We start from the raw sequence: 72,089 nt of genomic DNA on the forward strand, positions 1-72,089 counted from the left end.
ATTTTGGAATTCTGATCAAGACTCAAAAGTTACGTATTGCCACTCAGTAAAGAAGCAAATACCCGAACGGCAAAATCAGTCATGATACGTGACAACATGGTGCAGTCAATAATCATGATTTTACAGTGGCAAAACGATCGTTCGGAACTTAGTCTGCAGGCATTTCGACTGTTTTCCTTTGGTTCATCCCACAGAAGTTTCCCACAAAACAATGAATGAATGAATAGCATAATCGATAAGTAAAGGTACAATTGATTGAATCGATTGTTTCATTATGTTGCTCCCACATCCAAATGCACGAATCAATGTTTCGACCGGTACGTGAAACTTCTAACGCATGAGTAGAATGCCTTGCAAACAGCTCAATCGGATGTTTTCATTCGGCTGCTCCCATCATACGGGTACATACAACTTTTTCAGTCCCCAAAATAATAGCTCTGTCTCTTTCTCTCTCTATCTCCCTCTCTCTTTCTCGATCTCTCTCCTTCTCTGGAGCAACCGGGCACTGCGGGCGTTGCTGGGTCTCGAGCGGCGGGTCCTGACGTCCGCGGGTAATTGTCGGGGCGGACGGGCGCAAGCACTTTGCCGCGCCGTGAGCTGCGGCTTAGCGGAGCCGGTCCGGCTTGGCGGTGCCTGGGCTGCGGCGACCGCCAGCCAGCTCTGCAGGCAGCGCACGTACCACCGCCGGCCACCTGCCGCGCGTGACCCGCAGCCGAACCACTCAGGCCGGCCGGGGAACCCCGTCTCATCAGCCGCTGATGCACCTGCCTGTTTTTCTTCTCCCGGTTTCTTTCGTCTTCGTCGAGGGGGAAACGCAATTCCATTTCCCTTTATTTTCTGCCGTCGGTCTTAGGGCAAACGTAAGTGTAGTGCCAGGAACGGAAATGTTAGATGAACTACACCACCTGGATAACCCCTTATAGAGTCCTCTTTTCGTTTCCCTCGGGGGTTGAGTTAGATGTTGTTGGTAATGACGTCTTGCAGTACTTCCAGCACAGTCCTCGCAGAATCCTCGGATGTCAGGTTCCTACAAAGACTTTTCCTTGTCTTCTCAACTTAACAAGAAAGAAGTTACTTACATTGTTGAAGGTAACTTGTAACATTTTCCGTCACATTGCTACCTCAGTTTTATAAATTGTGTAGCTGTTGTGTAGCTGCAGTCTGTCAGGGTTTCCATGTACAACCAGACAAATTAAAATTGTCAATATTTCCATACAGCGTATGTTAAAATAGGCAGGTATTAACTGAGGTACCAAGGGCAGAAATATTGGGGATATCCAGTTTGAAAAGTAATTTCTTAACATTCAGTGAAGTTGATATACTGATTCTTTTTGTTTGTGTGTTCAAATGACTTACATTAATAAAGATTATACTTCTGTCTCCCTTTCATTGGCAGTAGGTATTACAATATGAGACATTTCAATACATTCGTAAGTTGCAATTAAGATTTTGAAGATTATCAAAATGTTTGCGTACTCAGTCTTCCTATTTGAGTTACAATGTACTCATACTTCAATTCGTTTAGATGTGTTAGTATGTAACGTGTAAGATGATAGAGAAGTTGCCAAATTTCAAATGGTCGTTAGCAATTTTTAATCTCCCATTGGCACCAGATGTATTTTTTGTGGCTATCACTTAGGCACTGATAACACATCTCGAATGGATTCTACAATCTCTGTCAATATCTTTGTGACAGATGATCATTGGCCACTCCAATTTGGCCATGTACTTCACTCTGTGTTCTTGTTACATCAATTATGAACGTGATGCTTGCTTCATGAGATGCTTTTGATGCAGCTCGTCTTCAGCGTAAAAAAAAAAAAAAAAAAAATGGTTCAAATGGCTCTAAGCACTATGGGACTTAACTTCTGAGGTCATCAGTCCCCTAGAACTTAGAACTACTATAACCTAACTAACATAAGGACATCACACACATCCATGCCCGAGGCAGGATTCGAACCTGCGACCGTAGCGGTCCCGGGGTTCCAGACTGTAGCGCCTAGAACCGCTCGGCCGTCTTCAGAGTAGATCTATAATACGGGCATCACATATATCACTAACTTATTTTGTTTTGTAACTACTGATTATATGACAAATGTTGTACACATAAATGTTGAACATTTTTGTGTATGACCATTCTGCCTAGTTATAGACTTGTTCACTGTAAATAGATCCCCGAGCCTGGCCTGATGTCTGACCGGAACTGCCTGTCATTAATAAAGTAACATTAGTTTATACATCAAAGCGTGATTTTTCGAAAGTACTTTAATTATTTGAGCTAGACATTAAGCATCTGGTACAGGAGCAAACATGTTCCCATTGCAGAACATTTAGGGCATACGATAAGTGTGTTGGAGATGGGAAATTACGTGTTTTTCACTGAAAGATGTATGTCAATAATTTCCTGAAACTCTCAGGTAATCTTGTTATTACATTCATTTATTACTCCACTCTCTTACTGACCAACTGATTTTACCCAATAACTTCTAATCTCTTCTTTCTTTATCTCCCATCTTGACCTTTGACCTTCCTGTTATCTAATTGAGGCGTTTCGTTCTCTCCTTGATTCTGTTCTCAGTTTATTGCTATTTGAGTTTGTTGTTCTACATGCAGTACTTTGTACTTTAAGTAGCTACTGTTCTTTGATTAATTATGTAAGCTACAGTTTTCTACAGTCAGTAACCGTCAAAGTATTCTGTTTAAAATAAAGGTAATTTGATATATTCAAGTAACATAATAATATTTATAATGAAGGAAATTATTTGTTATGATTGACTCTACTCGTTTCCCAAATTATTAGTAATTTACATCAACGTCTTTTTAGGCTACTTGTGACTAAAATTTACTTACTTACAATACTGATTAAATGAGGGGAAAATCTCAGCACTGTTTTCTTTCAAAGAATAACTTGGTTGTACTTTAAATAAATTGTGTCATGTGCTTCTGTTATTTATAATTATTCTATCTTTAAATTACTTTTCTTATTCTTCTGAAGCGGGAGATTTTCCAAATATCTTTACCAGATACTACACAAAACCAGTTAATTTTATCCTCATTCACGTGTTAAAGATGACTAAAATAATTAGCATTAATTTCGTCATTTTTTTATAATCTCCACAGATTTCCTCACCAATTAGGTTCCTGTATCTTTTTCATTATTATTGCGCACATCTATTTTCTTACAATTACTCACTAATTTGTACTGGTTATAATTCACTCTTAATAGCATTTTCCTTTCTGGTTAGAACAGGCTTGATAGCTTCGAAAATGTGATTAACTTGTTTAAAACATGATATTAATACTTCAAGAATGGATTGCTCCTCTGTACAATGAAAGAAATTTAAAGAAGCTCATGATCATATTGAGCCGAAAGACCACTAATTGGTGGTTGAATCAGATTCAGAATCACTGTGCACTAGCCCAAAGTAGTGAACTATTTTGCACAGTCGAGGCCATGAAAACCTGTGCGATGCAAAATATAAGTAAACTGGCCTTTTTCCTGCGGCGTCGTCACCATCTTAACACTTGTTCTCCTAGTGGTGGTGACGGAAGCTTTCGAGCTCCGACGGCGGGACTCTTTGCCAACGTCTGACACAGAAGGACATGTTCGCAAGCAACATTCGTTAAGAGGAACCAGTGCCAACCCCACACACGAGGATGACGCTGTCACAAGTCCGGACGAGTCCTCAACTCCCAGTGTCAGCTGACAGTGACGGACAACCGAGCGTGGCGATCACACCAGCACTTGCCCCTCTGCGAGCGGTGTAACGAAAGAAGTGTGGGTGGAGACAGTTGTTTCCCCGCCGGCAACATACGACCACTTCCTCACAGGGGAACACCGTACGGGCAGCCAACACTCCCTCTCCACAACGACATGGGGAGGCGAAGAAGACCGTCGAGGATGTCAGTGGGGTCGATGAACCCAGTTTGGCTCCTCCCATCAGTGACTGACAAGTGTGCCCCCTGAGCTCAGGTGGTGTGGGGTAATGTCACATGTAACGCACGCTCTCTCTCCCTCTCTCTCTCTCTCTCTCTCTCTATCTCTCTCTCTCTCTGATAAGGCGAGCAAATTTTCAGTGACACCACGACAAGCCTACAGACGTACCTCGGTCAGTACTAATATAATTCACAGTACGGTGAAGATACAGTTACTCCCAGACATGGGTCTCGATTCAGATGTCAACGATGCCCTCTTATAAGAAGTGCATGTTGTGAAGATTCTGTATATTTCAGTATACGATTTGTATCACTCTCCTGTCTACTGTGCCCTCAAACCCCTTATCGAAGGCTTCCTACCGCGCCTTACGGATCTCAACCTACGGAACTATACTTTTCATTGGGAGGCGTATACAGATGACCATCTGCTCGTGGCACTTGCACCTAAGGAATCAAACGGGTCCGACAGTATGGAAGACCTTCGGGAAGCACCCTCAATTAGACCAAATCAGAGTTTGATTCAAACAGTACGAGTCCATAATCAACATGATCTCCATTGCAGCCTGTATCCAATGCACCGGGCGGCCTACGTCAACACCTATGTCGTGCTTAAGATGGTACACAATGTCCAAATCTCCCCTCTTCCAATGGCCCTAGGACGACACTCCCAGGATGCCCTTGGGTAATTCATATCAGCAGAAACCATCTTCACGGTCCGCAAGGATCCGCTCACACTCCTCATATCAACAGGAGGACTTGGTGTCGTCCACGTTAGAGCGAGGGCATCCAATTTTTACTTAATTACTACTTAAGCACAGACTCTTGAGAGCTCTTATGCAGGCCTCCCCTGTCTCGCCAATGAATGTGGCCCACATTGCCCCAATACTTCCCCACGTATCGACTTACTTTGTCACACTCAGCTACGTACGTGATGCCCTTCTGACCAAAAAGGCATCATGAGAGAAAGACTTTTACAAGTTATTTTCGCGATGCATCCCCCCAAAATATGTTGGAGAACTTCCGTCCAGATATCCTTTGGACATCAGTGTGGAAGAACAGCTATGTGTCCTTCCTTACAACCGACGCACGATCCCCGTGGAACCGTTTCATTAATTTTAAATACCTGACAAACCAGTGACTTCACTGTGTATGGTTGACCGAATCACGGTTATGTACTTGCTGCCACAGCAACGATTCTGATGAGCATTATCTCACACGTCCATTGACGCACAATTAATGGAAACTCTGGCATGGTGCCTACGTTCCAGCGCCAACGACTGTCAGCTCCAAATACCTTTTTCGTACAGAGGACACACATTTTCCAAAATGGTTCCAATGGCTCTGAGAACTATGGGACTCAACATCTTAGGTCATAAGTCCCCTAGAACTTAGAACTACTTAAACCTAACTAACCTAAGGACATCACACACACCCATGCCCGAGGCAGGATTCGAACCTGCGGTTCCGGACTGCAGCGCCAGAACCGCTAGACCACCGCGGCCGGCCACACATTTTCCACTTGCCAAGCAACATGCTATAACATGGTTTAAAGGCCTGATGAATGCATACCTTTACAGCGACGGGGCACATTCCGAGCTCAATTTTGATGTAATTTTTAGATGTTCACACCACACCTGAAAGAACGCCATATTATTGCCGTCAATTGGCTAATTACTCATACAGTGTAATATATGAATGCCTATCATGCCTTACGCCTCAAGACACCATTTTCGGAACGATGTGGAGTAACAGCCGATTTGACCCAGGAAGCGGGATACGAGCTCGAAGAAGTGCACGCAACATCCCAAATCATATTTCTGTGTTTCGTCTTTATTCCTTTTTTGTATCGTCGTCCCAATGTTCGAGAGCCTTGAGCTGTTTAAGGAAGTTTTCGCTTACTGAGCACTGCCACGACAAAAAGGAGTATGTTAATGATAATAATAAAATTGAAAACAACAATAAGTAACAACAAAAAATATCCTAAACTTTCCTAATTTGACACTGTCCACCGTGGGTGATAGGAACGCCATGACCAGGCGTGGGGTTGTGACCCCTACCTATTCAGCCCCCCTACCCTCTGACAATCCTTGCGCCCCAAAAAAGTGGGTTTGTGACTTTGATTAGTTGTGAAGACGTCCTCGGATCCGGGTTCGAACCCAGCCCAGGCTTAAATTTTGAATGAAAATCATTAGAATTCGCGGCCGAAGACTTCTGGCATAGGAAGCTATTCTCATTGAGTCAATGGCTTTATCAAATAGGCCGAAAAAACGAACTTTAGATGACTTAACATCAAACAAGGAAAAAGGGGTGGATAATGTTCCATCAGAATTTCTAAAATAATTGTGGGAAGTGGAAACAAAACAACTGTTCAGAGTTGTGTGTAGAATGTATGAGACTGGCGACACAAAATCAGACTTTGGGGAAAAATATGATCTATACAATTCCGAAGACTGCAAGAGCCGACGAGTGCGAAGATTATCTCACAGTCGGCGTAACGGCTCATGCATCCAAGTTGCTGACAATACTGTCACATAGAAGCATGGAAAAGAAAACTGAGTATAATTTACATTTCGGCCAGTTTGTCTTTATGGCGGTAAAGGCACCAGGCAGACAGTTCTGACTAAGAGGTTGATAATGGAAGTAAGACTGAAGAAACATTAAGACACGTTCGTTGGATTTGTCGACCCGGAAAAAGCTGTCGAGAGTGTAAAACTGTGCAAGATGTTAGGAATACTTAGGAAAATACGGGTAAGCTACAGGGAGAGACGTGCAACATACAACATGTACAAGAGTCAAGAGGATAATAAGAGTTAAAGGCCAAGAACGACTTGCTCGGATTAAAAGGGATGTAAGAAGTAAGTGTAGTCTTTCACTCCCTACTCTTCAGTCTGTACATCGAAAAAGCAATGATGGGAATAAAAGAAAAGTCTAAGAATGGAATTCACGGTGAAAGAATATCAGTGATAAGATTAGCAGATCGCAGCGCTCTCCTCACTGAAAGTGAAGTCGAATAACAGGATCTGTTGAATATAATGAACAGTCTAATGAGTACAGAAAATGAACTGAGAGTAGATGGAAGGAAGATTAAAGTAATGGAGAATAGCAGAAATGAGAACAGCAGAAATTTAACATCGGCATTAATGGTCACAAAGCTAATGACATTAAGGAATTCTTACATCTAGGTAGAAAAGTAGCCCATAACGGACGGAACAAGGGGGTCATCAAAAGCAGGCTACCACTAGCAAAATGGACATCGCTGGCCAAGAGAAGTCGACTGGTATCAAACATAGGCCTTAATTTGAGACACTCAGAATGTACGTTTGGAGCACAGGATTGTATGGTAGGGAAACGTGGACATTGGGAAAACCGGAACAGAAGAGAATCGAAGCACTACAAATGTGGTACTGTGGGCGGATGTGGAGAATTAGATGGACTGATGACGTAATGACTGATGACGTTTTGCGAAAAATCTGAGAGGAAAACAACATATGGAAAATACTGAGAAGAAGAAGGGACAGGATGACTGGTCCGTTAAGACACCAGGGAATAACTTACTTGACACCAGAAAGAGCTGTCGAGGGTAAAAACTGTAGAGGAAGACAGAGACTGGAATACATCCAGCAAATAAATGAGGACGTAGCTTGCAAGTGCTACTCTGAGAGGAAGAGGTTGGCGCAAGAGTGGAATGTGGCGGATGACGTCAAATCTGAAAGAAGACTGATGCGTCAAAAGTACGAAATTTTTTTCCAACCGACCCATTTAGTTAGAAAGTTAAAAGAAAACTGTTTGTGGTTAAATCTTCTTTACACAGAAACTGATCTGTACTTGGCCACACACAAAACTTGTACCATCCAATTAGGAGGAGATTGAAGACACACATTACATACACTATGTGATCAAAAGTATCCAGACATCCCAAAAATTATTTGATACATATTAGGTGCGTTGTGCTGCCACCTACTGCCAGGAACTCCATATCAGCGACCTCAGTAATCATTAGAGATCGTGGGAGAGCAGAATGGGGCGCTCAGCGCACTCAGACTTCGAATGTGGCCAGGCGATTGGGTGTTACACATGTCATAGTCTGCACGCGAGGTTACCACACTCCTAAACATCCCTATGTCCACTGTTTCCGATGTGATAGTGAAGTAGAATCGTGTAGGGAGACGTACAGCACAAAAGCGTACAGGCCGACCTCGTCTTTTGACTGACAGAGACGGTCGACAGTTGGAGAGGGTCGTAATGTGTAATAGGCAGACATGTATACAGACCACCACACAGGAATTCCAAACTGTATCAGGATCCACTGCAAGTACTATGATACTTCGGCGGGAGGTGAGAAAACTAGGGATTTCATGGTCGAGCGGCTGCTCATAAGTCACACATCACGCCGGTAAATGCCAAACGATGCCTTGCTTGGGAGCGTAAACTTTTGACTATTGAAGAGTGGAAAGACTTTGTGGGAAGTAACGAATCACGGTACAAAATGTTGTGATCCGATGGCAGGATGTGGGTATGGAGAATGCCCGGTGAACGTCATCTGCCAGGGTGTGTAGCGCCAACAGGAAAATTCGGGGGCGGTGGTGTTTCGGTGTGGTCGTGTTTTATATGGAGGAGCCTTGTTGTCTTACGTGGCGCAATCAAATCACAGGCCTATGTTGACTTTTCAAACATCTTCTTGCTTCCCACTGTTTAAGAGCATTCGAGGATGGTGATTGCATCTTTCAAGACGATCTACTCGTAGCACCTGTTCATAATGCACGGCCTGTTGCGGAGTAGTTACACGACATTAACATCCCTGTAATGGAGTGGCCTACACAGCGTCCTGACCTGAATCCTGTAGAACATCTTTCGGATGGTTTGGAACGCCGACTTCGTGCCAGGCCTCACGGACTGACATCGATACCTCTTCTCAGTGCAGCACTCCGTGAAGAATGGGATGACATTCCCCAAGAAACCTTCCAGTACCTGATTGAACGTATGCCAGCGAAAATGGAAGGTATCATCGGGTTAAGGTTCGGCCAACACCATACGGAATTCCTGCATTACCGATGGAAGGCGTCACGAACTTTTAAGTCAATATTTAGCCAGGAGTCCGGATACATTTGAACAAATAGTATATACACATAAGGACACAATCAGACACCAACGGAATTGGCTAGAAGTTATCTGTTTTTCTGTGAAAGGAAAATAGCCCCCCATCATACGTATTTGTACCTAATGTGACAGATATACAGAAAAATAAATTCCTCAAAATAATTTTTAAAAGTGTGTTGCTGTGATATTGGGCAACTAGAGTAACATATAAATTCTACGAGGAGAAGTCTGAAACAATTTCTCACAACTTTCTAGCCATACGATTAGCATGATAAAATCCAGAATGATTTTTTAGAGTTTACCATGATATCAGGAAGGAATGACTAATATGTGGGACTTCAGTAGAAATCGGTTTCTGAGGTCTGTTCATCTAGAGAGGGCTTTTGGAGTGTTGATATTAACTGCTACTCTGAGAAAGTGTCTGCATGAGAGTTTACTGTGGGATGTAGTAAATGCATCCAGTCAATTACAGTTTATAGACCAGTTTTACGAGTTGAACGGAGCCTTAGAATATAAACCAAAGCTATCTTCAAACTGCTGGGTACCCACATCTGAAGGGCTGACAACACATCAAGTACCCACAGGGACCGGAAGGGATAGTAATAACTCTCGAAATTATGGCCAGTACTACAGGGCACACCAGTATGAAAACAACATGGGAAATAAATGACTGCTCCACGTGATGGCTACACTGATGGAGCGGCAGATGTAAGTGATTCAGAGGCTTGGGATACTCACTAGGTGGATATGATTCGTTGCTAGTTTGGGTTATAAAGCAGTATAGCAGTATAGCGTGCGGATGTTGGTTATGTGTCTACTCTATTAAATAGAATAGGTTGCGGATGGTGGTTATGTGGCTAGTTTGTTACACGCTGTTGTAACTAGCGTTCAGAAAATTTAAATAGGCGGCTTGAGGTACAATGTGGGGTAGGAACAGGATAGTGACATGTATTAGAAAAGGAAGAAGGATTACAGTGTAACGTCCCCTTGACAATGAGGTCATTAGAGATGGAGCACGCTCTCGAACTCTGCGGTTATTTATTTTAAAGAAGCCATCCTACGACTTTTCTGCAGTGATTGAGAGATATTAGGGAAAACCTAAATCTTGATGGCCGGCATGACTGTGAATCGTTGTTCTAAAAAAATTATTCAAATGGTTCTGAGCACTATGGGACTTAACATCTGTGGTCATCAGTCCCCTAGAACTTAGAACTACTTAAACCTAACGAACCTAAGGACATCACACACATCCATGCCCGAGGCAGGATTCGAACCTGCGACCGTAGCAGCCGCGCGGTTCCGGACTGCGCGCCTAGAAGCGCTAGACCACCGCGGCCGGCGAATCATTGTTCTCAGGAATGCGAGTTCACCGTGATAAACACTGCGCCACCTCGCTCGGTGACATGTTCCTAGGTTACGAAATGTCACTGGTACGGTAACTAAGCTGTGACACTCACAAAAATGCCATGTTTATTTGTCTCAGAAGCTTTAAAAAATTAAGAAGTTAGTGAACATTAACATAGGCATACAAATATTTTCTTACAATCTTCGCTTATGTCTACACTACTGTGGAACAACTCTGTTTAATTCCATGCTATCTTCATCCTTACGAAACCGATTGCAAAATCTCGACCAACATCCGTTCGATGGCATTAGAAGACACCTCCTATGTGAAGTAGCGCCCAAACACATTTTTAAGAAAGCCTTTTGAAGAAGAAATTGAGGTGATTCAATCAAATCATTACTTAGGATACAATACTGAGCTCACTAATAACAAAAAAAAATCAACAAAAGTGTCAGTAAGGTTTATATGAAACTATTCTGTTCGATCAGAGGAATAGAAACTTGAAACTTAATTTTGTACTGTCGAAGTATCACAAGAGGTACCCACGCATCTTCATCAGTGTTTTAAGTCATTAACGGTAATCAAAATGTCAATAAAGATACGTCGATAACTCTAGTAATACGTTGACTAGATATAACGCAGTTCCAGTTTCGTAGTTTTTTGATCAGACATAATCGTTTCATATAGACCTCGATGTTTTTTTTTCTTTTTTTTTTCTTTTGAGATTTTTGTCTGTCTCTAGCCCATACAACCGTTCTCATTTTCATGCAATTCAATTAATGTATTATGAACATGATATGTTTGTGTGTGTGTGTACAGAACCAGATTTTTATGAGGAACTCCGAACGTCAGGTGAATGCTCTGTAGTATGTATACAATCACCCATCAGCATAACTTCGTAATTCTGTTTTAGGGTCTATGTGAGACTTCTAAGGAATGACATCACTAGCAACTGAAATGAAAGAAGAAACCTGAACTGAAGGTGGGAAGTTAGTGGATAATTTTGGAGACAATGGAGATAGTTAGAGCAGTGATTTTTATTTTCCAATTTTACTCAAGAAAATGTTGGTTACACTAACCAAGCCGGGTGCGAAATGTCTTGGTTTTTGAACTGAGCAATAACAAAGTATCATTACTGAAAGATTTTCAGTATCATTTAAAAACAAACTCGGTCAAATATAAAATGGTTCGAAGGACCTGGAACACTGGACATTCTTCGATCACGAGATGAGCATGTCTTCGGGAATACAGGTTGTGAATCTGCTGTCAGTGGCTCTATTTTCGTAAGCTCAACACCGAAACGTAGGCAGATCCAGCTACACGTATTATCCCACAAGTCTCTTTACGGTGTATGATAGAAACTCAGCTAAAAGGCTTTCGCTTCCCTCACAACTATTTCATTCACGAATGGTGCGTTGGCAACGACGATTGTCTGTAAGCCTCCGTACGAACTCTAAAATTTCTGATTTTCTTACAACATGCTCACAAAATGAACGACATTTCTTTACATAAAATAGACGGCAGAGAACACAATATTCAACAAACTGAATCAGGATTTCAAATTGTCGCAGGTGACCCTGTAAATATATTGATTTTTTATCAGGTATATTTCAGTGCATAGTTAACCCTTGCCAAAAGATGTTATTATGTTCTAGTGACTGAAGTTTGACTACATTGCTTCTCAACTGGACATTGACATCATGGTCACTCAGCAGAAATAGATGTGATAACCTTTCAACAAAGTTCTTCCACTAGGAAAGCTGTATGTATCTCTCAATTTTAACTCTGCCGTCGAGCCCTTTGGGCTTAGCAGAAGAGCAAGTTCCTTTTCCTCAGGTACGATACTTTTCACGGTACCTTCACACTGATAGCCTAAAAATCTAATAATAATGCAGGATTTTTCCCCACTGGGATGGAAAACACCTTCCCGATATGTTTTGAGTTATGCAGACGTTTGCTTACCAGCTTTCGAAGCTGTCAAAAGGACATTTGGACTACAAAAGCGATTGTGGATTTCTCGGTCGAAAATTACCATGAATTTGGAGGATGGTTAGTGTGAAAAACCCGTCTTGACCATCATACCCAAGGACAAGGAACTTGTTGATGCTCAACAGCACAGGGACAGCCGTGTGTACAGTGTGTGTGGGTTTTGATTATAGGAGAACTTCGTGTGAAGATTTTCAGATCTAGCTCTGTTGAATGATTGGCATGTTAGTCACCACTTGAGAAACAATATAATCAAGATGCAGTCATTAGGACACAATCAAATCTCTTAGTCAAGGATCACCAATGTACTGAAATATGTCAGCTACAAATCAGGGTATTTCGAAGGTTATCTGCGACAATTTGGACTCCTGAAGAATTTTCTTTAATGTTTTGTTCTCTGTCATGTGTATTGCATGAAGAAGTTTCGTTCATTTTACGTGCCTGCTGTAAGATACCTTTATGTTTTAAGCATTTGCTTACGGATTATTGTTATCCAAGGTGCTACTCCAGGCGGGTGTAAAATGAATGTGCGCAACGGAAAATACTGAACGCTAAATGAAGATTTGGCCCTGTCTGACTATCCCCTGAAGCAGATCTTAGGCTCTCTTAATGATGATATCTCCTCCTTCTTGCTCCTTAATACACTCCTGGAAATGGAAAAAAGAACACATTGACACCGGTGTGTCAGGCCCACCATACTTGCTCCGGACACTGCGAGAGGGCTGTACAAGCAATGATCACGCGCACGGCACAGCGGACACACCAGGAACCGCGGTGTTGGCCGTCGAATGGCGCTAGCTGCGCAGCAATTGTGCACCGCCGCCGTCAGTGTCAGCCAGTTTGCCGTGGCATACGGAGCTCCATCGCAGTCTTTAACACTGGTAGCATGCCGCGACAGCGTGGACGTGAACCGTATGTGCAGTTGACGGACTTTGAGCGAGGGCGTATAGTGGGCATGCGGGAGGCCGGGTGGACGTACCGCCGAATTGCTCAACACGTGGGGCGTGAGGTCTCCACAGTACATCGATGTTGTCGCCAGTGGTCGGCGGAAGGTGCACGTGCCCGTCGACCTGGGACCGGACCGCAGCGACGCACGGATGCACGCCAAGACCGTAGGATCCTACGCAGTGCCGTAGGGGACCGCACCGCCACTTCCCAGCAAATTAGGGACACTGTTGCTCCTGGGGTATCGGCGAGGACCATTCGCAACCGTCTCCATGAAGCTGGGCTGCGGTCCCGCACACCGTTAGGCCGTCTTCCGCTCACGCCCCAACATCGTGCAGCCCGCCTCCAGTGGTGTCGCGACAGGCGTGAATGGAGGGACGAATGGAGACGTGTCGTCTTCAGCGATGAGAGTCGCTTCTGCCTTGGTGCCAATGATGGTCGTATGCGTGTTTGGCGCCGTGCAGGTGAGCGCCACAATCAGGACTGCATACGACCGAGGCACACAGGGCCAACACCCGGCATCATGGTGTGGGGAGCGATCTTCTACACTGGCCGTACACCACTGGTGATCGTCGAGGGGACACTGAATAGTGCACGGTACATCCAAACCGTCATCGAACCCATCGTTCTACCATTCCTAGACCGGCAAGGGAACTTGCTGTTCCAACAGGACAATGCACTTCCGCATGTATCCCGTGCCACCCAATGTGCTCTAGAAGGTGTAAGTCAACTACCCTGGCCAGCAAGATCTCCGGATCTGTCCCCCATTGAGCATGTTTGGGACTGGATGAAGCGTCGTCTCACGCGGTCTGCACGTCCAGCACGAACGCTGGTCCAACTGAGGCGCCAGGTGGAAGTGGCATGGCAAGCCGTTCCACAGGACTACATCCAGCATCTCTACGATCGTCTCTATGGGAGAATAGCAGCCTGCATTGCTGCGAAAGGTGGATATACACTGTACTAGTGCCGACATTGTGCATGCTCTGTTGCCTGTGTCTATGTGCCTGTGGTTCTGTCAGTGTGATCATGTGATGTATCTGACCCCAGGAATGTGTCAATAAAGTTTCCCCTTCCTGGGACAATGAATTCACGGTGTTCTTATTTCAATTTCCAGGAGTGTATATAAATTACAACATAAAAATAAATGGATGATTAAGGGAACTAGTAACTGTAAAATGATAAATGCTGTTTCTGCTTATACATTTATTGTAGATTAAAACCCCTTTATATTACAACTGTTTACATATCAATGTCCAATGCACATAAAGAGATACAAATTAATTTCCTATCTAATACGATTGATCAGTTGCCCAAATATGCCCCTTTTTATGGCTGTGCGGTCTAAAATAAATAACGCGAAATGACTGACAATACCTTCGTACCAAACACTAGACGACAATAGTTCCAAAGATAATCTACAGTGGTGTGCAACCTCAATGGAAATAAAATTTACGTGATCACAGCTGTTTAGCTTTACAGCCCTAATAAGCCGAAGCAGTTAGCAATATCACCGTATGTACTGCGTCCAGTGCGTCGAAGCGATGGTTTTCGTACACGTCTGCCACAAAAGAAAAACTCTTTCAAACACCATGTCGGCAGAAGGCGGTCCTCTGACTAGTATGATCTATACCGTCTTCTCCTCTCTGTGTTCTACTGACAAGAAACGGGAGTTCCCAGCCACAAGGACGGAATTGAGATAACGTTTCTGCGTGAGTATAGACAGAGGAAGTGCTATCAATCACTGAACGCTGCGTACGCAGCGACGGCTCCCTACCTGGAGACGAAGTCCAGAATCGAATAAGTTCGCAACAGTACAGTGCCTAACCGTTCTAACTATAAAATCTCCTGAGAGCAATGAAATCAAGTCTGTACCAACAAAAGCTGATACTGAGGGACCGTCAAACCCAGGTGCTCAAAACGGAAGACTTCTTCTCTCCACCACTGGCTTCCCAGCAAAGCTCCGCTCCCCTCCCTCGTAACTCAGAGGACGAATCAAATTATCGAAACCACGGAATATTCTCCCTCTCTACAGATTCTTCCCAACGCCGACCAACCATATTTTAGTCTTTGGTCGTCTAGCGCGGAAATTTTGCGATGAAATACCTGTACTCATACAATGATACGCTTCCAGGAGTAAAAATCCTCGGAAATAACCCAGCCTACGATTTCCGAGGTAACGCTTCCTCATTCCTCTCTGCTGTATCCAAGATTTTCAGAGTTTCCGAAGTATTATCTGGTTAACCTTCCGGCCCCACTACAATCTCGGCCGGCCGCCGCTGAATTGTGCTTCCACGCTCAGGTGCCCAGACTGTCAGGCTTGGCACTTCCTGTGTGAAGCAGGACCAACACACCTGTGGGGGCTTTTCCACCTAGGTGTTGAGTTACGCCTGCCATTTCATTTTCACTGGCGTTCCAATCTCTACTAGTATGGGCAAACATTTATTACCCCGTTTTGATAATAAAGATATTCCGTCACCTTTCATGCAATAAGTGTTAACAACTATTTACAAGGTATTGTCAGTCATGTCAGTCTTCTTTAAATATTCATATATACGATTTTTAACCTATCAAATTATACCTAATTCCAGTTGTAAATCTCAGCAAAGTATGTAGATGAGTGTTTGTAAGGTGCGAAATTATAGCCACCTTACAGTTATTGCAGTGATTTTGTATGGCAATAATGAGTTACTTATTATTTTGAATCAACATAAAAGACAATTGTGGAATGGTAAACAAAAAAGAACACAGAAAAAGAGAAAATAAATGAAAAATTTAAGATAATGACTTAAAATACGAAACAAATATGTTCCTGCTGTTGTGGTCTTCAGTCTTGAGACTGGTTTGATGCAGCTCTCCATGCTACAGTAAAGCTGCATGCCCTCGGGAAAAATTACGGTTGTAGTTCCCCCTTGCTTTCAGCCGTTCGCAGTACCAGCACAGCAAGGCCGTTTTGGTTATTGTTACAAGGCCAGATCAGTCAATCATCCAGACTGTTGCCCTGAAACTATTGAAAAGGCTGCTGCCCCTCTTCAGGAACCACACGTTTGTCTGGACTCTCAACAGATACCCCTCCGTTGTGGTTGCACCTACGGTACGGCCATGTGTATCGCTGAGGCACGCAAGCCTCCCCACCAGCGGCAAGGTCCATGGTTCATGGAGGGGGAAAGAAATATAAGTAAAATAAATAACTATATTAATAATGAATGATTTAATATTTTGATTAGATATGTCGAAAACACTCAGACAGCATGTTGTGTACGGCTTATTATCCAAAAATGTCATTTCAGGAACCAGCTTCATTGCACATGGATGTGTGAAGCTTGAAAGCTTCTTCAATTTATATTGCAAGGAATATCTTGATTTTTGAAAATCAGTTAATGGTGGTGAGAATATTGCAAAACTCCATCACACAGGTCTCAAGAACTTTAATCATATATCAACTTTTATACGAGAAATATTTTTAACATATACCAATGTTGCGAAGTAATTCGCTCCGAACCTAGTACGCCAAATTACCTATTGGCGCGGGTTTTACTGATTAAAAGTGAAACTGGATGCAAACCAAAAAATGCGTATGGCATTCTTATGCGACCTCTATGCACCCGCCAAGTTTCCTCCAGACAGATTATCGACAGTTGGGAATGTTACCCTGTCAGTCATGTTTGAAGAACGTCCCGTAACCACATAAAGCACATCACATTTATTTCTGTTTTATGCAGCGGATAACTGTCCAAAGTCGAAGAAAAACACTCAAGAATCGATCTGATTTTTGGTTTAGTAACCATTTCTTTCATGTGGACATCTCATATCCTTAGGATTCTTCCAACGTATCTCATTCTAGCATCTGCATTTTGTACGGTTTGTTTCGTGAGATGGTTCTACTTCTTACTTTTACGATTCTATTATTTTGCAATTATTTGTGGAATTAGTGTAGACACACGAAGTTTATTCACAGTACATTAGAGAAACTTTGGTGTTGTAGAACTAGCTGAAAATATCGTATGAATTAAGGCAAATGACTGATGACCCAAAAAAAAAATGCTACATTTATTTTCAGTCAGCGAATTGTGCGACAATACTTTTCAGGTCTTCTTGCATTGCGCTACACTTTTCGGCCGATACAGTTTTCCTACCCACAGCAGCATCGTAGGAAAACTGTCACATGGAATTTCCTTTGTTACACACCAATTCATTATAGGTTCTACATGTTGGGAAGTACAAAATCTCTCTACAAAGCTGGGGTTGTACGGTACCACATGACTCGTCGCACTGGCTCCAAATGATTTTCGGCTTCCTTCTTTCTCAGTTTTCTGTTATTTTACTGAGAAGAATCAAATTTTACAACAGTCAGGCTTGGCATATTATATATACAATGAAAATACCAACAACAAATGCATGAGAAATGGTCACGTGAGTAGAATCCTCTACATCATATTCCCATTTGGTTGCTGTAAAAAAGAAATTGTCAAAAAGTAATTTCTGTGATTTATATAGTCCTACGAAGAGACTGATAAAACGCACATTCATTATTAAAATGAGTCACTCTTTGAGTAAAGATGTGGTGTACAGAATAAATTAACAGAGGTTGGAAAAAATAGGGAAACATGGTGAGAAATGCATGCTTGGACATAAAAGTAGATGCTAGCCAAGCTTGTAGCTTCAGCTATTGTATTTGATCACGAACGGCATCTGCGCAATGTCCTTCAAACCTTGCATGTATCATTTGTATAGAGGATAGTGATCTCTGTAGTTGCCTGTGCATTAACTTGGAGGTGAGTAAATTGGAACATGGCCAAATTAGTCGCCTGTGTGTAGTGGTTAGTTCTGTAATCAAGGTAGCCGGAGTGTTTGGTGTACCGGGTGTGGGTAGCACCATATCGAAAATGAGCACCATGTAGGAAAAGTGGAAAAGCATCATCCAGTAAATGGCAACGTGAACGGAAGTGTGTGTTCAGTGATAGTGATGGACGGTTATGGCAGAGAATTGTGTGGAGGACGTCAGCTGCTAAAGTACCTGACAACTGAATATAGCATTCACGAATCCTTTTAGGACCAAACCAAACGAAGGCTGTTGCGCTGTAGAATAATTTCATTCTACGAGGACGTGCAGAAAACTAATGCCTCCGAATTTATCCTCTTCTGAATATTGGTTGAGGCACTATACTGTATGTCATGCATATTGCCGGGTCGACTTTCCTGCTTCGCTGACGGAACTTCCAGCAGTTTGCATATATGGGGTACGACAGTGTAGAGAGTAACATGGTGGTGTGTAGCATAGCTATGTCGTTACGTGACAAACAGCATGCTGTAGTATAGTTCATAACGGCAGAAAACATTCCAACATCTGAAAACCATAAAAGAATGAAAGCTGTGTACAGTGATGTTCCTCAACAACATTGTGGCTGGCGATACAAGCTGGGTTCACCATTTAATCCTGAAAACAGGAGAAAATGATTGAAGAGAGTCGTGTTCACAGTGTTCTAGAAGTTGCCCAAAGGCATGACCATAAGGTACTACATGGCCCTTAGAAACCTGAAAGCAATAATTCGAAGAATTCGTACACACATGGGTCGCCCCATATTAATTTCATCTGTTTCCAAAACTTAAGGAACACTTTCGAGAACTTCACTTTGGAAACTGTGCAAGCAGAGGTGAGGTTGTTGCTCCGTCAACAGTGTCAAATATTTTAGAGTTACAGTATCAATAAACTGGAGCATAGTCGGCACCTGATTACTCGATGGACTGCCTTCAAGAGCGCTGAGGTGGCAGCCAGACTGGTTCACCGATGCCTGGGCGGGCAGCACCTGCCTCGCGCCGCCACCACCTGTCGCCAGTGAAGGACACGGCGGTGGCACTGACATGTGTGAGCGACATCACAACGCACTGATGAGCAGCCAGCACTCCTTCACGGCACGTGCACTTTCGCTCAGCAGCCGACTTTAGCTCTGAAGAAACTTACACATCTGTACACTTTGATATATACGCCAATGGGCGTGAACTGGACCACGCACCCACAGTCTATGCTCGACCTCCTGTCCACAATGAGAACTCAGCTCTCGGGGCCACAACATTCGGACCACAAAGTGGACGTGTGGGAACAGCAGGTGACAATTCAGTAGACCATAGTCAAATCATCATGTAATATAAGCTGCAAATGAAAGAAGAAAATAATTATGATAACAGAATAATAAAGAAAACAAAAAATAAAAAAAAACATAACATTGGCGGCAAACCACCACTATGCTCACGTGATATGTATCAATTATTTTTATATGTTTTTGGTAATTTCGTAATTTTTTTGGTATTTTGTGTTTTTTATTTATTTTCATAGTTTGTAATAGAGTCTACAAGTAGAGAGAAAACTAAATCAGACTACATTCGAAATAGGAAACTAAGAAAATTGTGGATCTATACTTCATCGATATACATTTTATAGTAAAACGGGAGCGATGCTGAATCAATACACAAAACAAAACTAACAGGAAAACCAGGAGAGGACAAGCCGGAGCAAGTCAGATGGGAACATACATAACAAAGAAAAACACTTATCAGAAAAATTAAATTAACCAATACCTTGACGACGGAAAAAAAGATCTACATGTTGGGGAAGAGGTCTCGACATCGAGGCATTCGCAAGCATGTCCAATAGGCAGTGCTCACGTAATGCATGAAGTTCATGTGATCTTCCCCCTCCCCTTCTACAACATAATGAACCAAGTGTCCCAGCAACCACATAATGGTATGGGTTCTCGACCGTGGAAGGAGAGAAGACTCTGGGCGCAATATGATGTCAGTAGTGTATGCAGTCTCAGAAGATCGAGTGAGGAAGGCCAGTTGTGTCCTGATCCAAGACCAGTTAGCCTGATGACCCCCACGAGTAAAGCGATGTCGTATCGTATCTGGAGACTTACAATGACTACATAAATCGGTGTCACTAAGCCCAATACGGAAAAGTCGCTCGTTCGTTGGAATCAAGTAATTTACTACCTGATACAACAAGGACGCTACGCGCATCGGCAAAATCGGAAGACTGATACTGAAGCACACTGTCGTCCATGTTGTATGTGGTGATTGTCTTTCAATGGTGTTCGGGCAAGGGGCTGGTTCCCCTTCGAGTCTTTAGGAATTTCAAGAAGAGGACGTCTCCATAAGATGGCAGCCCCTAAACAGCTCACCGCAAAATAGAAGGCACGAATGTGTTTAACTTATAATTTATGCGACCGACATCAATAGGGGGTTCAAGACTAGCAGGACGGACACAGAGAAATAAATGAGACGTGAATGTGTGAGTTTCTTGAGTCATCGTCAAAGCAGTACGCCGCACATATAGCATCTGCGTCTTCCTCCGTATATCTGTCAGGCCCAACCCTCGAAAAGTACGAGGCTTCGGTATCACCTCATACCGTAAGAGAAATACATGTCTCTTCCATAAGTAACGACCTGACATTTGTAGTTTCTTCGCCATCATCGAGGGAAGCAGATAAACTTGGGCCACGTAATAAGCTTTGCTTAAGACGTATGTGTCCAGTATTCGGAATTTATGGAACATAGTAAGAGGACGCCCTTTATGCTCTAGTACAGCTCCCTGAATTTTGTCCGTAACGGACTTCCAGTTGAGCGTCGGTATTTTGAGTGGATAACGATCAATAATGATACCAAGAGACGTATGCCGGTGCACCGCAGTAGGCCATGGAACAGTCGCCTCATCAAAACCTCGTAAGGGAAGAAGCTTGCATTTATCTTCATTAAGTTTTGCCCCTGAACTCTGGCAAAAATAATCGATTACAGCCTTCAGTCGAGGTATTTCAGCAGAATCGCGAAGTAGAACCATCACGTCATTCGCATATGTACCAACAGCTATAGTCCCGCCGGAAAGCGCCCAATCTGTCACCCGGGATTCTAGCATCCGAAGTAGGGGCTCCAGAGACAACACAATCAACGTCATGGACAGCGGGCTTTCTTGAGGCACTCCCCTACGGATATTTAGTGGGGGCGTCAGTTGGCCATTAACAACCACCGAAGCAGAAATACCCGTAAATATATTTGAGAGGACTCGCCGTGTGTCAATAGTGAAACCATCTGCCTCCGGAATCCGAAGCAGAAAGTCGTGATTAACACAATCAAATGCCTTATCGAAGTCTAGAAAAGCAAGGTCGAAAGGAACGGTCGTTACCGCAGCAATGGAAACCACGTCACGACACTCGACTATAGGGGTAAGAATTGTACGACCAGGTACGCAACTTTGATGTGTTGCAACAATTGTCTCCATCAGAGCCGACATCCTACTATTAACTACCCTCATCACAGTCTTATAATCAAAGTTTAACAAAGTAAGTGGGCGAAAGCTATCAGGGGCAGCCGGTCCAGTGCGTTTCGGGATTAAAACTATTTTCCCCACTTTGAACGAGGTCAGCACTACTCTACCCTGTAACACTTAATTCAAAAGGAAGGTAAAGGTATCACCCAACAACGGCCAAAAGCGCATGTAAAATTCCTTGGGTAGTCCATCTAGACCCGGGGACTTTTGAGAAGGCGATCCCACAACAAGTTTGTAAACGTCCTCAGGCTGAAAGGCAGCTAAGAGCGTTGCATTATTTTCAGGTGTAATTGTCGTATCCAAGATGCTGACAAGTGGGTCGTCAAAGGTTTCATTGGACCCGTCGACGTCAAATTTTTCTACATAGTACAGGTGTAAGATCCATATAATATCAACTTGCGCCATTACGGTAAGTCCATCATTTGTCGTGAGAGAATGAATACAAGCGTGTCGGCGACGGGTCTGATGTCGAAGTAAATGATACAAGAAAGTCAGTTCTTCCGTCACCAATGAACGCGGCTGCGATCGGATTTTCACACCTTCCATTTGTATTCTCTTCAAGGTCAACAATTTTGCTTTTACACCCCTAATATCCGCAATTCACAAAGGTGCGTGATCCGAAGCAGCATAAAGTTCACGCAGGATGTAATAGTAATATTCATAAGTTCTCCGAAAGTCTCGCACGTTGGCAGCACAGAAAAGTATCAACGTTTGCCTGAGCCTGATTTTGCTAGCTGTGTCCACCATTCAAGGGTGGAAGAGTATTTCCCAGTGAACCGTAGAGTATGTTCCACACGTCTCGCATCACGTCATCGAGAGAGGGGTCAGCTAGGTGAGCGACGTTTAACATCCACGGAGGGCGAAACAATTTGACTGGTTGCCGTTCAAGATTGAGAGTTGTGGCCACAGCACAGTGATCAGTAGAGGAAGCTGGGATGACTTCAATATTAAGAATACTATCTCTCAAGCAGTCTGATAAGTAAAACCTATCTAATCTGCTACTAGGAGTCGCAGTTGAGTGGGTAAGTTTAACTAACGTCGGGTATTTACATATCCTGACGTCTTTTAGGCGTAGGGAGCGGACCAATTTATGTAATTCACGAGACAAATTAAAATTAGGAGATTGATCTGCAGGACGTAATACACAGTTAAAATCTCCACCCAACAGAATGCCCGGCGGACTCTTACGCAACAGATAAACAATATCCTCTTTATAAAAACGCAAAAGAACCACTGCGCGGTCAGTGCCAGAGAAGGCATATAATAGAACCAAGGTAATATTAAAAAGTGGACAACCTATGCCCCTGAAACAGAATTCGACATTTCCACCTCAGGAACAGAAATGCCTTCGTGAAAGAATAAGGCGGTCCCCGTAGATTATTTGGGTGCTACATTAAAGATCATATGAAAACCAGGTAAGGAGAAATTACAAAATAACACCTCCTGTAAGAAGACTATGTCAGCTCATGAATCATAAATGAACTGACGCAGCGAAGCCAATCGCAGTTCTGATTCCACACGATTAACATTTAAGGAAAGGAATGTGTAGGCATCCTTCATTGATCACAGCTGGACAGGGATGTACGGAACCTCCGAGTAGAATTAGGTAGACAGCTGAGAGTCAAGGTCCATTGCGGAATCTACAGATGAATCAGATATCGCAAGACCAGAACCCCCGTCATCGCAACCTTTTGCTTAGATTTCTTACGTGCCACCGAACAGTCTGGTTGTATACGCTGCTTCTGTCGGCTATGTGGGATGTCGGCCTCTGCAGACGGAGGTGTAGGAGGGGTCATAGGCACAGCTTCTTCCTCTCCCCCCCCCCCCATAGAACTAGGGTCATGTAAGGCAGTTCCAGTCACTAAGGTGGAAGCATTCTGTGGAACTGCCAGTGCCACAGGTGATAATTGCTCGCTAATTTTATTCTCCTCGGGAGTTGCTGTAGTCGGAAAACGCAGGAAACCGTCGGCGGCTGAAGACGAAAAATCAGGAGGACATTGCTTCGTCTCAGACTGTAACGGAGGATGCAAAGACGAAGGGGTGGGGTGGGACTCCGCTACCTCTCCCACGTACAGACAGGTCAGAAGGAGCCACTTCGCGAGCAGGAGGGATGCTGGAGATAACTGCTTCCCCACTTACCCTCGCATGGACGGGTGGTACGTTAACATCGAGAGGAGCTGGTGACACAATCGATGAGTAGGAGGTTGTTGCAGAAGGCACAGCCAAATCCTCACCATCACCAGCCTCAGTGCGAAGTCGCTTGTTGGTCAACGTTATAGGTTCTATGCAGGGGTCAATAGCATTATGAACCAGTCGCGGAGGTAAAGGCGGAAATTAATTGACACGATTATCAGAACCGATACTGACTGTTTGTTGATTATAATCCGAAGCAAAAGTAAGCCCGACGGCGGGGGTGCAAGGAACAAGATCAGCTACCGTCAATTTGCGACGCTGCACTAATGAAGGCTTTATTACAAAAAGCCTCCGCGGCCAATTGGACCGAACATGTCCAGTTTCATTACACAAGAAGCAGGTTCCCTATTTACCAGTATACATGACGAGGGCGCGGCAACCACACGCTTGTAAATGTGATGGTATATTGCCTTTGACATGCATTTCCACGGAACGAACTGCACTATAACACTGTAATCTGTGTTGAGTAGACCAGCGTTCACGACGGAAGTTTTTCACGGTACCATGTGGAGTCAATACGCCTTTCAAAAGTTGTCATCAACTTCCGGCGGGAGGTTGAACACTCGAACATTGGTATATTCGATTTCAGCATCTGCAAGGGACATCATACTAACCGAATTATCGCGATGCTTGAACTGGAGAAACATGTCGCAAATTTCACGTAAAACACCTACCTCAAAATTCAAATGGCTCTAAGCACTATGGGACTTAACATCTGAGGTCATCAGTCCCATAGACTTAGAACTAATTAAACCTAACTAACCTAAGGAAATCACACACAACCAATCCTGAGGCAGGATTCGAACCTAAGACCGTAGCAGCAGCGAAAAACGTACTCGTCTGCATCAAAATTAGCGGTGTGGACCTGGAGTCCACACGAATTGTATCGACAAGCCAATCATGGATTTCTAGACACCCGGGCTGCACGTGTCGCGTTGTTTTATCGAAAGTAAAGCTCACGGTCCCTTTTCGTGGAACACACGTGGAAACCATGGTAGCCATAACGGAGCGGCCGACGCAGCTGCCAGCTGACGAACACAAACAGACAGTAAAGGGGGAGCTGATGCGCTACGTCTCACTTGACAAACAGAACACCAGTAACGAGGAAAACTCCACACAAGCGACACTGAGGAAAGTGTAACAAACTAGAACCTCCCTACTCGGCGCTCGAAGCGGAACTAGCTACCGAGGCGGACGGAACTGCTGGTAATTACGGGGCTAGGTGGAATTACAAAACCACTCGCCAGAGATATAAATGCCCATAACAGGAAAAACGTAAAAATTAATTGGTTGGATGAGCTTGTCATACACTGTTTTCAATTTCTGGCCGAGTCTACGTCCAAAGATTGAAACATGTCGGATATCTTTTGATGATTTGAATAGCTATATTCCATGGGCACTAAGTGTACTGCACATGGACACATTACTGCTAAAGGATATATGATCATTCCGGCTCATCATGTCAATCAGATGTACAATGTTTGTTCCCCATTGACTATATTGTGTTTCACGACGACAGGGCCCCCGTTTACACAGCTTGCATCAAACATAATTGTTTTGTGAGCACTAGGGTGAGTTATCACATATCCCTTGGCCGCCATCGTCACCAGATCTCAATATCACTTAGCCCTTGTCGCTGCTTTGGAGGGAAGAGTAGGCGACTGCCATCCACGTCCGTCATCGTTTTCTGAATTTTCACTGTTTCGTGGGACGAATGATATAAAATTCTTTTGAAAACCGTACAGGACTTTTCCTTATCGATTGCGAGACAAGTGAAAGATGTTTTGAATACCAATGGTTTTCCTACACGGTGTTAGGCGTTTTAACGTGTGGTGTTTCTGATATTTCCATATATCTGTCTACGCATGGATGTTTTATTTATTACTGACTGAGTTACGTTCTCGATTCACTGATTTTACACCAAACTGAAATTTCGGTACACTTATTGTGATATGTGGATTAGCTGGTACTTATAGAATATACTGTTTTGCTGAAGACGGAAAGAAATCGACGACGATATCAGTGCAGTCGAGACATTGTCTGTTTAACAGCACCCTGTAAGAAGCCTATATTGTTTGAGAAATAATGCTGAACAATTTACAATTGGTGTCAGACGAATTCTGACATCGATAGGCCGGAGCAGGCTGGCATTTCGGCACGTGGACGCGCGCGGCCTCCGGCGGCGGTGGTCCTACTTTTGTCGCAGTAATCCCCAGAGGCTGCGCATCCTCACCACTACTGGTCGGTCGCTCGTAAACTTTGTGGCCGTTATGTGGGGAGGGGGGTGGGCGGGGAGACGAGCTCTTGACGCCGACGTCGGCGCACGCACCATTTACCACGCACAAAGCAGCCAGCGGCGCCGTTACTTCTCTCCTCTGCCCTTCAGGAGACTGTTTCTCCATCATTCACATTCGCAAAATTCTATCTGCGTTCACATTTGCATGATGTCCACTGCTTGATATTGCTACAAAACATCTTGAGAAATTCCTAAGGGGAATACTTGCCTAGTACGGCGTTTACTTTTATTCGCAATTCGAGTCCTGTAGAGAAGGAGAGTAATACGTTTTAGTGTGGCTCATGGACACTTCATGTGTATTGGGAGATTAGACCTCTGGGGTCGTCATCATCTTCAGCGTAACATTTTGGATACGTGTTCGCGGCATCACAATATTCTGCACAGGAGATTTATTTATTCCCTTCATCCACCGCTGTTCCCACTAAGTTCCTCGTAAAACATGCCAGTATTCCTCTTTTCTTCACCATCTTCACTTAAGCTCTATGGCTCTGAGCGCTATGGGACTCAACTGCTGAGGTCATTAGTCCCCTAGAACTTAGAACTAGTTAAACCTAACTAACCTAAGGACATCACAAACATCCATGCCCGAGGCAGGATTCGAACCTGCGACCGTAGCGGTCTTGCGGTTCCAGACTGCAGCGCCTTTAACCGCACGGCCACTTCGGCCGGCTTTCACTTAAGCTCCATTATATTTTTAAACACGATTCATTACTACATATTCTTTCAGTTTCTTGCCTTAAAGCAAGTAGACATTGTCTGCGAAAGTTTGGATCCTTTTGAAACATCTGTAGCTTCCTTGCAGGATGAATGGTCACCTGCAAAGGTTAACTTTGGTTGCAGTCCCGTTGGACATGTCATTGCTTTCTATGACGTATATCGATGTGGTCTGTAAGCATTAGGTTTGTTATCCGTGATGACTGCTCTCTGCCAGGAGGGTTTTATCTTCTTGGAACCCTAGCACTGCAACTGTTTCTCAATAATCTATAATTACGTTTTATCTTATAAGGCTTAGCTCTTCTGCAAATTTTTTGTCACACTGTGTCCCATGTGCGGTCTGACACACCGTGAAAATTAAGTAGCCATAAAAATTGCATTCCCAATTTCAGCGAAAAGAATCCACTTTCTTACGTAACTCCATTAATACCACACAAAAATTATTAAAATCATTTTAAAGATTATTTTTATTACAAAACACATTTAAACAGAAATCTGCACAAAATTAACACAATATTACATGATAATGCATATTCAATAAAAACTAAAATACCCTCACTATAAAGTAAACTTTTTACAAAAATTTTACTCTTTATTGCACATCTAACAACAGAAACATAAGTAACTCACATAAAGCATCCAAAAGATTTAACTTTCAATAGTACTTTTTAGGTTTTTGATTTTCTTGTTGGAAACCTTTCTGCAATCCGTGCATGTTTTTATAGAGCCTGTTGGCTTCTTACAACAATCCCAAAGATAGGGCGTCTTCCTCTTTTATGTTCGATTCATAGAAAGATCAAGTTGTGCGTTTCTACAATTGTTGTACAGCGGCTTCAGCTCTCGGTTCTGCTACACCCAGAACGCAGTGAACGGATCCATGAGGTTCACGGGGTTGTGATACTTGTTGATTCGCTGTTCCATCTGAGGTGTCACCCACCAACGATTCTGCAAGCTCTTTCAAAAAACTGAAGGGCCTGAATTGGGTACTGTGTTCGTAGGAGTTGTGAAGGACGAACGCATTCACCCAAGTTTGGTCCAACAAGCGGAAAAACAACGTCGCTGTCGATCGTCGTGTAGGTCTCGCAGTTGAATACTAGGTACGCTTCTCATCTAGGGCATGAACACCACCTTTAGTCTGAATATATTACGAAATTATTGCTGATTTACCGGTATCTCATCTTTACAGTCATCATGCTGCATAGACGAAATTAGAATAACAACCCTCCCTTTTTTGGCAGAAATAAAACTACACTTAGATCATTCATGAAAGCATACATTATAGAACCAACTTCCTCGTGCCTCTCACGGAAGAATTTTTCTGGAATTTCTCTCTCTGTCTTTTTTACCCAATTTTCCCACATATGTTAGTCCTCTATCAACATACTTGAGATATGCTGCTAAATTGATTCAACTAAACGGACTTCCTGTGGTATTATTGTGGTTAGTCTGATCGAATTGGTTAGTTACCCCAATCACAGTCTTACTTGGGTTTTGGAACTCCTTTTCCACTGAACCTGAACTTTCACCATCTGAATCTCTTCCTGTGTACTCATAAACATATCCATTAAACAGATAACCAAAACGAGAATCAGCAAAGCACATGACCCTTATGTTATTCTTGCACTGTTTGTTTGGAATGTATAAGTTCAGTATGGATTTATAACTAAATGGTACCAGCATTTCGTCGATACGTGCATGTACTCCATTATTGTATGACGTTTAGCGGTTGACAATAAAGGAGCTAAAGGATAGTTTTTTTGTGTTTTGAACGGGTTGCAAGGCCATCTAATCTCAAGCACGTTACAGGTACGCCAAAACGGTTTTTGGGCACAAGGCACCATAATATACTAAGTGCCGTAACATCTGTGGCATAAATGATTTGTAAACTTCTCTGCTGAATTTGGAAACAGCTGACAAATAGTAAACCGAAAATTGCTTTTGGTATACACAAATCAACTTCATACCAAATATCTAGATCATTTTCAGGCTATTCTATGTTTATTTTGCATTAGTCCATTTTAGTGTGATACTCAAAATATTGTCAGTCATCAGCAAATTCCAAACAGTAAGAGGATCAGGATTATTACGTAGTTGAGCAAGGGGTCTCACTATTGGCAAACTGAATGATGTTATGCTGTCGAAAATGAGATCGCTCAGAGGAAGCTCAGACGACCAGCGATATTTGTTTCAACAAAATATTTCGACCAACATATCTAGCAGAACATTGAGTTAAAGATTCGGTCTCTACGGTTCTGTCTTCATCACACTGATCACGTGTTTCGTTCAAGGATTCCACCGGTGGCAAAACAAATTCGTCTTCACTTTCAAATTGTTCCGATGCTGAATAACTTTCGCTTTCAATTTCAATGTCTCTGCGTCATACAACATTACTTCCTAAATTGTCCTCAAACATTGGATAACAGTATCCTCAAAGTCAGAGTCTGAGACACGAACAGTAGACGAAGACCTGGCTACTGAATTCATAATGCAAAACCCCAGGTGCGGTATCAGAGACGGTTAGCACGAAAAAATCACTAATACCATCAGTCTTCGTCACCTTCAAGTGGATACTAACGAAGAAAATCACAGCAGCTTCGGGAAGAACAATTAGACAACACTGTAGGCTCCTACGCCACCACCATACAGTAGCAACAGAGTAAAAATATATGCTCGTGGTCTGAGAGAGCGCAACTGGGACGTGGGGGTTAAACTACACATCGGCTTTACAATCTACTTACGGTAACAATTCGTTTCGTTGCTTGTAAAATTATATTACTCCATTTGGTTCTGATACATATCATAACTTATTCGTCCATATCTATATTACTACGACAATCGTTTTTGGCTTTTGTACAGTCAACATACCGCTGAAGAATATGACTTACCCAAGAGTCAGTGACAAATGCTACAACTAGGTGAAGTTGGGGTTACTAACGTAATGGATAAGGTTTGGAGGGTGTGAGTTTCTATATGAACAGAAAGACTGTATTACTGTGAGAAAATTTTTATTGTTGTTGTTACTGTTGTTGTCGTCTTGAATCCACAGACAGGTTTTGATACAACTGTACACGCCACTCTATCGTGTGCAAGCCTTGAAACCCACTTCATTTTGAACGTGCTTACTGTACACATTGCTTGGTCTGGCTCGCGCCTAGTGGCAGCTCGGAGTGGCCGCGCGGTTAGAGGCGCCATGTCACTGACTGCGCTGCCTTGATCACGGAGGTTCGAGTCCTTCCTCGGGCATGGGTGTGTGTGATGTTCTTAGCATGCGTTAGTTTAAGTAGTGTGTAAGTCTAGGAACTGATGACCTCAGCAGTTCGATCCCTTAGAAATGCACACATGTTTGACATTTTGGTCTGGCTCTGTATTTGTTGTCACCACACTACCATCTAACAGTATATTAGTGTTCCCTTGATGTCTCGGAACAAGTCCCTTCATATGAGCCCTTCGTAGTCAAGTTGTGGCTCAATTTCCTGGCAACCCCCCCCCCCCCCCCCACCCTCCCGCACAATTCTGTTCAATATCTTATCATTGCTTACAAGATCCACCAGCTAATATTCAGCATATTTCTTCAGCATCGCTTTTGAAAAGCTATTCTCTTCTTCAGTGAACTTTTTACTTTCCACGTTTCACTCCCTCCAAAGCTACAATCCAGACACATTCCTTCCAAAAAATCTTTACAACACTTAAATCTGTATCAATTGAAAGATACAAAGTCTGAAAATGAGACCGTGATCATACTGCAGCACTTTTTTTGTGGAGGTCTGTCTTGGTCACACAAATTTTTACACTTCACTATTATCGGTTTCGGCTACTGCCATCTTCAGATCACAAAATGTAATTATGTAGGTATAAAGTTCAAATTATACATGTAAGTACATAGTAAATGCTCTATTTCACTTACTTATAAATTTCTCATCTTCAGAAACCCTTTTCTTCCCATTGTCAGCCTGCATTTTACATTCCCTCTACCTTTTCCAATATTAGTTACCTTACTGTCCAAATAGCAAAACCCATCTAGCGCTTTTAGCGCCTTATTTCCTAATCTAATTCCCTCAGCATAACCTAATACAATTCTACTACATTCAACTACCCGTGTTTTGCTGTTTTTAACGTTCATCTAACAACCTACTTTCTCGACACTGACTATTCCGTTTTGTTCTCTTACAAATCCATTGATGTCGTTGACAGAATTATAATGTAATCAACAAACCTCAAATTTTTCATTCCTACTCCCTAAACATTAATGTCTTCTCCAAAGTTTTCTTGGTTCCATTCACTGCTTGCTCAATGTACAGATAGAATAACAACAGCAATAGACTACAACCCTGTTTCACTCCCTTCGCAACCAGTGTTTCATGACCCTTGACGCTTATAACTGCCGAGTGGGTTTGATACGCGTTGTAAATAACATAAAGTAGATTTGCCTTTCCTTTGCCAATCTGTCAACATAAGTCGTATGGTAAGTATCGCCTTGTGAATTTGAACATTTCTCCGGAATCCATTGTGACCCCTCTCCTAGGTGGGTTTCTACCAGTTATTCCCATTATTCTGTAAAAAAACTCGTGTTAATATCTTGCAACAGCGACTTATTAAATTGATAGTTCCTTAATATTCAGACCTATTAGCAGCTGCTTTATTTGGAATTGGAATTATTACGTTTATGCTTTCTTATACATCTTGCACACCAGGTGGAATAATTTTATCATTTTACCCAAAACATTTCAGTAATTCTGAAGGAATATTGTCTGGTGTGTTGCTTTCTCATACATCTTGCATACCAGGTGGAATAATTTTGTCATTTTATCCAAAGGATTTCAGTAATTCTGAAGTAATACAGTCTAGTCCGTGGGCCGTGTTCCGTTTTAGGTCTTCCAGTGCCCTATCTAATTCTTTTCACAGCATCACTTCTCCAATCCCATTTTCATCTGCGTCTCCTTCCCTTTCTGCAAAATTGCCATCGTTTTCCTTGTATAGCCCATCTACAAAATTCTCCCACATTTCAGCTTTTCTCTCTCTTTTTAGTACTGTTTGTCCATCTCGTCTACGTCTTTTCCCCTTTTTGCAATACTACCTTCAATTTTCTTGTATAGCCTGTAAGTAGGCTGTTTAGGTTTTTTTATTAGTAACGCCACCTCTGTATGAAAATCACTGGCTGTGCCGTGTGCAGTCTGTGGCTGCTTTTCATTGTTGTAATACTCGCCATTGTAGTGTTAGGCAGCTTGCTGTGAACAGCGCGTAGCGTTGGGCAGTTGGAGGTGAGCCGCCAGCAGTGGTGGATGTGGGGAGAGAGATGGCGGAGTTTTGAAATTTGTCATGAACTGCTATATTTATAAATGATGATATCAAGGTAAATACATTGTTTATTCTCTATTAATATCTTTCATTTGCTAACTATCCCTATCAGTAGTTAGTGCCTTCCATAGTTTGAATCTTTTATTTAGCTGGCAGTAGTGGCGCTCGCTGTATTGCAGTAGCTTGAGCAGCGAAGATTTTTGTGAGGTAAGTGATTTGTGAAAGGTATAGTATAATGTTAGTCAGGGCCATTCTTTTGTAGGGAATTTTGAAAGTCAGATTGCGTTGCGCTATAAATATTGTGTGTCAGGTTAAGCACAGTCGTGTAAAATTGATAAAAGGGGACGTTTCATATGTCGACCCTTAGCCTAGGATACATCACTGGAATCTTCTGATTTTTTTCTTGTAGTTTGTGTAATTAGTGTAGATTTTGTTTATTGCTAGAGCGTAATTGTAGAGAGAATCTCCATTGTAGTTGTAGTTTTTCTTTGTTGTATAGTAAAATAGTTGTGGCATGCATGTAGATTTGCACCAAGTATTTCGCAGCTGCAATTAACTAGATATTATTTTCAGTGTTATGTTAATGTGTTCTCTTATTTTTGCTCTTCAAATTGTGTTTTTCTGTGTTGTCGTGTGAAATACTCTGACAATAATGGCGTGTGAAAAACGTAACACTAGGCTCCAAAGTAAATTGAGAAATGACAGCGAAGACGAAAGCAGTGTGTTAGCGCCACCGTGTAATGAATTAACTAATATTCAAAGTAGTAATTTGGTACCTGTGCATAGGGAAATGGAGCGGGCGGCAAACAATGGTGTAGACAGCGAAACAATTAGAGAACAGGGAAGCATTATCGATCGATCGGTCGGCGACAGGTCGCCTCAGGAATCCGAAATGACAGGAAACAATCTCGGAAATGCTGTGGATTCAGGATTTGGGTCCTCACCGTTTTCTCAAATAAGTCAAGACACATTTTCTGCTTGTCAAAATGTGAATGTGGCCGGTGCAAATGCACTGCCGAAAAGCACTGAGGAACATGTTCCAGACACCAGTGCATTGTTATTACAATTAATACAGCAAATGGGACAAACACAGCAAAAGCTTCAAAAATTAGACACAATTGAACAAAATCAGAAACAAATGGAACAAAATCAGAGACAAACACAGCAACAGCTACAAAAGTTAGACTCATTGGAACAAACTCTTGAACAAACACGTGAAGATTTAACTACTGAGTTACATAACATTGAATCGAAATGTCAAAAAGCCTGTAATGACGTACAAACACAAATTTGTGAGCATTTTCAACCTATTTTTTCGCGGCATGAAAATGCATTACAGAATCACGAAGCAGCCATAAAAGAACTGCAAACTACTGTTCATGAAAATCATGAGACCTTGCAAGCTAAATTTGACTCAGTTGCATCTACCGATTCGGTTACGCAACTTGCAAAAACTCAGGAAAACTTAAAGGACACAGTAGATACTCTGAAACTTGGTTCAGAAAAACACACTGAGGAAATAAGTACACTATCGGATAAAGTAGCCGGACTTTCAGATCAGCTCACTAACTTATCTACAAAGGTAGATGATGATCTGAATGACACAACACCTGTAGCCTTCACTGACACTGAAGAGTATGAACAAATTAGAAAATTCAAACAAAATCAAAATCAAATCAATACACAGTACAAAAGAGAAATCCGGGAAGTGCAAGATCAGTTGGCACAAGTAGTACAAGAATTACGTATTTCAGAGGACACTCGCGCCCCAATACGGAAAGAGGGACTTGGAAATATGGTACAGCCACAAAATAAGAACATAGGGCATTTCGGAAGTTAGGAAAGAAATTGGCAATGTGCACCGAATTTTGAGATGGAACGGCCGACACGACCTAACAATGACCGATATGCTACTCACCGACACGATGACTTTGACTATAAGCTGTTCATTACTACACGTAAATTCAAAACGTTTAAAAATTCTGCCAACGACATTCATCCACAAGCGTGGCTCCATCAATTCTCTCATTGTTTTCCCCCCAACTGGTCGTTAGAACACAGATTAGAATTTATGTGTGGCTATTTAGAGAATGAACCAGCTGTAAGAATGCGTTCGGTCATTCACGATTGTCATAGTGAAGGAGAATTTTACCATGCCTTCCTCTCAGCATATTGGTCTCAAGCTACACAAGACCGAGTAAAACATAGCATCATAATGATGAAACATTTCGAACAATCTGAATTTTCCAGTCTTGTGAAATATTTTGAAGACATGTTGCACAAGAATCAGTACCTGTCAAACCCATACAGCCCCTCAGAACTCATCCGCATTTGCTTAATCAAACTGCCTGAACATTTGCGACATATTATTTTGGCAGGACGTTGCAAAGACGACATTGAAGCATTTCAAGGACTCTTACAAGAACTGGAAATTGACACTGACAATCGCGGAACGCACGAGCACAACAATTACAGATCACATCCGTCGCAATTCCGCGATGAAAGAAATAATACACGACAAGGCTATTCTCACAACACAAATCGTGACCACAACAGACACCACCCGTATGACAACCACTGGCAGAGTAATAACTACAGAGAAAGTTCGCATTTCCGTAGTAATGAATATCACAGAGACAACCATAGAAACAGACAATATGGGAACCAAAACAATTATTATTACGAGAGACAGAATAACTTTAGACGCAACGGTCCAGCGCGCAGTTACGATTCAGGGAGAAATTCTCCACCACTTAATCGACAAGAAAGAAACCACAGAAACTACCGACATAACGACAGACGATATGATGGTAACGACAGACCTGAATTGCATCAGAACTGGCGGGATTTAAACAGGGCAGTGCCCTCTCGTCACGGTGAATTTGTAGAAGTTAGGTCTCCAAATCCCAGTAACGACGCGCGCCAACAAAGAGACAGACAATGACTCGCACAGCAGGCAGCCGCGTGCGCCCGCTGGCTCAGGGAAAAATAACATAGACGCTAACCTTGAGAAAAATTCCAGTATTCTTTACCGACGTATACCACTTGATAATTGCGTTAAAGTTGAAACTCTGCGTACTAGGAAGAGCAAAGGTTTACACCACATTTCACACACAAAACCGTTTATTGAGAGATAATGTGCTTTTTTAACTTGAGATTTTAATGCAACATTTTGGTTTACTTGAAAATACATTCTGGATTTAAAGTACTTTCAGTGAGATACCAGATGACATAGTGGTTAGTTTATGTGACAGCTACACGGTTTTATCACGACGCTACTTCTGTTGATCATAGTATATGGACAATATGTGAGAAGTAGGGACTGTTAGTGTTTGTATGTGTGTTAATAATTCAGCAAGGGACTGGATAACAGCATTGCTGGTTCTAAGGACGATTAAAAAAAAACTTTGTGAGTGCACAAGTGGTGGTTACGGACTTGCTATATTGTCCGCAAGACTCTTCGATGGTGATTGTGCACCTGCACATTTGCAACAGATGGCTGCTGGCCATCTCTACAAGGACTACAGTGGGTCTGCGTCTTTGCTGACTCACCAGTACCATTATTTCTACAAGGACTGCAGTGGGTCTGCGCCTCTGGTGGCCCACCAATACCGTAATCTCTACCAGGACTGCAGTGGGTCTGCTCTGTGATGACCTACCAAACGATATTCTTCAAAACTTCGATTGACTCCGCTGTGAGTTTGCTCTGTTGTGGCCCATTGCCTGTCGGCATGTCGAGAGTCAACACTGTCTTTTCGTTGGAAGGACAACACTACTTCTTCAAGACTGCATGGAAATCCACTACTTCCGTGTGCATTTTCTTTTACTGCTCAGACTTTGAGAAAAAACGGCAATTTTAGTGTGATCAACGATCAGGACTGTCTTTATGGACTGTGAGAAAATTTTAGCTTTTGACCAACATTGTATCAATAAGTGTGTGCATTTGATTTCTTTGCTATTGTTATTGTGAAAAAAATTTTTAACAAATATGTATTGGCCAGTGCCCAACAAAATTTGTAAAATTTTTTGTGGGGAGCATGGGGGCTATGTAAGTAGGCTGTTTAGGTTTTTTTATTAGTAACGCCACCTCTGTATGAAAATCACTGGCTGTGCCGTGTGCAGTCTGTGGCTGCTTTTCATTGTTGTAATACTCGCCATTGTAGTGTTAGGCAGCTGGCTGTGAACAGCGCGTAGCGTTGGGCAGTTGGAGGTGAGCCGCCAGCAGTGGTGGATGTGGGGAGAGAGATGGCGGAGTTTTGAAATTTGTCATGAACTGCTATATTTATAAATGATGATATCAAGGTAAATACATTGTTTATTCTCTATTAATATCTTTCATTTGCTAACTATCCCTATCAGTAGTTAGTGCCTTCCATAGTTTGAATCTTTTATTTAGCTGGCAGTAGTGGCGCTCGCTGTATTGCAGTAGCTTGAGCAGCGAAGATTTTTGTGAGGTAAGTGATTTGTGAAAGGTATAGTTTAATGTTAGTCAGGGCCATTCTTTTGTAGGGAATTTTGAAAGTCAGATTGCGTTGCGCTATAAATATTGTGTGTCAGGTTAAGCACGGTCGTGTAAAATTGTTAAAAGGGGACGTTTCAAGCCTTTCTACAAACTCCATCATTCAGCTTTCTTCTCTTTGTTTATTACTGTTTTTCCATGTAAGCTCTTTATACCTACACAGCTGCTTTTCTTTTCTTCAAATGTCACTTTAATTTTCCTACAGGCAGCATCTATCTTTTCCATAGTTATTTATGCTCCTGTATATTTAGTTCTTCCTCTAGCCACTCACCGTTAGCGCTTTTGCACATACAGTCAATCTGATTTTTAATGTTTATACTCCCGTTCGCCTTCTTCATTTTTATATTTCCTCCTTTCATCAGTTAAATCCTGTATAATTATCAGAAGGTTGAAGCTCTTCTGTCCATGTTTTCTTACAAATAAATTTGTTTCTGCAGAGGGCCAGCGTTAAGCAAAACATAGTAATTATCTTTCCTTTTATTTCGGACGTGTTTTAGCCTAGTCAGTGGGCTTTTACTACCTTGCTATGAAACAGAAAAAATTGTCTTATTACTTGAACAAATACAAAATTTGAATTTTAGGATAATTTATGCGAATCTCAAAAGCAGACAAAGTTTTGCATAAATACCTTGCTACCACATCCTGTGGTAAAAATACAAGAAAACTACAGCATGTGGTAACAAGGTATATATGTATTTTGACTGTTATCCAAATTTGTAAATACTGCCTTAAAAACTCAAATTTGTATTTGTACAGGAACGAAATAACATTTTTCCTGTTTGATGGAAACATAATAAAAAGCCGCAGATGATGATGGAACTTCAGCGGAACATGCCTGGGAAATAAAAGAAAAAAATGGGAATTGTGAGACCTGAGTTTCTCTAGGCATATACAGTGTTCAAATAACTTACAGGAAAGCAGCCGGGTAACTTCGTGGACAACTGCCGATATTCGGATAGGAGTACATCCTGCCATTTTCAAGGTAAAATTGAGGCTACTAAGGACTGCGCAAGGGAATTTAAAACCTCATTTTTCAGTGAAACTCTGAGAAGACAACACACATACACCCACTGAAAACACTAGCGCCATCACAAATCAGAGATGACAAATGTCAGAAGTTATCGACAGTTAAATTAATAATAAACGGGAGAGATGGCATAAAATATTTCCCTCACCTTTTTGACAAGAGAGATAGCAGGATGCCATGTAGAATTTAAACAAAAACCACCACCTCTAAGGTAAAGGCGGGACAGACACCGCACATTTTTGGAAATTAATTTTGATCAATATATAAACACTTAAATCGCAATAAAATCAGGCAAGATTGATGATTTGAACATTGTATTTTACTATAGATACCATCACATTACAAAGAACTTTATAACAAAGAAACATTCTTATGATGTACAAAGGCTTGTATATTTCAATTAATAATTAAGTGGCGGGCAAGATGCCGCTGAAAGGAGGGACAGATGGCCAATGGCAAAATACATTGAAAATCACTCTCACTTTGATTTTTGTTTTTGAAGTTTCTTTTTAAGTAGCCCACACAAACGACACGTGTTCTCGTAGAGAGTGCATGATTCTTGAAGCCACCTATAACATCCCACACGTTCAATCCATTCAGAGGTAGACGTTGTTTCTTGGTAAAGATCAAAAGACTCTACACATTCGTTTCCTTCGAAATTTAATTCATCGGAGGAACTACCGTGTGGGGAAATATCATCATCATCTTCTTCTGAAACTGAGTCTTCAAACAGACGCTTCTTTGGCGTTTTTTTCCCTCTGGTTTAGAGGATTTGATTTCTTTTAGCTGCTACGTTTTTGTGGGCAAGAGCTTTTCCTTTCTTGTTTCTTTCGGTGATTTTCTATCTTTTCGTTGCTATAAAATCGTCAGATGTTATATTTCTTACTGATTGCTTTCTTTTCGATTGATTTCTCTGAGACAGTATAGGAAAAGGTGAAATCTTTATGTCACTGAGTTGTCATTTACACAGCAGCTACCTTGATCAGTTGGCCGATGAGTAGCCAAATTTATGCAAGGTCTGAAGGTAGAAGGGTGTTCTCTTAACACATTTGTTTCAGACCTTGATGTTGATGGCTCATCTGGAGTCAGATCATTAGAGACATCTGCATTAGTTGGGAGTTCAGTATTATTAATGTCTAAAATAAAGGCATGGTTTGGAATAACTGCTGTGTCAAGCGGGAAAATTCCAGTAGCTCTAAATCCGAATACATCAATCTGGACAGTGGCAGCACGAGTCCATGCTCTGAAGAGCAACTCTCCAAATTGCTGCCTTGTAATTCTTCTGTTTTCGCTTGCATTACCTACGATCCATGAATGACAAGCCTCTTTAAAGTAGTATTTCTGCGGCTTGAAAAATTATCGGTCTAGTGGCTGTAAAAAGTGTGTCGTGTGGCTGGACCACTAAATTATCGACACTTAATTTTCAGCAGCTATGCCCAAAAGGGTGACACAATTCGTATGAGAGGCATGACTATCTAACAGAAGCAGAGCAGTGCCAGGCGCCTTTCTAGGAAGGAAATGGTTTATGAACAAATCCATGAAAATTTCACTGTTGACATAAATGGATTCAACAACTGATCTCGGAGGCACGTTGTTTTCAGCGTCTTGTTTTTTATTTACTCCTTTGTAAGTGCAGTATGGTGGTAAGAAATTTCCCTCGCCATTACAGCATGCAGTAACTGTTATTCTCTCTCCTCTTCCAGGAGAGGTAATGACATGGACATCTCTGCTTCCTTTTGGCGCAACAACTTTCCCAAGCTCATTGTTTAACTCTACGCCAGTTTTGTCTACGTTGTAGATGCTACCTGGTTTATCAAAAAGCCTATTTTCGGTCAACGTTTGTGTTAACAGATCAACGTAAAAACTGACCTCGTCTCTGTTCATTCCAATCGCTCTGACTACAGAAAGCCCTTGCGCTTTTCTGAGTCTTAAGCCCTCACTGCGTTCTAAAAATGAGAGAAAACAATCTTTCCCTGCTAGTTTCTTTTCCTTTTTGAATTTGTTTTTCAGTCCCATCTGATCAGCTAAATTGAAAGCTATTTGCCTGGCGTTTGAAGGTTTGGGAGCCAAGACACATGTTTGAAATTTCTTTATATAGGAAACTAATTTCCTTTCTGCATCTTCACCCACGTATGACGATGGTCCACAGGCTGCTTTCTTGAAACTATGCGTAGCAAGTCTTCTCCTTAAAGCTCGTTGTGGTATATTTTTCATTCGATCTGCTTTCCTTTTAGCATAACCTTCCTCTTCGACTAGTTTCACTGCCTCTAATAGATCTTCTGCAGTCCATTTTCTCCTGTCTGTTGTCTTAATTCATTTTCTCGGCATTTTTCAGTAAAACAAAAGCGTATGGACTCCTGTTAGCATTACAAGCATTGCGGCATCTGTCCCACAGTAATTGTGCGTCATCTGTCCGTTTTCGTAGGGACAGATGCCGCACTCCTATTATTACCGAAGATGTTATCGGAAGAAGCCATAGCTCGACCGACATGACCTACAATGTTTCTACTGCACAATCTAAATACAAGTTATAAGCTACTAGGCGCGTATCTACTAGTACATACTGTTAAAAAGGAATCTTGAAACATTTCCTTGACTTACCTTGGTCTCGAAATGCTATTTTATTAAATTTCTGCTCTATTTTCTGCTCCTGAAGTACAAAAACTGATCTCACCAGCGGTTACAACAACAATGAGCGTCGCGTGTACAACAATGACTGCTGACGAATTTCTTGAAAGTGCGGCGTCTGTCCTCCTGCGTCATCAGTCCCGCTTTTACCTTATTTGTAATGATAGTTGCTAATTTAATTTGAATAGCTTCGTTACTAATTTAATTTGAACAGCTTCGTTAATAACCCTACCCCAATAGCTGGAAGCGTATACCAAATTCTTCGTGTTGTTGTATTCCAGTTGCCGAGTCATTGTTCCACCTAATGACAGATTTGCTCGTCGGCTATAAGCGCGTCTGTCGTTTATGCTCAATACGCCGGTCCTTCACAGTCCTGATAGTCTGACCAATATGTGGCATGCCATAACTAAAAGGAATATTGAAGACACCCACCTTACACAAACCAAGATCATCGTTCACGGAAAGTGACAGCATCCTGATCCTAGACGGTGGTCGAAAAACACACTTCACATCACTTTTCCGCAAAATACGACCAATCCTGCTCGAAATGCACCCTGCGTGAGACAAAAAGGTCCTACACTTTTGTGCTATCATCACAGTATACAGCTGTTCGATAGTGCGACGCACGCCTGATCTGTCTTTCACCAGAACCACTCTGACAAACGGTGAAGTTCGGAATGGGCTAACTCAGATGAAAAATTGTCAGTGAAGGCGGTGACATAAGCCCTGTAATGTAAGGTGTGATGTACCCGTTCACGTTGAGCCGAATGGCAATAACTATCAGCCTGCAGATATAACTCAGTGTAAAGAGGATTCTTCTTAACGGCATGTCCCAACGTACCATCAGTCTTCGTCCTGACCAACACATCCAGGAAGGGAAGACTGCCATTCTTTTCCACTTCTATCGTGAAACAAACGTTCGAGTGGACTGAATGCAGGTTTCTTAAGAGTTGTTCAAATCATCGCTGCCAAGAGGTCAACCAGCAAAAGTATCGTCCGTAGATATCAAGGCCGGCGGCTCCAGGGGACGTTCCTCGAAATCTTCCATAAACGAACTGTCAAAGATAAGTGACCATTGGTTTCTAATCGCAACTCCGTCTGTCTGCTCGTAGTAATGTTTATTTAATAAAACGTAAGTGGAAGTCAACACATGTCGAAACAGTTTCTTTAATTCAGCAGAAAGCCTAAGCTCAATCAATCGTAACGAAGAAGCCACAGACACACGAGTGCAGGATGAGACCACACCAGTATTTACTAGAATATCAGAGTCATTCAAACACATTCGCCCGATGTATGAGACAGGCGAAATACCCTCAGACTTCAAGAAGAATATAACAATTCCAATCCCAAAGAAAGTAGGTGTTGACAGATGTGAAAATTACCGAACTATCAGTTTAATAAGCCACAGCTGCAAAATACTAACGCGAATTCTTTATAGACGAATGGAAAAACTGGTAGAAGCGGACCTCGGGGAAGATCAGTTTGGATTCCGTAGAAATGTTGGAACACGTGAGGCAATACTAACCTTACGACTTATCTTAGAAGAAAGATTAAGAAAAGGCAAACCAACGTTTCTAGCATTTGTAGACTTAGAGAAAGCTTTTGACAACGTTACCTGGAATACTCTCTTTTAAATTCTGAAGGTGGCAGGGGTAAAATACAGGGAGCGAAAGGCTATTTACAATTTGTACAGAAACCAGATGGCAGTTATAAGAGTCGAGGGGCATGAAAGGGAAGCAGTGGATGGGAAGGGAGTGAGACAGGGCTGTAGCCTCTACCCGATGTTATTCAATCTGTATATTGAGCAAGCAGTAAAAGAAACAAAAGAAAAATTCGGAGGAGGTATTAAAATTCATGGAGAAGAAGTAAAAACTTTGAGGTTCGCCGCTGACATTGCAATTCTGTCAGAGACAGCAAAGGACTTGGGAGAGCAGTTGAACGGAATGGACAGTGTCTTGAAAGGAGGATATAAGATGAACATCAACAAAAGCAAAACGAGGATAATGGAATGTAGTCAAATTAAATCGGGCGATGCTGAGGGAATTAGATTAGGAAATGAGACACTTAAAGTAGTAAAGGAGTTTTGCTATTTAGGGAGTAAAATAACTGATGATGGTCGAAGTAGAGAGGATATAAAATGTAGACTGGCAATGGCAAGGAAATCGTTTCTGAAGAAGAGAAATTTGTTAACATCGAGTATAGATTTAAGTGTCAGGAAGTCGTTTCTGAAAGTATTTGTATGGAGTGTAGCCATGTATGGAAGTGAAATATGGACGATAACTAGTTTGGACAAGAAGAGAATATAAGCTTTCGAAATGTGGTGCTACAGAAGAATGCTGAAGATAAGGTGGGTAGATCACGTAACTAAATAGGAGGTATTGAATAGGATTGGGGAGAAGAGAAGTTTGTGGCACATCTTGACAAGAAGATGGGATCGGTTGGTAGGACATGTTTTGAGGCATCAAGGGATCACAAATTTAGCATTGGAGGGCAGCGTGGAGGGTAAAAATCGTAGAGGGAGACCAAGAGATGAATACACTAAGCAGATTCAGAAGGATGTAGGTTGCAGTACGTACTGGGAGATGAAGCAGCTTGCTCAGGATAGAGTAGTATGGAGAGGTTTTTCAAACTAGTCTCAGGACTGAAGACCACAACAACAACAACCACACGGCTCAGCAGAGTAACTAAGTGTTTTGCTACACGATACGTCGGAGCACCAATGTTACTGACAATCGGATGAACAGGAACCTCTTCCCTGTAGACCTTATGTAGGGCCCTATGACCTAGGGGAAACAGCACAGCAAGAGTTCAGACTCCTGATAGTCTCCTGCGATAAGGAACTTTTCTTGAAGAGGCTGTTACTGACTAACCATTTTTTGAGGGTTCAGCACTACCACGGATCCTGCATCTACTCCGAATCAGACATTAACACAGAGGCTTTTGAACGTAATTCTGCTAGCGCAAATCAACGCTAATATTACCCTCGTCCGCAGGTAAAATAACAATACCCAGATCAAGTATAAGTGAACATAGAGCAGCTCTCTAAGGTACTGTGATGGTAGTCTTGATCGTAAGTGCCCCAGTTACGTGGCCTGCGTGTGGCCCAAAACGAAGGTGTTGCTCTTCGTCAGACTGTGAATAACGTTGGTGCTCCGATATCATTATAGTGTAATAAGACATCTTGGCATTGTGTTGAGCCCTTTCGTATGTCCGTGTGAGCATAACATTAAGAACTCGGCGGATTTCTTACGGCGATTGTAGGGGACGATTTTGAATGACTCTGATATTCTAGTAAGTATTGATGCGGTCTCTCTCTCTCTTCATACATGTTCTTCTGAATCGTTACGGCTGATTGAAATGAGGTTTTGAGTCGAATTAACGAACCTGTTTCGACTTTTATTGAATTCCGTTACCTTTTATTCAGTGACTAGTACTGCGAGCTAAGATGAAGTTGCGACGGGAAACCCCTTTGTCACCTATTTTTGCCACTTGTTTTTGGAAGATTCTAAGGAATTAGACTTGGAGTCGTCGGCTATGAAACCTGCGTGTTCTTTCACATATGTAGACGAAACTTCTGTTGTTTGGCCTCATGGCCGCATGAATTTGAATGGCTTTTTAGAACACCTGAATTGAATCCACCAGAATATTTGTTCCAAGGCGGAGATCTAACAGGACGGCTGTCTTTCCTCCCTTGATGTGTTGATCAGCAGGAACGTGAACGGGTACATCACACCTTACATTACAGGGCTTATGTCACCGCCTTCACTGACAATTTTTCATCTGAGTTAGCCCATTCCGAACTTCACCGTTTGTCGGAGTGGTTCTGGTGAAAGACAGATCAGGCGTGCGTCGCACTATCGAACAGCTGTATACTGTGATGATAGCACAAAAGTGTAGGACCTTTTTGTCTCACGCAGGGTGCATTTCGAGCAGGATTGGTCGTATTTTGCGGAAAAGTGATGTGAAGTGTGTTTTTCGACCACCGTCTAGGATCAGGATGCTGTCACTTTCCGTGAACGATGATCTTGGTTTGTGTAAGGTGGGTGTCTTCAATATTCCTTTTAGTTATGGCATGCCACATATTGGTCAGACTATCAGGACTGTGGCGGACCGGACATGCCGTTTACGAGATTTCTACTCACACTGAAATATATCTGCAGGCTGGTAGTTGTCAGCATTTCGCTCAAAGTGTAGGGATACTTTGTATCTTAGTTCACAAGACCCATTTCATCTCGGACCCTGAGAGTTTATCACCTGAGGTAGCTTATCTCGAAGTCACCTTTCGTCAGAATGGTTGTGGTGAAAGACAGATCCGACGTATGTTGCGCTAACGACCGTCTGTGTGCTTTAATAATAGTACCGAGATGGCACCAAAGACTAGGGCCTTTCTGTTATAAGCAGTGTGCATTTCGTACAGCATTAGTCGTATTATGCGGAAATATGATGTGAAGTGTGTTTTTCGACCATCGTCTAAGATCATGTTCAAATGGCTCTGTGCACTATGGGACTTAACTTCTGACATCATCAGTCTCCTAGAACTTAGAACTACCTGAACCTAACTAACATAAGGACATCACATACATCCATACCCGAGGCAGGATTCGAACCTGCGACCGTAGCGATCGCGCGGTTCCAGACTGTAGCGCCTACGACTGTTCGGCCACCCCGGCCGGTCTAAGATCAGGGTTCTTTTAGGTTCCTTAAACGATAATACTGGTTTGGGTAAGGCGGCTGTCTACCATATTGAGGTGTGTCATATATTGCTCAGACTGTCAGGGATGTGGAGGACCGCTGTATAACCATAAGCGGCAAAACACGCTTACAACCGACTAGCGAATCTGCCATTGCAGAACATTGACTTGGCACCACTCATACTATGGAATATAACAATACAGAGATTCTGGAACGCGCTTCCTGCCATTTGGATACTGTTATTAAGAAAGCTGTTGAAATTAATTTTGCAAGTAACCTTATGAAGATGTTGTTGTTGTTGTTGTTGTATTCAGTCCTGAGACTGGTTTGATGCAGCTCTCCATGCTACTCTATCCTGTGCAAGCTTCTTCATCTCCCAATACGTACTGCTGCCTACATCCTTCTGAATCTGCTTAGTGTATTCATCTCTCGGTCTCCCTCTACGATTTTTACCCTCCACGCTGCCCTCCAATACCAAATTGGTGATACATTTATGCCTCAGAACATGTCCTACCAACCGATCCCTTCTTCTTGTCAAGTTGTGCCACAAACTCCTCTTCGCCCAATCCTATTCAATAGCTCCTCATTAGTTACGTGATCTACCCATCTAATCTTCAGCATTCTTCTGTACCACCACATTTCAAAGGCTTCTTTTCTCTTCTTGTCAAAACTAGTTATCGTCCATGTTTCACTTCCATACATGGCTACACTCCGTACAAATACTTTCAGAAACGACTTCCTGACATTTAAATCTATACTCGATGTTAACAAATTTCTCTTCATCAGAAACGCTTTCATTGCTATTGCCAGTCTACATTTTATATTCTCTCTACTTCGACCATCATCAGTTATTTTGCTCCCCAAATAGCAAATCTCCTGTATACTTTAAGTGTCTCATTTCCTAATCTAAATCCGTCAGCATCGCCCGACTTAATTCGACTACATTCCATTAACCTCGTTTTGCTTTTGTTGGTGTTCACCTTATATCCTCCTTTCAAGACACTGTCCATTCCGTATAACTGCTCTTCCAAGTCCTTTGCTGTCTCTGACGGAATTACAATGTCATCGGCGAACCTCAAAGTTTATGTTTCTTCTCCATGGATTTTAATACCTACTCCGAACTTTTCTTTCGTTTCCTTTACTACTTGCTCAATATACAGATTGAATAACATCGGGGAGAGGCTACAACCCAGTCCCACTCCCTTCCCAACCACTGCTTCCCTTTCATGTTCCTCGACTCTTATAATTGCCATCTGGTTTCTGTAAAAATTGTAAATAGCCTTTCGCTCCCTCTATTATACCCTTGCCACCTTCAGAATTTGAAAGAGATTATTCCAGTCAACATTGTCAAAAGCTTTCTCCAAGACAGCAAATGCTAGAAACGTAGGCTTGCCTTTTTTAAATCTAGCTTCTAAGATAAGTCGTAGGGTCAGTATTGCCTCAGGTGTTCCCATATTTCTGAAGATAGACGACGGTTTTTCGTTAAATTCTACACGGAATCCCACTCTATCTCTCTTGTCAAAAAGATGAGGCACAGATCTCATGCTACTTCATCTGTTAATTATTAATTTAAATGTAGATAACTTCTGTCATTGCTCAACTTTGGTATGTGATGGTGCTAGTGTTCACAATGTGTGAGCGTTATCTGTCCGGAGTTTCTCTGGAAACCGAGGTTTTAAACTCGCTTGCACGGAAGTTTCTTGCTGAAGCTTTGCCTTGAAAATAGCGGGGTATGCTACTCTCGAAACGACGGAGGTTGTCGACAATGTCACCCGGTTGCACTCCAGTAAGTTGTTTGAGCAATATGAAAATTCAGAATGAAATTTTCACTCTGCAGCGGAGTGTGCGCTGATATGAAACTTCCTGGCAGATTAAAACTGTGTGCCCGACCGAGACTCGAAATCGGGACCTTTGCCTTTCGCGGGCAAGTGCTCTACCATCTGAAAATTGTCTTTTCCTCAAGGCGGACAGTCCATAGAAAAAACTTTAAATGGCTCTGAGCACTATGGGACTCAACATCTGTGGTCATAAGTCCCCTAGAACTTAGAACTACTTAAACCTAACGAACCTAAGGACATCACACACATCCATGCCCGAGGCAGGATTCGAACCTGCGACCGTAGCAGTCGCGCGGTTCCTGACTGAGCGCCTAGAACCGCTAGACCACCGCGGCCGGCAAACTTTAAATACTATATCTCTTACGATATCCAACAATTTCTTCGAGGCCTTGTCTTCTTATTTATTGGATCCTCCACGGCCATCGCTATTTCTTCTCTCAAACGTCCACATTCGTCTTCTGCTCGATTTCTTTCCTTTTCTTTCAGTCAAAAATTCGCTAATGCCCTCTTTGAAACTCTCAAAAGCATTTTTTTCAACTTATCCAAGTCCCACCTCCTTAATTTCCGATCTGTCTTCATTTCTTTAGTTTGAATCTAATATTCTGCCGTTGCAAATGTCGTACAGTTTAAAGTCTTGTTCCGAAACACATGTCTTACCCTTATATTATCAACCAGGACCCCTTCGGTGTCTTCAGGTCCCTTCCACTTACAAAATCTTCAATAATGATTCTTAAACCATGTGTTAGCGACGATTAATTACGGTCTGTGCAGTATTCTACCAGGCTACTTTTCTTCGGTTCGTTTCAACCAGTCCATTTTTTAAATTTTTTTTCTTGTGTGTGTGTCAGCAGTATTTTGACTGGTTCGATGCGGGCCACTACAAATACCTCTCCAGTGCCAAGCTTTCCATTTCAGAGTAGCACTTGCAGCCTACGTCCTCAATTGAAGTCTTCTTAAAGAAGCACGTAGCCACAGGAATCAATTTCACAGAAGAGTGAGAAAACTGCACAGACTTCGCATGCAATTATTGTTATGTTTTATTTCATTTTTGTCATTTAGAGTATGGTACACAATGATCTTTACAATAATATGCATACGAATACAAATATTTTTCTTCCCAATCAGGGGCGTTTAAGTCAGTGGACATATATCCTTTTGAAAATAAACGCAATTATTTTTCTATACAGATCAATAAACAGCTGCCACATAATAAGACCAATATTCATCATGTTCTCAACCAGTTGTTGGCCATGCCAGAACGTCCTTACAACATTCTTTTTTCTTGTGAGGGGTATATTGTATCACCTTGCTGATGTCTTGCCTTTTCTCTGAATTGATGGATATTTTCTGAGTGTATGCATCCGAAGTTGGTAACTGCAGCTGATCGATACCCTGTTCATCGATTTTTAGCGGTTTGAAGGTGTTGCTTAGAAGATCATATATGTAATGTCATACGATATTACAATTCCTGATGACTTTCGGCTTTACCCGACGTGTGGTAATTAGCTTATTGCAAAGACTTGGTTTTGTTCTTTAGGAACACTTTTTCCCAAAGACTATCCAGAAAGTGTATTTTCTTATAATATATTCCCCGCCATCGTTTATAATCTTTGTTTTCAGTTCGCATCAGCGTGATAATGAATTTACCAGACTTATTTGATTCTATAATCTTTTTAGTATATTCTTCTGGTGTGTAGACTTGGACATCTTTTCGCGAAGCTCTTTTTATAACACCGAAATCCCGACCACATGGAAAAAAGTGTGTCCCCTAATTGTAAAAAACTTATATACAGATCAGAATCTGCCAATAACTGTTTGAGAAACGAATGACGGAGTGATAACAGTTTTGTCCCATCTGAAAAAAATAACCTAAAGATATCTTACGCTGTTCGAAATAGAATCATTTATATAGTCTTTAATAAAAACACGTGCCTCATTTGGGCCATACCTAGTCTGTCCTTCATGCTACACAAACGCTGCAATCCTTCCTGTTTTCAGGTTATGTATTCCTAATACATTCATCCACAGCTGCCGATAATAAAATACTTCCTGAACTGGAGTAAGTGGTCATGGCAAGTTCTGCATATAATCCATTAATCTTCCGCACACATCATCGGTACTGGAACAGAGTTCCCCAATTTCATTAATTTTGAGAAAATTTCTTAGGAACTTGTATTTCATCCACATTGGCCGTTCTAACGCGGTCATTCAATAAAGTATTTATCAGCCTTAAATTTATGTCTTCACATTCTGAACAAATGTCGGTTTGTGATCTCCCAAATCGGTATGCCTAGTTATTTTTACAATATTTTCAGTAGTAGGCATAGGTTACATCTGGATGTCGTGACAGAATTAGTTTGTGGATTATTTTTATAGTTGCTTTAGCATCAAAATATTTCATATGTAAGATACCACAATGGGTTACTTGCATTGGAAAGGATTAAGTGTCCTCTTTCATAATTTCACTCATTCACTCAGACATTGCCTGATTTTTGGCAGTCATTCTTCTTAGGTCATTCCGGGATCTATTCTTCAGCAAGAGACAATATAATCGATGAAGTCTCTTTGCAGAGATATCATACATGCACATTACAGCTCGTTTATGGTTGAAATCTGCACACTGTCCTGGAACGAGAATAAAAAGAATTGTAAGACTTAGGTTTACGTAGTTCCACATGAGTTTCTGGTCGTGAACGTTTTAGGTACACTGTTTCTGCCTCAATAATTTTTTGCAGAAATACGTTTTGTTCGTTTTCTGTAGTCAGAGCGTAGAAATAAGTTTGTATTTTTCATCTTCACAGGACTATTTCAAGCAGTTTTTGTTACATCTGCACACAAGAAACCTAAAATGTAAACTAAGACACTTTTATTTTCCAATGACCCTGCAAAAGTTCTGATTATAAATTCTACTTACCCACAACACTTCCATGGTATCTGCTCTGCTACACCTTTTCCTCTGCACCAAATAATGTAGCTTTCTTTAGATCATTCACCTTATAGGAGCCTTCGTTGCTTACACCAAGTTTCTTTTTCATAAAAAAATAATTTAAAAAAATTGCTGCTATGATGCATTATGTCTGGAGGTGAATAAGCTTAAGCTTCACTGCTGTCTGCCATCTTGCGAAAACTACTTCTGATGGCAGCGTCAGGAACTGTTCTATCAATGGTTTGTTTTTAGGACGAAACGAAGGCGTAAGACGTGGCCTTTTTGAAACAATCATTGTTTCATTGTCCTTCAGAAACGCAGAAGGGATGCAGAGAGGAGCGCCATTTGCTCGCAGAGTGTATGTTTAAGTTCAATATGTATGCTGAGATTAATAACTAAATTTTCCAAAATAGTGGATAAACCCTTTTAAAAACAAGCGATTCAATTATTATCTCCGTCATGCACTATAGCTTTTACATTCTTCAACTCCCTCTATTACCACCGAAGTTATTTCCTGATCTCTTAGCAGATGTCCGATCATCCTGCCCCTGTTGCTTGTCAGTGTTGTCCATACAGTTCTTCCCTCACCAACTGTCTCAGAACCTTCTCAGTCCTTAACTTACGAGTATAACCAATTTTCAACATTCCTCTGTAGTATTACCTTGCAAATGCTTCTACCCCCTTATATTCCAGTTTTCACACAGTCCATGTCACACTACCTTACAATGCTGCTCTGCAAACTTTCATTATCAGAAATTTCTTCCTCAAATTTAGATACTAGTACTCTTGGCCAGGAACGTCCTCCTTTCCAGTGCATGGTGCTTTTTACGTCCTCTTTGCTCCATGGTCCTAGCTAGCAAAACTCCTTAAGATCATACTCCTTAAGATCATCTACCTCGCTATCATCTATTATGATGCTAAGTTTCTCGCTGTACTCGTTTCTGCTACTTCTCATCACTTTCGTCTTTCTTCGATTTATTCTCAATCCACTTTCCATATTCATCCGGCTGTTCATTCCATTCAACAGTTCCTGTAATTCTTCTTCACTGAGGACAGAGTATCGTCAAGAGAACCTTAGCACTGACATCTTTCACTTTGAAATTAAATCCCACTGTTGAACGTTCCTACTGTTTCCATCATTACTTCTTTAGCGTATAATTAAACAGCATGGGTGAAAGTCTACACCACTGTCTTAGGCCTTTTTAATTCGTACACGTCGTCCTCGGATTTTTAGTCTTAATTTTCCCTTTTGGTTCTTGCTTGTATTATACACTCCTGGAAATGGAAAAAAGAACACATTGACACCGGTGTGTCAGACCCACCATACTTGCTCCGGACACTGCGAGAGGGCTGTACAAGCAATGATCACACGCACGGCACAGTGGACACACCAGGAACCCCGTTGTTGGCCGTCGAATGGCGCTAGCTGCGCAGCATTTGTGCACCGCCGCCGTCAGTGTCAGCCAGTTTGCCGTGGCATACGGAGCTCCATCGCAGTCTTTAACACTGGTAGCATGCCGCGACAGCGTGGACGTGAACCGTATGTGCAGTTGACGGACTTTGAGCGAGGGCGTATAGTGGGCATGCGGCAGGCCGGGTGGACGTACCGCCGAATTGCTCAACACGTGGGGCGTGAGGTCTCCACAGTACATCGATGTTGTCGCCAGTGGTCGGCGGAAGGTGCACGTGCCCGTCGACCTGGGACCGGACCGCAGCGACGCACGGATGCACGCCAAGACCGTAGGATCCTACCCAGTGCCGTAGGGGACCGCACCGCCACTTCCCAGCAAATTAGGGACACTGTTGCTCCTGGGGCATCGGCGAGGACCATTCGCAACCGTCTCCATGAAGCTGGGCTACGGTCCCGCACACCGTTAGGCCGTCTTCCGCTCACGCCCCAACATCGTGCAGTCCGCCTCCAGTGGTGTCGCGACAGGCGTGAATGGAGGGACGAATGGAGACGTGTCGTCTTCAGCGATGAGAGTCGCTTCTGCCTTGGTGCCAATGATGGTCGTATGCGTGTTTGGCGCCGTGCAGGTGAGCGCCACAATCAGGACTGCATACGACCGAGGCACACAGGGCCAACACCCGGCATCATGGTGTGGGGAGCGATCTCCTACACTGGCCGTACACCACTGGTGATCGTCGAGGGGACACTGAATAGTGCACGGTACATCCAAACCGTCATCGAACCCATCGTTCTACCATTCCAAACCGGCAAGGGAACTTGCTGTTCCAACAGGACAATGCACGTCCGCATGTATCCCGTGCCACCCAACGTACTCTAGAAGGTGTAAGTCAACTACCCTGGCCAGCAAGATCTCCGGATCTGTCCCCCATTGAGCATGTTTGGGACTGGATGAAGCGTCGTCTCACGCGGTCTGCACGTCCAGCACGAACGCTGGTCCAACTGAGGCGCCAGGTGGAAATGGCATGGCAAGCCGTTCCACAGGACTACATGCAGCATCTCTACGATCGTCTCCATGGGAGAATAGCAGCCTGCATTGCTGCGAAAGGTGGATATACACTGTACTAGTGCCGACATTGTGCATGCTCTGTTGCCTGTGTCTATGTGCCTGTGGTTCTGTCAGTGTGATCATGTGATGTATCTGACCCCAGGAATGTGTCAATAAAGTTTCCCCTTCCTGGGACAATGAATTCACGGTGTTCTTATTTCAATTTCCAGGAGTGTATATTATCCGTCTTTCCCTATAGCTTACTCCTACTTTTTCTGGATTTCGAATATCATACCCCATTTGGCACTGTATAACACTTTTTCCAGGTCGAAAAAACCGATGAACGTGTCTTGAATTTTCTTCTTGTTTCCACATCAACCGCAGCGTCAGAATCACCGTCTGGAGCCTTTACCTTTCCTGACACATCCTCAGCTTTATTTTCGATTCTTCTGTATATTATTCTTGTCAGCGACTTGGATGCATGAGCTTTTAAGGTCATGGTGCAATATTACTCACATTTGTCTGCTCTTGCTGTCTTCGGAATTGTGTGGATGATATTTTATGAAAATCTGATGCTCCACATATCAAAGTTTTGCATCACCTCGATTTGAGGATTCCGGAACCTGTACAGAAAATTGGCATATAGATTAACATAAACATCATTTCTGAACTTTTAGTTGTTCATGAAAACCACCATTGCATAATGTTCCACTATACAGCGAGATCTTCAGAGGTGGAGGTTCAGATTGCTGTACACGCCGGTACCTCTAATATAAAGCAGCATGTCCTCTTGCATTGATGCATGCCTGTTCTCGTCGTGGCATACTATCCACAAGTTCATCAAACCATTGTTGGCCCAGATTGTCCCTCCCCTCAACATCGATTCGACGTAGATAGAGTTGGTGAGACACGTCATCCATAAACATCCCTTTTTAATATATCCCAGGCATGTTCGATATAGGTCATGTCTGGAGAACACGCTGGCCACTCTAGTCGAGCGGTATCGTCATCCTGAGGAAATCATTCACAACATGTGCATGATGGGGCACGAATTCTCGTCCATGAAGAATCATTCGTCACTATGCTGCCGATATGGTTGCACAATTGGCGGGAGGATGGCATTCACGTATCGTACAGCCGTTACGGTGGCATCCATGACCGCCAGCTGCGTACGTCGGACCCGCATAATGACATCTTAAAACAGCATGGAACGTCCACCTTGCTACACTCGCCGAACAGTGTGTCTAAGGCGTTGAGCCTGACCGGGTTGCCTACAAACACGTCTCTGACGATTGTCTGGCTGAAGGGATATGCGACACTCATCAGTGAAGAGAACATGATGCCATTACTGAGCGGTCCATTCGGCATGTTGCTGGGCCCATCTGTACCGCGCTGCATGGTGTCGCAGTTGGAAAGATGGACCTCTCCACGGACGTCGGGAGTAAAGCTGCGTATCATGCAGCCTATTGCGCACAGTTGTAACACGACGTCCTGTGACTGCACGAGAAGCATTATTCAACATTGTGGCGTTGTTGACAGGGTTCCTCTAAGCCATTATCTGTAGGTAGCGGTCATCCACTGCAGTAGTAGCTCTTGGGTGGCCTGAGCAAGGCATGTCATCGACAGTTCCTGACACTCTGTATATCTCCTCTATGTTCGATCAACATCGCTTTGGTTCACTGCGAGACGCCTGGACACTTCCGTTGTTGAGAGTCCGTTCTGGTGGACGCGATCGAACCACGGCATTGGCGGTCTAGGCATGGTTGAACCACAGACAAAACAAGCCGTGTGCCTCCTTCCTTGTGGAATGACTGGAACCAATTTGCTGTAGGACCACCTCAGTCAAACAGGAGCTGCTCATGCATGGTTGTTTACATCTTTCGGCGGGTTTAGTGAATTGGCTGAGCAGTCAGAGGCACTGTGTCTGCGATACAAAATCCACAGTCAACGTCTATGTTCAGGAGTTCTGGAAACTGGGGTGATACAAACATTTTTTTTCTTTAATGTGTGTATATGGCCAGAATAAACACTAACGCTAATAGTCGTTTACTAGCCACTTCCACCAATGATTTTAGATATTCTGATGGAATGTTATCTATATTTTTTGCTTTCTTTGATTTTAAGTCTTACAGAACTCTCTTAAATTCTGATTGTTGTAGTGGATACTTCATCTCTTCTATATCGATTCGTGTTTCTCCTTCTATCGCGTTATCAGACAAGTTCTCCCCCTTATAGAAGCCTTCAGTATATTCTTTCTAGCTATCCGATCTCTGCTCTGCATATAACAGTGGTATTCCCATTGCATCGCACTATTAATGTTTCCGCCCTCGCCTTTAGTTTTACCGTATGTTGTGGTGACTTTTCTATATGCTGAGTCAGTCCTTCGCATAATCATTTCTTTGATGATGTGGTCACGTTTGTCATGTAGTCATTTCGCCTTAGCTCTCCTGCACTTCCTATTTATTTCATTCTTAAGTAACTTGTATTTCTGCATTACTGAATTTCTCAGAACTTTTCTGCACTTCCTTCTTTCGTCCATCCACTGAAATATTTCTTGTGTTACCTTTGGCTTTTTCGCATTTACCTTCTTCGTGACTATATTTTTGTCACCATCTCCAGTGATTGCTACTTATAGAGATATCAAGTCGTCTTCAGCTGGTCTATATACAGAGCTATTCATTCATTATCGCAACATCTATAGCCCCAGGTAACTTCAACCATATCTCTTCATTCCTCTGTACATTCGTATGCCACTTCTTTGCGCGTTGATTATCCCAGAGTAGTCTCTTAAACTTGAGACAACTTGTCTTCATTACTAAATTGTGATCTGATGCTATATTTTCCCATGGATACACCTTACAGTCCATTATTTGATCTCGGTATCTCTGCTTATCCGTGATGTAATCTAACTGAGATCTTCCTGTACCTCCCAGCCTTTTTCAAATATAACTACTGTTCTTGTGATTCTTGAACTGATTATTCGTTATTACCATGTGAAATTTATTGCAGACCTCCATTCGTGTCTCCAGCCTCTCATTCCTTCTATCAAACCCTTATTCTCCCTTAACCTCCTCTCCTATTCCTTCGCTTAGATCTACATTCCAGTCCTCCATGATTATTAGATGTTCGTCTCCCTTTTACGTAAGAATTACCCGTTCTGCGTCCTTCCTGTCTCTTCATCTTGTACTAGCGAGGTCGCCATATGTGACTGACTACTGCTATCGGTGTTGGTATGCTGTCGATTGTGATGAGAACAAACCTATCATTAAACTCTTCGGAGTAACTCACTCTCTGCCCTACCATCCTATTAATAACGAATACTGCTCCCATTACACCGTGTTCTGCTGCTAGATATTACCCTATACTGTTCTGACCGGAAACTCTTGTGTTCTTTCCATTTCACTTCACTGGCTCCCACTATACTTGTGTCTAGTTTAAGCCTTAGCATTTCTCTTTTCTGATTTTCTAGCTTCCCTACCACGTTCAAACTTCTGACATTCCACGCGTCGATTTGCAGAACTTTATCGTAGCTTACCATTTACAACAACTTGAATCTTATCACAAAACATAAGGAGGTTCATGTGACCACATATCCCAACAGACCTGCGTTATTTGTTGTTTTTAAAAAGCCGTATAAAATTTCTATCGTGGAGTGTCTTTAATTTCATTACACTCTTTCTACGCCATTAAGAATGCAACCTAATACTGAGCTGAATAGGGTCGCTTGGGGATCGCCAGAAAGTTGTGTCCTAAGGCGATCGACAAGCTCTTTCAAACATATACTAGGAATAAGGCTTGCCCAGTAAGAGCCCATTGCAACTTTAAAAATCTCATTCTTCTTTGCAATAAACAATCTCAAATAAGACAGCCGAGTGCATCTACAGACGTTACCCTCATTGCCTAGCACAAATTGAATATAGGGTATATAAAGTGAACGCGGATATGACCTATCTGTTGCTCAGCTCTTTCCACTGACGCATTTCGAGATGTACTTGGAACCCAAGGGCCACTTTTTTAGATTTCTCTTCAGTGGCCTGGCCAGTCTCACATCGAATATGAGAATATTTTCAAGGCGCATTCCACTTGCAACTGCAGTTTGTTAAAAATCCATCCGTTGTAGCTGAATGTAGCATATACTACTTTATCTGTAGAGAAAGCAGAGCCTCTATGGCTGCCACCTGTTTCAAATTACAAAGCGTCTGTTGAAACTGATGAGTTATCGTCGGAAACTGAAGCAAGAACGATGATTCATAAACTCATCGAACGGCCAACATCTTAATGGATACATTACTGTGATACTCAAGTAGTTCATACGTGATGATACGAACATAACACGGCTTGATTGGAGTTCAAAATCCATCTTTTCGTTGAGGACCAGGTTAATAACAGTCCGATAAGGCTTCTTCTGCCACATAACGGCGCACGCTAAATGGGTTGACAAACCCAGACGGATTGGCGTATCTGTCTTGTGAAGAAATGAAAATGAGACAGGGGTACACTTCGAAGATACACATAAATAAAAAAAATGCTAAGTCGTGCTAGAGGTACGGTATGTATCATAATAAATAGTGAAACCTACACAGTTGAAGGAATACGATAATAGGGACGAAATCAGGCCCCTCGCCGAGAAATTTCCGTGTTAATTACTAATCTGTGGTTACGAGCTACCATTTGTTTCATAACGAAATAACATCTTATTTAGGACATGCATTTTAAACTGTATTTATGTAAGTGCTAGACACGACTCCCTCAGCCGGTTAATGCGTCGAACGTACTCTTTGAACACAAATATTCTCAACGATGAATGTATGCAAACTGAAGCGACGTACTGAACTTTGTAGAAACGTCGGGATTCGAAACTGGGTTTCCTGTTCTCTAGGCAGGTATGCCAATCACTACGCCACCCTGGCAGAGTCGTTTTTGCACAACTGCGTGGATTATACTAACACGCCTCCTTCCTCAACCCAGATTTCCATTCACACGTCAGTTCACTTTGTATTCCCCTTACACTCGAACAACATTGCAGAGACTCTCCAACTGTATTAAAATAGCAACTTAGCATCGAACTAAACGGGGGAAATTTTGCTCAGGTGCCACCCATGGCTTAACTTAAAAAAATATCCAATATTGTTTCAACACTTTATATCATACACTTTATATCGTACACCCACATTTGTTAAAAGAGATGTTCAAAGAGACATCTCGGTGCAGTACTGCACTCATCTCTATAGCCAGTTAATGGAATGTAATACTGCATTGATCTCTACAGCTAGTTACGATTTCTTTCAATCAGCCCCAGATCATCTCTGAAATTCTGTCGTCACATAACTTGTGTCGTCAGCACAAGTCGAAGTCGTTCGACTGCCTGGTCATTATAAATAGCCTCTAAAAGTTTTTGACTCATGTATGCATGCTACCCTCAACGAAACACTGGTTTCCATCATGCTATGACACAATGCTCAACTAGAAACATTTATAGGCTATTAATAATGACTAGACAGCCAGAACCGGTCTAGCTAACAAATAGTGTACGCGTATGTGAACATTCACTGAAATAAACCTTTAAGTGACTATTCTTATGAGATTATATTGGTTTGGCTAAAAAATGGTTCAAATGGCTCTGAGCACTATGGGACTTAACTGCTGTGGTCATAAGTCCCCTAGAACTTAGAACTACTTAAACCTAACTAACCTAAGGACAGCACACAACACCCAGCCATCACGAGGCAGAGAAAATCCCTGACCCCGCCGGGAATCGAACCCGGGAACCCGGGCGTGGGAAGCGAGAACGCTACGGCACGACCACGAGATGCGGGCAGTATTGGTTTATTAAAGGTCATTTTATATCGGAAGCCAACAATGTCATTCCCCAATATGTGTTTTCCTTATTTCAGAGACCGAGCGAGGTGCCGCAGTGGCTAAGACACTGGGCTTGCATTCGGGAGGACGACGGTTCAATCCCGCTTCCGGCCATCCTGATTTTGGTTGTCCGTGATTTCCCTAAATCGCTCCAGGCAAATGCCGGGATGGTTCCTTTGAAAGGGCACGGCCGACTTCCTTCCGCGTCCTTCCCTAATCCGATGAGACCGATGACCTCGCTGTCTGTCTCCTTCCCCACACAACCCAACCCGACCCTTATTTCAGAGCCGTGGGCAACACGCGATAATCGATTAAATCGAAAAGCATATATTTCACGTACATTTCCACTAGTTATATCGAAAACGGCTCGTTTACGGGAACAGATTTACTGAAACTTCTATTTTGTTTTGCTCTATCATCATATTCTTTCACCCCTGTGAAGGTCCGCGATTGATAAGGATACATACACCCTGTCTAGAACGCCTTTTAATAACGTTGTCTCTCGTATTTTCTAGTAGGTATCAAGTAATAATTTGGTCGCTATGACATGCAGTAACCAGGATGGTACAAAACATACTAGGTAACGAAGTTGATGCTATGTTGTGACAATTCTACTCCGTGTTAACCCAATAGCTTTCCCTGTTCATTGCTCCAAATTGTTTTTAAAACTGTGCTTTTGCGTCCTCACGCGAGATAATGTCAAACAACGTCAGTCAACCATCGTCTGCATACTCATTAGCGAACGGGTCCACGTGATTATGTACTGAGAGAAGTACACTACGGGAGGATTGCATGCCAACAGTAATCTACTGAAATCGCTTTACGCACAAAGAGGGGGCAGCGACCTGTGTGCTGCGATGATTATATAGGCTCTCTCTCACCGAGCTGCACGCTGCAGTTGTCATCTCCCCGGACATGCAAAAATGTATGGCGCTCGGGATTCCCGTTCACTCGAAATCTGCTCGTTGCATTAATTATGAGAGGGGAAGAGGTTCAATTTGGTTTGTCGCTTCGCTGGAGGGGCAACACCGAATGTGGTGGTCGAGCACGTCCACTCAATGATGAAGAGAAGGGGTAGGGGGGGGGATGGGGGGAGGCGGTCTCCAGCGCAGTCCGGAGTGTTGGCAGCCCTGTGGAGGGCCCTGCAGCCTATCGCCGGCCACAGCGCCAGCCGCTCGTTTTGTTTTTCCGCGTCAGCCAATCTTCTGCCCGTGACAAACGCTCAGTCTGCGCTTCCTGTCCCCAGATAGATTTATATACCTCTGACAAAGACGTATATTTCGATGACAATACCCACGAGGAAGGCTAATAAATTTTCCTGTTCGACAGGCATTCTCCTGTGGCATTAACATAAGCGTGCTTGTGGACCACAGCTGCGTACTGAACAACTTTCCTGTAGAATGTAAAAAGCGCTACTAGACAGTTTTTATGTGATGATTGTATTCGCTACATACTAATCGTATTCCAAATAATCATTCTGCTAGCACAGTCCACAAAAAAAGCCTTTATTAGGTTTCCTAAGTTCCTCAAATAATATGACTTTGTCGATGACGGTGAGCGTAAACATTTGATCTCTTTCATTACCACGATATACTCCTCCACTTTTAAAATAAAGCCTGTACATGTCTGTTTTGATGCGAATGAACGCCGTTTCACCCCTGCATTTTTTTTTATCAGTGTTACTCGTTGCATGCGGTGCACCTTGAAATCCTCCCCTTCACGAATCATTCTATCACAGTGAAACAGTCCTGCACTCAACATTCATTTGCTGGATATACACTCCTGGAAATGGAAAAAAGAACACATCGACACCGGTGTGTCAGACCCACCATACTTGCTCCGGACACTGCGAGAGGGCTGTACAAGCAATGATCATACGCACGGCACAGCGGACACACCAGGAACCGCGGTGTTGGCCGTCGAATGGCGCTAGCTGCGCAGCATTTGTGCACCGCCGCCGTCAGTGTCAGCCAGTTTGCCGTGGCATACGGAGCTCCATCGCAGTCTTTAACACTGGTAGCATGCCGCGACAGCGTGGACGTGAACCGTATGTGCAGTTGACGGACTTTGAGCGAGGGCGTATAGTGGGCATGCGGGAGGCCGGGTGGACGCACCGCCGAATTGCTCAACACGTGGGGCGTGAGGTCTCCACAGTACATCGATGATGTCGCCAGTGGTCGGCGGAAGGTGCACGTGCCCGTCGACCTGGGACCGGACCGCAGCGACGCACGGATGCACGCCAAGACCGTAGGATCCTACGCAGTGCCGTGGGGGACCGCACCGCCACTTCCCAGCAAATTAGGGACACTGTTGCTCCTGGGGTATCGGCGAGGACCATTCGCAACCGTCTCCATGAAGCTGGGCTACGGTCCCGCACACCGTTAGGCCGTCTTCCGCTCACGCCCCAACATCGTGCAGCCCGCCTCCAGTGGTGTCGCGACAGGCGTGAATGGAGGGACGAATGGAGACGTGTCGTCTTCAGCGATGAGAGTCGCTTCTGCCTTGGTGCCAATGATGGTCGTATGCGTGTTTGGCGCCGTGCAGGTGAGCGCCACAATCAGGACTGCATACGACCGAGGCACACAGAGCCAACACCCGGCATCATGGTGTGGGGAGCGAGCTCCTACACTGGCCGTACACCACTGGTGATCGTCGAGGGGACACTGAATAGTGCACGGTACATCCAAACCGTCATCGAACCCATCGTTCTACCATTCCTAGACCGGCAAGGGAACTTGCTGTTCCAACAGGACAATGCACGTCCGCATGAATCCCGTGCCACCCAACGTGCTCTAGAAGGTGTAAGTCAACTACCCTGGCCAGCAAGATCTCCGGATCTGTCCCCCATTGAGCATGTTTGGGACTGGATGAAGTGTCGTCTCACGCGGTCTGCACGTCCAGCACGGACGCTGGTCCAACTGAGGCGCCAGGTGGAAATGGCATGGCAAGCCGTTCCACAGGACTACATCCAGCATCTCTACGATCGTCTCCATGGGAGAATAGCAGCCCGCATTGCTGCGAAAGGTGGATATACACTGTACTAGTGCCGACATTGTGCATGCTCTGTTGCCTGTGTCTATGTGCCTGTGGTTCTGTCAGTGTGATCATGTGATGTATCTGACCCCAGGAATGTGTCAATAAAGTTTCCCCTTCCTGGGACAATGAATTCACGGTGTTCTTATTTCAATTTCCAGGAGTGTATTCCCATCCCCGTCTTCGCTTGCAGTTCTTACTCCCGACAGATCCCTCAATAGTATCTTGCTTGATGTGTTAACACATGTCCTTCTTTCCTTTTGTGAACGCTTTCCACGTGTTCCTCTTCTGGCCGGCAATACGGAGAACCTCCTCGTCTTTTGTCAGTCCAAATTTTCAATACCCTATATTACTGCATCTCAAACACTTAGATTTTCGTCCTTTCTTCACTCCCCACTGTCACTCATACGCTTCCATGCAACTCTGTGCTCCAAACGCACATTTCCGCAAATTACTTCCTCAAGTTAATGTTTTATACTACTCTAGTAGACTTATATAGAACAGGCATATCATCCCTCTCTGTCGTCCTCGCTATGTCCCTCATGTAGTATTTTGCTTCCCTAGATATCAGAATTCCTTAACTTGGTCTACTATGTGATCTACATTTTGATATTGAAATTTCCATTATTCTGGTATCTGCTACTGCTCATTATGTACGTCTTTCAAATTTCCTCTCGTTCTACAGTGTATGCGTATCCACAGCAATAATTAGTTTCCTCATAAAAACTCCCGTCAGTGCGGATATACACGGGTATATGTACAGATATCGGCAACAACAGTTACTAAATAGTTAAAACGAAGCGTCAATATCACGATTTTTGTATATCTGAATTACACACGATCGAAAGTAATAGCTATAATTGCTTGAAGCCACTTCTTTTTCCATTCAGGACGAGTGCCGCAATGTTGGCTGGAATGTACGATATCATAGACGGATCAATTTCGTTGTGAATATCAGGAAAGCTAAATGTGGTGACATTGACTCCATCCTGCTTTCTCACACAAACTCACAAATATTTTGTTTCCGTCGTACCAGCAGCAACCTTGCGTGTGATTTAATCCTATTTCGTTTGCAGTTATAGTTTTCACTTATTCAGTGCCCAAAATCTGCCGCAAAGGAACGTGGAGAATATTCTAAAACCGTAGTTTGGGATCTTCGATTCTTTTTCTGACACCCGTTTGTGTTTCAGATATCAAGAAAATACTGTACGCTTGAAAATCCGTGAATCTCTCGACGTTTGTCTCAAATATATTAACTAGTATACAATAGAAAGCTTATTACACAAAGAAATGTAGCACTATTAAATTATTTGATAGTGTGCTTACTAACAAATATTTGTTAGAAGATGTACGTTACAAACGTTTAATAGTATGCATTATGAAACAAACCTATTAATTCGTTTGACTTCCCATGGTTGCGGAATGTTCCACAGAAAATTTCACAAAATCAGATTCAGTAATTACTACAGAAAATAGTTTCATGTGGAATGTAGTCTACGTAATTTTCATAGGCAATGAATATTACCAGGTCCGATTTCAACAAACGAAAATGAAGCTCACGCTGAAACATAACTACAGGCCTCATCTTTAACGAGTGGGCTAAAGCTGTTTAAAACATTTTAATATCACGAAATGCGGACGTAGATAACAGGTTTACAGATGCAGTCGAGAACAAGGCATTTCTGGATACGGTGCTGATTAAAATCTCTATTATACCTGTAATCTTCTTGGTAGCAGTGTCAGTAAGAGCTTTTGTTTCAGTTTGAATTTGCATTGCAGCGCGCTCTACCATCGTTAGATTACTTGCTCGTTGAGGTATCTTTTCATTTCCGATTGAGAACGCAGGGTCAGGTAAGCTGACAGATAAGTATAGTGCATTCAATATATTCAATCAGACGTTGTTCCCTGATGGGTAAAGTGGAACTGGTGCCATGAATGACTGCAGCGTTTTGTAGCAACATCGTGAACATTAAAGAGACAATTGGGAAATTTTCCATAAAAAGGCTGAACGACAGATAACAATGTCGACGTGAATTACAGATTCCATAAAAGTGCAATAAAGTCGAAACAAATGTTAGTCACAGAAGGAGGATTCCATAATTTGTTTTGTGGGAGCATATTTATCTTTACACCGTTTGTGATATTCCCCAGATAGGGATAAACGAATTACATAAATATATGACCATATCTCCTAGGTGATTTACTTTTTGGTAAGGCAGTGCATATAAAACACACACGGTAACCAGAATAAGACGTAAGCCGTATTTATAGTCAAGCGTTACTAAATCAAATTTGCTGAATTTATACTGTAAGGTGATCAGGGTGTGTAACATCTACATACTGTACCACATGTGTTTTTCACAACGGCTCCAATAAAATTGTTATCTTTTAACGTGAAGAACCTGTAAGATTTAAAACGAAGCAAGCATTTTAATTTCACAGAATTGGCTTATGATTAGGGAAACTGAACAGTTCAAATTTCTAGGTATTCAGATAGATAGTATACTGTCGTGGAAAGCCCACGTTCAGGATCTTGTTCAAAGACTTAATGCTGCCATGTTTACTATTCGAATGGTATCTGAAGTGAGTGATCGTTCGACACGAAAATTAGTCTACTTTGCTTATTTTGAATCTCTTATGTCGTATGGTACTATATTTTGGGGTAACTGTTTCCATTCTAAAAGTATATTTTTGGCTCAGAAACCGTTGGTTCGGACAATAAGTGGTGTAAGGGCACGAACCTCTTGTCGACCCCTGTTCACGAGTCTGGGTATTTTGACATTGGCCTCTCAATATATATATATATATATATATATATATATATATATATATATATATATATATATATATATATATATATTCCTTACTGCCATTTCGTGTTAACAATATTAGCTTATTTCCAAGAATAAGCACCTTTCACTCAGTTAATACTCGCCAGAAATCAAACCTGCGTCTGGATCGAACTTACTTAACTCTTGTGCAGAAAGGTGTGCAGTATGCTGCTGAATCCATTTTCGATTAGCTATCACTCGAATTCTAAAACCTTAACAATAATCCTCGCGCTTTCAAATCGAAACTGAAGAGTCTCCTCATGGGTCACTCCTATTGTGTCGAGGAATTCCTTGAAACATGTAGCTGATTCTTGTATTATTGATCATTGTATTTACTTAAACTTTTGGCTTGACTTTTTCTGGGTTGATAAATACTTTATTTGTATCTGTTGTTACTTTTATGTTGCAATTTCATACACTGATACGTCCCATGACCGTGGAGATTTGCTGCTCAATTTGGTCCTACGGAATTAGATGTGTAAATAAAATTAAATAAATTTCGAATGCCCGTCTCATCAAATATTTAGAATATATTTACCATCCTGAGTCTGACAACAGGGAAAATCACTATAAATCACTGATACGATAAAGCGCGGTTACTGGTAGTAGCGTGCCCTGTTTAATTTGCATGTCTGTCTTTATTAGCTCTGGGGCTGTTTTTGATGGACAATGAAAGTTCTGGGACGTGTACGAATGTGTAGCACTGTACTTGAGAGGGAGCACCAAATACGCTTCGACCAAGCAGATCGATGAGAAGTAGACAGGACTGCAGGCTGGGTGACTTAAGATACTTGGAAGCAAGGTCGACTCGGAACCCACAGAGGGCGGCAAGCTTTATCCTCCCACAAGACTGCTTGCAGATGATGTCCAATTGGAAGGCAATACGGCGTTGTGAGAAGGAGTCGGGTGTCCCTTTTCATGTTTTCTGACATCTTTTGAAGGTAAGCATGTGCAGCTTGGAAAGAGCGTGGGCCACGGGGAACAAAATCTAGCCTCATAACGGTCTTCTCCGAATTTCTTCAGTTGCGAGGCGTTGGGGTAAAGATGCGTGACGTCAGATCACAGCGCTGAAATGAATGCTTTTGGTAGTTAGGGAAACTTTCATGTTGTCATTGGACGAACTATTTTTATGGGATTCTCTGCTGGAGGGAATCGTTGTGACTGGACCTCTCTGGTTTGTAATTTTGCTATTGGGGAAAGGGACCATCTGACAACAAGGAATACGCAGGGCGTAAGTGAGCACTGCAATAGGTACAGAATCCGGCAGGATGCGAGAGTGTCCAGATCTGGGTTGGACATGTGAGTGTCCGCAACGGATTTGGATTAGGACGCCGCGGTACCCTGATCGACATGGTGTAGCAGCGCAGTAAAGGCTGTCACATCCTGCAGTCCCGCAAAGGTACTGAGAAACCTGTCTTCATGAAGAGGTCAACGCATCTGCAGAGAACAGTTCGGTGCAACACACTCATACTTACAGTGAGTGTAAATAGCGGTACCTGCAGAGCAATCAATTTGATATCACACATCCGGGACGATCACCTGTTTTATCTCCTTTGGCAATGGTAATGAATGGGTTGACTTTTTGATTTTAGTCAGTAACTTCCAATCACTGTTTCGATCATCAATTAGAGGATTAAATAGCTGTCAGTTACTGTTGAACTTTGGGAGAGAATAAATTCTTAATAGGGCAAGAAATAATTTAACTTATAGGCGAATGATAGTGCTGTCAACTTAATATTCATACAAATTTGAATAGATATAAGTGTCACAGGTTATGGTTACTCATTTTATGTGTTGAACTCATAAATTTGTTAATGAACAGATGTTTCTTTTTGACGCGCTCATTTACTTTAAGTTGTAGGCTTTTGATCTGTATCCAGGAAAGTTTCAGCCGTCAGGTCAACAATATCCTAGATACTACTCCTGTCAGAGAGCGTTAGCCAGAGTGAAATTTTGTGTGTATTCCCCACTCTAAGAGCTATGCTTAGGGCTGTAATTTTAGCTTTATCCATTTAAATTTGCGCACAAAAGATTAGAGGTTAGTTCTTGTAGCCTGCCAACGATTAACAGATTAAAAACAACATCTTATCGATTAAATTATCAAATTCACACTGTAAAAAAATCATATTTCCCAGAAGACGTGGACAGGTGTCAGTATAACTTCGTACACATACACGCTGTTGGCGGGTCTGTAAATTCGCTGTGATAGCTAGAACTGCCAGATGGTATACCAGCGTTATCTGTTCTAGCGTTGTGACTAGGCATGGTAAGTTACATAAGGGGAGTGAACAGTAGTAGCATTACCAGCATCGGACAGAGTTAAAAGAGACCCTATTGTGGGTCTGTATTTGGACGGGTGACCGAATTTCTCAGTATCCGTCAAAATAGGACATTACTGTCACATATGCAAGCCGCAATCAACAACACAACAATAACAGCTGCGCTTGGAGCGTGCCGTGACCCTCCGCCACACACCGTTGGGTGGCTTGCGGAGTATGAATGTAGATGTAGAAACATGGGCAGCTGGTGAGAAGCGTTGAATTATGTTCAGGGATGAGTCGCGTTCGTGCGTTACGGCACATGACCATCGCCGGCACTTATAGTGACGATCTGCGGAGAGGTTCTGTTCTTCCAATATTTTGGAGAGGTGTGGCGTCGTAACTCTTGGCATCGTGGTGGGAATGGGGGGGGGGGGGGGGGAGCATTGTGTATGTCTTTATATCATAGCTGGTAGTGATTGAGGGAACTACCACGGTAGAAGGTGGAATTTAACACACTATATGATCACCGAGAATAAAATTGTAAGAATTTTATAGTTTCTTTAAACTATTTGATGATTAAGTGTTGAAGCAGAAATACGTTTATTAGTGTTAGGGTGGGTGTCTAAGGGCCCCAAGAATTCGTTTGCCTGTCAGTGACGTTCCATGAACGTCCGAAAACGTCATTCAAGATGGGGATTGGCCAGCTTCTCTTGCTCTGCACGTCAGTAACATTTATCAACGTAGGAGGTAGTTAACGGGCCTTACAAGATTTATGATCTGACGGAACTCATGGTTAACAGATATAGCCAATGCGACTTTTACTTAAACTGTAACGCCTTAAGAGAGTAATATACTGATCGATAATATCCTGTTAGGATGGAGTAATTATTAAAATAAATTTTCTATAATGTAGCACTCTTTTTAAACAGACTGAAAAGTATAATATAATTTCTCCTTGCTCTATACAGCTTTACTAATTTTATTACGTTTTCATCTAAAAATTCCAACAATTTTTCTTACAATTCTACCCCCTGTATCCACTGATATTGAGACTTTCAAATAAAGTAAGAAAAACCATTAATTATAATTTCACGGACCACACGGTACATTTTACAACAGTGATACTGTTTTGTTTCGTCTCCATATCTAGAGTGACGAAGTTTCCAGCACAGCAAGGTACGACATGCTTCCCTACTAATAAGGCTTTCCGTAGTTGCTTTTATCCACTTTTCATGAACGCACACATCCTCATAGTTTCGACAGGCCTTGAACTGCTGTTGAAGACAGCACATCTGATCGAATTGTACAGCAGTTCCAAGACACACTACTTGGTTGACTCCTTCATCATTAACGCCTTAATTCCAGTTGTGGTAAATCGTCCTAACGTTCTCCAGTGATGAAATACCATACATTGGCATTAATATAGCTGCTCCTCCAGAGTGTCACCACCTGTGCAGTAAATTAACTTCATCTCTACGTACGGCATAAATGAATGATTTCAAGGCAGACATCGCCTGAACACTGAGGGTAACTGCATTGCAAAATTTGAAGTAACGTTACCTTTGGCGTGTTAATTACAGTCTCATAGCCTTTAAAATAGCCATTTTATTTGCATTTTCTTATTATAACATATAATAAATTGTTTTTCAAGTGATATAATAGATTTTGAAGTAGAAATTTTTAATAAACAAGTCGTTATTATTTCCAATTACATTAAGTCAACAAATCTTATCGAAGACAAACCCAATTGATTATTAGCCAAGTGGCTGTAGAATTAATAAAGTTGTGTGATGGGTGGTAGGCCAACTTCAATTGTATGTGCATCTGTCAAATGCAAACAGCGATTATAGCTGCAGACCTAGTTCCGAATATGCACCTCATGCCTCCAGAAATTGCATGCACCCGCAGTGAATGGTTACGCGACCGTTTCTTTCATAAACGGTCTCGCAAGACATGTAAAATCATAATTTAAAGACTCATTAGATTCCATTGATTAATCGACAGTGAAAAATGTGATGCATAACAGCAGTAGTGATTGTCAGTAGTTGACTAACGAACTTATTCTTCATTTAATCCTTTATTCGAATTTACTTCCCTTACATAAAAAGAGGGGTTATTGAAATCAGATATGGTCGAGAAGACACAGCCTTGGGGTCCCACAGGCCACCACCCTTCGAATGGGTCTTGAGTGAACCGGGAGGCGCGCATATCATTGGATTGCAAGCCACCAGACAGTATTATGTAGTACTGTCGTTGACCGCACGAACCGCAGCGTGTAAACACAGATAAGATTTCCAGTGGTATATGGCCATGAGCAGCATTAGATCTTAAAACCCATAAGTGGAATGAGAATGAACGTTGTTTACAATAAGGCACTTTGCTCACAGTCCATAGAAAACTGTTTTCCCGGGAACGTGCTGGATACCGTAGATGTTTTCATAGAAAGCAGTGGTAACCAGCAGTTTTGCGACACTACGAAAGCGTGAGATGCCTCTGGGGATTGACTTCACAAAAATCAAATTTCTTTACAACGAAAGAACTGCCGGGATTGACTAATATAAATAAATTAGAGGTTCGGACGGAGAAACTTACAAGTGTCAATGACGACCCACGTCATTGGCCGTGGAGGGAGATGAAAAAACAATGTTGAATCCTAGGGTGGTTTCCGATTGATCACCTAAAGAACAGCCCAAGGAAAGTAAGTAGCGCCTTCTAAGGAAAAGTTTTTCTCCTCGACACTCGGAAGGTCCGTCCATAGGACAAATAGTCTAAACAAAGTAAAGAGCGAAAATGCAGAAATGCGCGTTTTCGTTTTTGCAAAGACTCGATACAAAGTTACAGTTACTTCATCTTAAGTCTTCTTCGGCGAGAATCTTCTTGGAGTTATCATTTCTTCATCTCTGACAGCTCTGACCACTGGCGTCCACCACCAGAGAAAGGACTCAGAGTTCTCGGGCTGATCCCAAATTGTCGAGGGTCGTTGCGCCACCAATGCCTGAATCTGCAGCCACTTCGGTCCCCACCGATATTTTACTATGGCCAATTTATAGACTTTCCTAACTTCACGATTCACTCTGAAGAATTGCGTTCATATATAATGACCAGCTTGCTTTCAACTCTGACCGCGGGTTCAACGCATTCCCTGCTTTAGTACGATCTGTCTTTACTGCCAATATCACAAAAATAGCGCCAGAACTTCAAAATTGAAATGATTTTATCCACGTGATTATTCGAATCTTACCCCAAACGTGTTTATCAGATGTACCAAGATTTTACTAGAATCTTATTGTCGTTGCTTGCCAGATGTTTTCTTTAGAGGACTAAACGGAATTAATTGTGATTCTTGTTCCACGTAATACTGATTTTGTCTCCAATTCATTAGTTTTGGGAGTGTTTAATTAATTTATGTCTGATACCGTGCCCAATTCGCACACCTCCCACTTTGAACGACGTGATCTTAAGTTAGCACAATACAGTTGACAGTAATGGAAAGGGTTTAGCACTCAGTATCTTCTTCCATAGGAAACACCAACATCCATCTCAACTATTCGATGAAACTGATGAGAAAAAAAACTGTTATGAAAATGTACGAGTAGTATAGTCTCTTCGCTCGCTAAGTAGTGACAGCCAGTGCTGTCACGAGCGCTTGTAGCAAAATTAGCATAGATTCTACAAATGCTTTACGTTCGAAGCTAAATTCAGTCTTTGCGATGACTGTATCTCTAGCTACATTTTCCTTTGTTGCTTTAGACATCGTAATTGATACTAGAATTTTAGGAGAGAAGTAGTAGGTATATCCCACGTTAATTATCATAGTTCTTAGTTTCTGATTTTTCTATTTTTCCTTCTAATACTCCTTATAAGATCAATGCTGCTGATAGTGGCTTTTCCACGTAACTAATCACGAAAATATCACTCAAACTGTAAGCTGAATCCCTTAAAATAAGTAAGAAAATATTACACCTGTGACAAATTACCAAAGAGTATATGTCAGCTGCAAATCCCTTGGGGTAAGATTGCATACAATCAAGGGTAACAGGATCTCAGTATTACAAAAACGTTATTCAAAAAAAAAAATAATAAATGTAATCAATCACATCTTTACGGCCGCCAGGGAAACAGGGCAATCCCTGATTAGAAATCCAGGCCATAAAATTTAAACAATTTCTTTACAATTATAAAAAAAAGTTATGAAAATGTTTCCTTTCGCCTTACTGGAAACAAATAATTCATGATCATCTATTTTCATTATTTATGTAGGATACAGTCGAGCATTGTGCTTCACCGCCAGGAAGTCCACGAAGTCATCCATACAACACAGCACCGAATCGTCCCTACAAAACTTGAGTAAATCGACATTTGCATTACGCGTAACCGAAGAGGAACATCAAGTGGTACACAGAGCACACAATTGACACACTAAGTACAATCGTAAAAAAATGCAAATGATTAATAGCAAGGAAGAAATATACATAGCAAAAGACATAAATATAAGAGATATTCAATCCAAAATTAGAGTTATAACAACTATAGAGCCATTCAAATTAAAAAGTTCTCATTCAACAAAAACTCTAAAATCAATTATCAAATAATAAATTCCTAAAAGAAAATTTATAGTTCTCGAAAAGAACAAAGAAAAAAACTCAAAGAACAAATAGAAAATAAATTCACGGCCTAAGATGAAAAACTTCATATCACTGATTCCACAAAACAATGTTTTAAATTAAAATACTTAAGCAATTTCCTTTTTGTTACATCTAAAGTGGTCGCAGCCAGTGCATGGGACAGTTTCACACCTTACAAGTCAGTTGTTCCACGCTTATACATCGTCAATATTAGTCCAACTGTGAGTAAAACATGTAAAATGAACACTGTTATAGGAAATATATTTAATCACTCTTGTAATATTCAATCTAGTTAATTTAATCAGCCACTAGTGTGCATGTTAAACAGCCACACATTGCACGAAGTACAGGCACGATACACAGCTCCCATTTTTTAGCCGTACAGTAATTTATATTAGAAATTGATAATGTATACATTCTACTGATCTGAGCAGTACCTTCAGACTCTGTACGAAGAATCTGAGTTCGACCATTTTCCATGTAAACAAAAGTCACAGTCGGCCACACGACGGATACCGCGCTGTTTTCGTGCAACATACACATTTGCCCACAATTGCAAATGCGAAAATTGGAACCAGAACAAACAAAGTAGAAAGTAAGTACATCTAAGGAGTTAAGTATCGTCAATACACTACTCTCTAAGTATCGTAGATAAATATAATGATTATTCTGCAGACGTCAACTAAATATCCAAATCGTAGTCGATGTTTTTAACGGTGGGGTAATAAAGACCGAAATATGTATTGCGCCGATTACAGTTGTGCATGCAATTCGCATCCACTTTTTGGAACGCACTGAAGACAAAGTATGTACACTGCTGGCCATTAAAATTACTACACCAAAAAAAATGCAGATGATAAACGGGTGTTCATTGGACATATATATTATACTAGAACTGACATGTGATTAAATTTTCACGCAATTTGGGTGCATAGATCTCGAGAAATCAGTACCCAGAACAACCACCTCTGGCCGTAACAACGGCCTTGATACGCCTGGGCATTGAGTCAAACAGACATTAGATGGCGTGTACAGGTACAGCTGCCCATGCAAGCTTCAACACGATACCACAGTTCATCAAGAGTAGTGACTGGAGTATTCTGACGAGCCAGTTGCTCGGCCACCATTAACCAGACGTTTTCAATTGGTGGGAGATCTGGACAATGTGCTAGCCAGGTCAGCAGTCGAACATTTTCTGTATCAAGAAAGGCCCGTAAATGAACTGCAACATGCGGTCGTGCATTATCCTGCTGAAATGTAGGGTTTCGCA

This window comes from Schistocerca nitens, chromosome 4 (assembly GCF_023898315.1).
Source record: "Schistocerca nitens isolate TAMUIC-IGC-003100 chromosome 4, iqSchNite1.1, whole genome shotgun sequence".
NCBI classification, from domain to species: Eukaryota; Metazoa; Arthropoda; class Insecta; order Orthoptera; family Acrididae; genus Schistocerca; species Schistocerca nitens.